Genomic DNA, 71,530 nt, shown 5'->3' with positions numbered 1-71,530 from the left:
TTCAAGGTCCTGGAGTGGCCTAGCCAGTCTCCAGATCTCAACCCCATAGAAAATCTTTGGAGGGAGTTGAAAGTCTGTGATGCCCAGCGACAGCCCCAAAACATCACTGCTCTAGAGGAGATCTGCATGGAGGTATGGGACAAAATACCAGCAACAGTGTGTGAAAACCTTGTGAAGACTTACAGAAAACGTTTGACCTGTGTCATTGCCAACAAAGGGTATATAACAAAGTATTGTGAAACTTTTGTTATTGACCAAATACTTATTTTCCACCATAATTAGCAAATAAATTCATTAAAAATCCTACAATGTAATTTTCTGGATTTTTTTCCTCATTTTGTCTGTCATAGTTGACGTTTACCTATGATGAAAATTACAGGCCTCTCTCATCTTTTTAAGTGGGAGAACTTGCACAATTGGTGGCTGACTAAATACTTTTTTCCCCCACTGTAAAAGGCTTATGGTTCCAGAATGGGTTTGTAGAAGCTAGCAGGCTAGCCAAATGCTTGTTGTTTGGCTCTCCCCTTCACCTCTCCCCTCCCCATTGTCAGAGACTAGGAGGCTAGGAGGCTAGAGGGGAGTGGGATTCCTTAGCTGTCTGGCCTCAACTTCAAAGAGCTGAGCAGAGTTATAAAAGGGTTCTGATATCACTGTAGCCAGGGAGCCCTCACCCCTCTACCCCTCTCTTTCTCAATCCCTCTACTCCCTCTCTCCTGGGGGATGGAGGGAGAGGGGCTCTGAGAGGAGAGGGAGTAGGACGGAATGTTGCCCAACCTTCAAGACCTCTGACTGTATTTTGTTGTTTTGTCACGACTTACAGTACAACTAAAAACAAAACCACACAGCATCACCCAATAATGTGAGAGGAATCATTGTGTAACTCCGGCTAGAACGTTCAAAAACTAATGGAAACAATGTGTGGGCTCCAACCTTCCATTGTGATTATTTTCCCTGTACTCTACCAACACATCCTACAGCCTAGTGAAAGGCTGGGTATTAATTTTACAGCCTAGTGAAAGGCTGGGTATTAATCTTACAGCCTAGTGAAAGGTTGGGTATTAATCCTACAGCCTAGTGAAAGGTTGGGTATTAATCTTACAGCCTAGTGAAAGGTTGGGTATTAATCTTACAGCCTAGTGAAAGGTTGGGTATTAATCTTATAGCCTAGTGAAAGGCTGGGTATTAATCATACAGAGCCTAGTGAAAAGTTGGGTATTAATCCTACAGCCTAGTGAAAGGTTGGGTATTAATCCTACAGCCTAGTGAAAGGTTGGGTATTAATCCTACAGCCTAGTGAAAGGTTGGGTATTAATCTTACAGCCTAGTGAAAGGCTGGGTATTAATCTTACAGCCTAGTGAAAGGCTGGGTATTAATCCTACAGCCTAGTGAAAGGCTGGGTATTAATCCTACAGCCTAGTGAAAGGCTGGGTATTAATCTTACAGCCTAGTGAAAGGTTGGGTATTAATCCTACAGCCTAGTGAAAGGTTGGGTATTAATCTTACAGCCTAGTGAAAGGCTGGGTATTAATCTTACAGCCTAGTGAAAGGCTGGGTATTAATCCTACAGCCTAGTGAAAGGCTGGGTATTAATCCTACAGCCTAGTGAAAGGCTGGGTATTAATCTTACAGCCTAGTGAAAGGTTGGGTATTAATCTTACAGCCTAGTGAAAGGTTGGGTATTAATCCTACAGCCTAGTGAAAGGCTGGGTATTAATCCTACAGCCTAGTGAAAGGCTGGGTAATGAGATCTATGGTTCTATGTCCAGGATAACCAAGCTATGCCATAACTATGCAATAACCCAATTGCATTGAATCACTCTACACCAAATTCATCCACTCCCTACACAGAGCAAATTCAAAGTCAACAGGAATGTCACGCTCTGGCTCCGGGACTTTGTATGTTGAGCCAGGGTGTGTTCGTTTTGTTGTGTTTTGGTTGGTTGTCTTTGGGTGTGTTGTATTTGGTTGTTCAAATGACTCCCAATCGGAGGTAACGAGTGTCAGCTGTCGGCTCGTTATCTCTGATTGGGAGCCATATTTAAACTGTGTGTTTTCACCTTGTGGTTGTGGGTTTTTGTTCCATGTTCTGTCAGTGTCACAGAGGACTTCACGTATCGTCATTTGTTTTGTTGTTTCGTGGTTGCTTTAATTTAATAAAGTCAACATGTTCGCTCAACACGCTGCGCCTTGGTCCGCTTCCTTAGACGATCGTGACAGAAAAACCCACCACAAAAGGACCAAGCAGCGTATACAGGAACACCCGCAGGAGAGAACGCTGGTGGATGTCCTCCTCGGCTGGGGACATATTACGCAGGAGGAGGCCGTCCGGTACCGGAGGGCGATGAAGGGGGAGAACCTGGCAGGAGAGGAGCAACGGCGTCAGCAGGGCCATCGTCGGATGGACGAGAGGCAACCCCAAAAAGTTTTTTGGGGGGGGCACATGGCTTGGGCGGCTGGGCAGCAGGAGGCTGCCACAGGGAGACGTGGAGAGAAGGCTACCGGATTACGGGAGCCATTGGCGAGTAGAGGGAGGGAAGTTGTTGTGGCACGGCGTGAGAGACTGATGTGTGTTACCAGTCCGGTCCGGCCCGTTCCTGATCCCCGTTTAAAGCCAGTGGTGTGTGTTCCCAGTACGGTCCGGCCTGTTCCTGCTCTACGCATCAAGTCTACGGTGTGCGTCGACAGCCCTGCCCGGCCTGTCCCTGCTCCACGCACCAAGCCTACGGGGTGCGTCGCCAGCCCTGTCCGGCCTGTTCCTGCTCCACGCACCATGTCTACGGTGTGCGTCGCCAGCCCTGCCCGGCCTGTTCCTGCTCCACGCGCCAAACCTACGGTGTGCGTCGCCAGCCCAGCCCGGCCTGTTCCTGCTCTACGCACCAAGTCTACGGTGTGCGTCGACAGCCCTGCCCGGCCTGTTCCTGCTCTACGCATCAAGTCTACGGTGTGCGTCGACAGCCCTGCCCGGCCTGTTCCTGCTCTACGCATCAAGTCTACGGTGTGCGTCGACAGCCCTGCCCGGCCTGTTCCTGCTCTACGCACCAAGTCTACGGTGTGCGTCGACAGCCCTGCCCGGCCTGTTCCTGCTCTACGCACCAAGTCTACGGTGTGCGTCGACAGCCCTGCCCGGCCTGTTCCTGCTCCTCGCACCAAACCTACGGTGCGCGTCGCCAGCCCGGTCCGGCCTGTTCCTGCCACCCGCACCAAGTCTACGGTGCGCGTCGCCAGCCCGACCCGGCCTGTTCCTGCCACTCGCACCAAGCCAAGGGTGCGAGTCGTCAGCCTGGTCCAGCCCGTTCCTGCTACTCGCACCAAGCCAGGGGTGCGAGTCGTCGGCCTGGTCCAGCCCGTTCCTGCTACTCGCACCAAGCCAAGGGTGCGAGTCGTCAGCCTGGTTCAGCTCGTCCCTGCTACTCGCACCAAGCCAAGGGTGCGAGCCGTCAGCCTGATCCAGCCCATTCCTGCTACTCGCACCAAGCCAGGGATGCGAGTCGTCAGCCTGGTGAGGCCCGTTCCGGCTCCACGCATCAAGCCTAGGGTGCGTATCGTCAGCCAGGTCCGGTCCGTTTCTGCCTCACGCGCCAAGCCAGGGGTACGCGTCGTCAGTCCAGATCCTACCAGCTGGGTCGGATCGGACCGGGGGCGCTACGGGGGGATTGAGGAAGGGTGGTGGTCAAGCCCGGAGCCGGAGCCGCCTCCGAGGAGCAACACCCACCCAGCCCTCCCCTGTTTGGGGTTTTTGAGGCGCGGTCGCAGTCCGCGCCTTTAGGGGGGGGTACTGTCACGCTCTGGCTCCGGGACTTTGTATGTTGAGCCAGGGTGTGTTCGTTTTGTTGTGTTTTGGTTGGTTGTCTTTGGGTGTGTTGTATTTGGTTGTTCAAATGACTCCCAATCGGAGGTAACGAGTGTCAGCTGTCGGCTCGTTATCTCTGATTGGGAGCCATATTTAAACTGTGTGTTTTCACCTTGTGGTTGTGGGTTTTTGTTCCATGTTCTGTCAGTGTCACAGAGGACTTCACGTATCGTCATTTGTTTTGTTGTTTCGTGGTTGCTTTAATTTAATAAAGTCAACATGTTCGCTCAACACGCTGCGCCTTGGTCCGCTTCCTTAGACGATCGTGACAAGGAAACACAAGTATTGGCTAGATGAGATTAAAACCGATATTTACCATGTTCTATGAGTGTGACTGATCCTCTAACATACCCTGCAAAATAGTGACGCAAAATAAATCTTGGCCGGACGGGATACTTTAGTTGAATGGAGAGTGGACAAAAAGAATACCTACGTGAGAATGCTGTTCATTGACAGCTTAGCATTCAACACCATAGTGCCCTCGAAGCTCATCACTAAGCTAAGGACCTTGGGACTGAACACCTCCCTCTGCAACTGGATCCTGGATTTCCTGATGGGCTGCCCCGATGTGGTGAGGGTAGGCAACAACACATCCGCCACACTGACCCACAACACAGGGGCCCCTCAGGGGTGCATGCTTAGTCCCCTCCTGTACTCCCTGTTCACCCACGACTGCGTGGGCTCACATGACTCCAACACCATCAAGTTTGCAGATGACACAACAGTGGTAGGCCTGATCACCGACAGCAATGAGACAGCCTATGGGGAGGAGAGAGACCTGGCAGTGTGGTGCCAGGACAACAACCTCTCCCTCAATGTGAGCAAGATAAAGGAGCTGATTGTGGACTACAGGAAAAGGAGGGCAGAGCACACCCCCATTCACATTGACGGGGCTGTAGTTGAATGGGTCGAGAGTTTCAAGTTCCTCGGTGTCCACAGCACCAATAAACTATCATGGTCCAAACACACCAAGACAGTTGTGAAGAGGGCACGACAACACCTCTGAAAAAATTTAGCATAGGCCCTCAGATCCTCAAAAAGTTATACACCTGCAACATCGAGAGCATCTTGACTGGCTGCATCACCGCTTGGTATGGCCACTGCTGGCTGCATCACCGCTTGGTATGGCCACTGCTGGCTGCATCACCGCTTGGTATGGCCACTGCTGGCTGCATCACCGCTTGGTATGGCCACTGCTGGCTGCATCACCGCTTGGTATGGCCACTGCTTGCCATACCAAAACTGCTTTTTTTCAAAGCCTCCAGCCACCCAAGCCACAGACTGTTCTCTCTGCTACCAAGCGGTACCAATACAACAAGTCTGGAACCAACAGGATCCGGAACAGCTTCTACCCCCAAGCCATAAGTTTCTAAACAAGACCGCTAAATAGCTAATCAAATGGCTACCCAGACTGACCAATTTTTGGGTCACTCTCTACACTGACTCTATGCACACACACTGGACTCTACCCACACACTCACACCCCACTGATTCAGAGGGATCGGGTTAAATGCGGAAGACACATTTGGGTTGAATGCATTCAGCTGTGCAGCTGACTAGGTATACCCCTTTCCTTTCCTTTCCTTTTCCCCATATTCCCACACACGCATACTGACGCCACACACACATTCACACACACACACACACACACACACTTTCACACGCTGCTGCTAGTCACTTTACCCCTACGTACAGTACATAGCTACCTCAATTATCTCATACACCTGCACATCAACTCAGTACTGGTACTCCCTGTATATAGCCATGTTATTTCCTACTTCCGCTACGCCACTCGGGAGGCCCCACTATCACTGTCTTTATATTTTATTTTATTTTTTATCTTTAACTCTGCATTGTTGGAAAAGGATCCGTAAGTAAGAATTTCACTATTAGTCTGTTGTCTACGAAGCATGTGACAAATAAAATTAGATTTGATTTGAGTGGGACCAACCCACCTCCTAAAGCCTAATAACATCCCAGCCTGAGCTGTTTGGTGGTATGTGTGTGTGTGTGTGTGTGTGTGTGTGTGTGTGTGTGTGTGTGTGTGTGTGTGTGGTGGTGGTTTTCACCCTTAGGGGGGAGTGTGTGCTGGAATTCCTGTGAAGTGGAGGAAAATTGTCTTTTAATTTGCCATGAGTGGGCGGTAATAACCCTCTGATACGATCCATCTCCTGCAGTATTACAGACATGACAGCCTTATAGCCACCCACCTTAACGGGACCCACGTCACTACCTCTGAGTGAACCAACTGCTCATAATTTCTGTCTGAATGGCTCAGTCCCAAATGGCACCCTATTCCCTTATAGTGCACTACTTTTGACCAGGGCACTGGTCTGAAGGCTCTGTGCCCGTCGCACCCCTAAACATGACATGCTAATTGAAGTGATGTAATGTTATGTCATGGAGACAGAGAGAGAGGGGGCTGCCCGCTGGGAGCTAAACCTGACTATAATAGGAGCCATTGAGAATAAGACACAGACAAACCTACCCAGAGGGCTTAAAGCGGCAATCAGCAGTTGAAACAATAACAAAGCGTACTCCCCGCCACGGTTTCGCTAAAAAGCTGAGGGATGGGGTTGGAGAAATTTAACCACTCTCAAATTCATAGACAGAGCTATGGATGCAAGGACTGACCATCCCTTTTATTGAAACTATAGTTTTAACCATGTTTTGAGGCTATACACGGTTTGTTTACATTTACTTTGTTGACAAACATTGGAGTTTATATTTTGGGTTCTGATGGGGTACGATAGTTGAACTAAGCTCATGACGCATTTAGAACTTATATTCTTCAAGAATCAATGGGTACATATCATTCATTTATAAATCAAAAAATGGATGTAGCAACTGCAGATTGCCCCTTTAAGGCTGTTATAACCTCTTCAATATGCAGTCCAGTCAGGCTGTTATAACCTCTTCAATATGCAGTCCAGTCAGGCTGTTATAACCTCTTCAATATGCAGCCCAGGCAGGCTGTTATAACCTCTTCAATATGCAGCCCAGTCAGGCTGTTATAACCTCTTCAATATGCAGCCCAGTCAGGCTGTTATAACCTCTCCAACATGCAGCCCAGCCAGGATGTTATAACCTCTTCAATATGCAGCCCAGTCAGGCTGTTATAACCTCTCCAACATGCAGCCCAGCCAGGATGTTATAACCTGTCTAATATGCAGCCCAGCCAGGATGTTATAACCTGTCTAATATGCAGCCCAGCCAGGATGTTATAACCTGTCTAATATGCAGCTCAGTCAGGCGTTTACCTCCCCGACAACAATCTGCAACTTCACACACATCAACATGTCTTTGCAAAGGCCTTTGAACGCTTACTTAATGACTGTAGATCACAATTAGTGTTTTCCTGTTAGTGTGTGGTAGAGAGCATTTAATCTGCAGGTAGAGGGAAAGGGATTATACAACACTGCACTTCTGACAACCTTGAACTGCCAGACAGACTGAGACCACACCCCAGTCAGCGTCCTTTTCTAAATTAAGTAGTGCAAGATTTCCCCTTCAGTTACCAACTCTTTCTATATGCCATGCTTTACAAAACTGTACACGTTTCTGGGAGGGAAAAACTGATGCGCAAACATCAACAAAATAAATGCTAGAAAACAACCTCAAAATTGTGGATACAAATCTTAATTTGAACATTAAATCTTTCATATGAATAAGTTGCATTTTAAGGAAGGGCTAGTCCCCAAACGATGTTTGAATCATGAAGGAGTTAATTGATTTGTCCTCTTGGGGCAGCATTAGAGGAACTTGTAATCATAATTGATCCCAACTGTAGACCATCTATGGACCATCTAATTTGGGCAATTTGAAACTACAAACTTCTCAAGGTTGACCATAGCCCAATTTTACAACAACCCGTGTTAAGAGTAATGTATTTAAATTATCATAGAATTTTATCAAATTATTATTTTTAGCATTATTTTCAGTATCCAAATAATTATCATCATTAGCCAAATTCTTATTACTTTTTTGTATCATTTTATCCAAGAAAGCACATTGAAAAATATATTTTTTAACGGTGTAAAATACAAGTGTTTCGTTTCTTACCTGATTGTTCTTCAGTTTGTGATCCGAGGCGCAGTACCTCCCGCATTCTTCCATCCCTCTTCGGAGGAACGCGTTCACAACAAAACTGTCTCCTAGAAATCGGGGGGAAATTATAATTAATATCAATGATACCAACTGTGTCTAGATAATAAGATAATGTAACGTTTAAAACAAGGTTTAATGCCTTATTTCTAAATGCTGATAGAGGTTTATTCTCACCTTCAGGGTTCTCTCTGCGTTTACCCACTTTAGATCCCAGCACACATGGAAATACAAACGAGAAATTCGTTACAATGTGTACAAAATATTCATCAATCATCAATCAGTATGGAATATTCAAATACAAATGTTTATAAGAGATATATCTTACCATGTTTGGACTGAAGTTTCCCCATTTTTAAGTCCCCTTTTCCTTGATTACTGTCCAGTTCTTTACCAATCCGTCATGGATAACCCAGTCTATTGGTCAACATTGTCACATTGTGTCCACGTTTTTGCAAGAAAATAGTAAATCTAACTTTCTCCAAGCGCATTCAAAATTACCAAGATACACACGTTTTCTTTTGCTGTACAGAAACAACGCTCTTTCTCTCAAAACATATCCCGAGAGAGGAGAGGTTGTAGTAGACTTGCTCTTTAGCGTCAGACAAGCCAACTGACTGAATGGAATAATGTGTGTCTGTCTGGCGGTAGCGTAGCGCAGAGCAGGAGGCGCTCAACTCAATCTGAGTAGTTGGCCTGGCTATAGGCTATACATCCTCAAAGTCTCGGCTAAATGCCGTCCCCTGTTGGACTGAATTCAAATAGGTATTAACTTTTGCTGGTGATTTTGTTCCAGCATAACAATATACAGTATATTTAGATTTATGGCCATGTTCGTGTCCATACTGTTGAATCAGCATATCTTGTTATATGAGGTGAGTTCTTGTAACTTGACAATTTCCTAGTATAAAAAATATACTGATAACCAACTTTCCCCTATTCATTTGGGAGTACAATGTACAAAGAGAGTTTGGTGTCTGTCAGAATGTAATGTTAGCCTATATCCTCAACATTTGTATTATCAACAGCGCTTAACTTGGGCAGAAGCTCAGCGGAGATGAATACCGGCACCTGTTTCAGTCCAAGTCAAGCAGTGACTATCAAAGGTTACGTCCCAAATGGCACCCTAGAATTCTCTAGCCTGGAAATCCCCGATGTTGAATTTCATTGAATTCTATCCCCGATGTTGAATTTCATTGAATTCTACATCGGCCATAAATGAGCGTTTGGATCAGGAAAGTGTCCTCTCACAACCTCTACAAGCCAGAATGTTGAATTAAATGATATTTTTACGTACTTTACCGGTTGTCCGTGCAGTTGGTCATTTTGGGGGTAGGAATGTGAGACAATATATCCACAGGAAAGTATAATTAAATAAACTTTTCAAAACACTGGTAGTGCATTCAGATTTCTATCACCTGAATGCGCAGAACCATGTAAACATGTGCACCAGCTCAGCAGTAGTCTATTCATGGGTTGTGCGCATGTAGTTTCATCTTGTACGCATGCTTCAGGTGATGGAAATCTGAATGCACTACCAGCACATTGAAAAGTTGATTTAATGATACTTCCTGTGGATATATTGTCTCACATTGCTACCTGCAAAAGGACCAACCACATGGACAACCGGTAGAGAAGGTTAAAACATCATTTGGCTTGTAGAGGTCCTGAGAGGACACTTTCCTGTTCCAACTGATCATTCAGAATTCAATTAAATTCGATGTTTCCAGGCTACCTATTCTCTAAATCAGGGGTATTCAACTCTTTCCCTATGAGGTCCGGAGCCTGCTGTTGTTCTGTTCTACCTGATAATTAATTGCACCCACCTGGTGTCCCAGGTCTAAATCAGTCCCTGATTAGATGGGAACAATGAATAAAGGCAGTGGAACTGGATTCGAGGTCCATAGTTGAATTTTAGGGCCCTATATAGTGCACTATTTTTGACCATAGCCTATATAGGGAATAGGGTGCCATCTGGGATGCACAAAGGTCTTTTTTTCATTGAAATACAACCAACAACCAACCTTCTATAAGAAGACCATTGTTCTCTAAACAGAAGTAAGGATAACATTCTGAAAATAGGCCTCAAACATCCATCAGTCACCTCCCTTTGAAGCGGAGCTGATAGTTTATTTTGGAGGAGTTAAACAAGTCCCTAGTCACAAGACCAACAGTAGGTGTTATGACTATCTCTCTGCTAAGGCAACCTTCTGCTCCAAGTGTCAACTTCAACATGATATAATGCCCTTAAATCATATGACGGCATCTTGCAAACATCCAAACCATCCTACCTGTCTGATGTTGATTTAGGGCCTGGACCTGGACAGTTAAGATGTGTTTGTATCTATCTGATGTCACACACACACACACACAGAGACAGAGACAGAGACAGAGACAGAGACAGAGACAGAGACAGAGACAGAGACAGAGACAGAGACAGAGACAGAGACAGAGACAGAGACAGAGACAGAGACAGAGACAGAGAGAGAGAGAGAGAGAGAGAGAGAGAGAGAGAGAGAGAGAGAGAGAGAGAGAGAGAAAGAGAAAGAGAGCGTGACCACAGTGTGCCATCACAGCAGCAAGATTTATGACCTGTTGCCACAAGAAAAGGGCAACCAGTGAAGAACAAACACCATTGTAAATACAACCTATATTTATGTTTATTTATTTTCCCTTTTGTACTTTAACTCTTTGAACATCATTACAACACTGTATATAGACATAATATGACATTTGAAATGTCTTTATTCTTTTGAAACTTTTGTAAATGTAATATTTACTGTTAATTTTTATTGTTTATTTCACTTTTGTTTATTATCTATTTCACTTGCTTTGGCAATGTAAACATATGCTTCCCATGCCAATAAAGCCCTTTGCGTTTAATTGAATTGAGAGAGAGAGAGAGACAGAGAAAGAAAGAGATAGAGAGAGAGAGAGAGAGAGAGAGAGAGAGAGGGAGAGACTCAACCAAGCTCTGTCTTGTGTAAGATAAATTCCTAGTGACATTCACCTTCCAATCCAAACAAATTAAACTGAATTACCATACGGGAAAACAAAACCAAGATTGAAGAAAATCTAAAGCTGTCATAAAAGCATAAGACAATGCAGACATTTGCATTCAGTACACATCCTTATTGATAAACAAAGGATGTGTTCTTATCCATCTGATGTCACAGTCACACACACACATAGGTACGCACACACACACACACAGAAAGAGAGAAAGAGAGGGAGAGAGGGAGAGGGAAACTCAACCAACAACCAAGCTTTGTCTTGCATAACAGAAAATCCTAGTGACATTCATCTTCCAATCCAAACAAATTAAACTGAATTACCGTAAGGGAAAACAAAACCAAGATTGAAGAAAATCTAAAGCTGGCATCAGAACACAAGACAATGGAAAAACAGCCTTCATTCTAGCTGCAATGAATCCGTGTGATGACATGTTAGTAGTTGGCCATGCTGACAGCTCTGAAGCATGCTTGATCATGAAGACATGGTTTTGTTTTCTGACTACATCCCAACAACCATTGAAGTCTGTCTGTGTTTATATAGCCGCTATGATGCACTGCCCATTCAGTATCTAACAGTACCAGCCAACATCAAGACCCACATCTCCCATGATGACTTAGGCCTTCAGAGTTCTACATAGAGTTGCAAAATTACGATCACTTTCCCAAAATTCCCTGGTTTTCCAGAAATCCCAGTTAATAAGCAGGAAACCCGGAATCCTCCAACCAAGATTTCTGGAAAACTTATAGGAATTTGGGAACGTTACTGTAATTTTTCGACCCTAATCGTGCACTGCAGATCCCCCCTCAAGGTTACACCAATGGTGTTATTATTACTTCAAGTTTAAAATATGATCAAAATGATCAATACTTGCTAATTCTGTACGTTTGTCATGTTCCCTGTCCTCCTTCAGTCTTCTTCGTCTGAGTGGCAGCCCACAGTTACAATGTGTCAAATAACCAACTGAAAATATATGAACGGAATATGAATTGATATGAATGTTTATATTGTACCTGTAACCCCCCCCCCCCCAATGAAATAAGATGAAGATAAAATAAAAGGTTACACCAATGGTTTCCCACCAATGGTTTCCCACCAAATGGTTTCCCACGTTTGACTGTATTAAGATGCGTAGCTGCCCTGCTAATACCCACCAATGGTTTCCCACGTTTGACTGTATTAAGATGCGTAGCTGCCCTGCTAATACCCACCAATGGGCCTGTAGCCAGACAGGGAGCCGGGCAGCTAAATGGGGAGTGGGTGAGTGGTGGGTGGTGGCTGCTGTGATATGGTGGGATGAGAGGTTTTGTTGTCTCTACATCTTTCTCTCATTCTCTGTATCTCTGCACACACACACACACACACACTGGCTGACAAAGGGAGGCTCTCTCTCAGATCACTCTCTGGGGTTGACAGACATTTGCACAGCAGCTCTCTTTGATCCTTGTTGCATCGCCCAATTACCACTGTGACTCTGTTCCAAATGGCACCCTATTCCCTATATAGTGCACTACTTTTGACCAGGACCCATAGGACTCTGCTCGAAAGTAGTGCACTTCGTAGGTAATAGAGTGCCATTTGGGCCACATCCCATGCCTCTTCAGCCTGCCTCTCTTTAGAAGGTATCTCTCTCCTCTCCTCTCTTTAGAAGGTATCTCTCTCCTCTCCTCTCTTTAGAAGGTATCTCTCTCCTCTCCTCTCTTTAGAAGGTATCTCTCTCCTCTCCTCTCTTTAGAAGGTATCGCTCTCCTCTCCTTAGAAGGTATCTCTCTCCTCTCCTCTCTTTAGAAGGTATCTCTCTCCTCTCCTCTCTTTAGAAGGTATCGCTCTCCTCTCCTTAGAAGGTATCTCTCTCCTCTTTTCCTGTCCTCTCTCATCTCCTCTGTTCTCCTCTCGTCTCTTTTGTCCTGATATTCCCATCTCCCACTCATAATTAACTAATCCAACAGGCTTTTTAAATGGATGATAATTGGGCGTTTATCTCCCATTAAGTGAGATTTTACTTCTGTGTTACAGAGATGAATGGGATGTGAAACCACCCACAGTCGTCTATTTACTACAGCAGATCACAACTGTTTATAACCAATCCCTGACATCATGAAAATGGTGGTAGGCAGAGGTAGTGGTGTCTGTTGTCTTTGTAAATCAGCGCGTCTGTTCCCTACAGTGAACTACTTTTGATCAACTCTGCCATTTGGGACTAACCCGGTGTCTCATTAAGATGAAAAGGCAGGCGTGTTATCAAAGCTGCTTCTGTAGATGACAGGAATGGAGGATGAAACAGAACCAACCCACTAGCTGCTCTCTCTGACAATTTACAGGGTCTGCATCCCAAATGGCACCCTACTCCCTATATATCATAGCCCACTATGGGTCCTGGTCAAAGGTAGTGCACTACATAGGGAATAGGGTGCCATTTGGTACGCAAACAGGCTTTAGAAGTCTTACAGAGGATGTGGATTATTATCAGGGTTTGGTCAGCCAGTTAGACAGTTTTCAGAGGACATTTAAGGCCGGTTTCCTGGACACAGACTACATTTCTGGACTAGAAAGCATGCTCAATGGGAACACAGAATAAAATGCTTTTTAGTCAAGAACTAGGCTTAGTCGGCGTCCAGGAAACCGACCCTTAAAGTCTGAATGAAATCTAAAGCGTGGATATACAGGTTGGGCTGCCTCTTCCTAGAGGCAAAAGCCATGTCAGCGTTAAACAAAAGCCATGTCAGTTTATTACAAGCTGTGAATGGATAATGAATGAATGGGTGCATCCCAAACGGCACCATATTCCCTATAGTACACTACTTTTGACCAGAGCCTTACAGGTCCTGATCAAAAGTAGTGCACTATATAGGGAATAGGGGTGCCATTTCAGACGCACGCACTCTTTTTTATTTGAAGAAGCTTCCAGCAACAATCTGTTGTAATGCATAAACCAATGTTGTAATCATCTCTCATTCAGAACAAAAGGATTTGTCAGCAAATGTTTTAACAAACCTCAAACGTCAAATCAAATCGTCCTGTCCAATTCCCTGCAGTCAATGTGTCCACATCACATCGATGTGTCTCCACCCACAGTGATATACTATTGGCACTGGTCCTGATATTCCATTGCTTTCGGCCATGTACCTGATCAACGGTTGACAGGATAAACACAACACTGTTTGTTTTGTTTGGAGTTTTCATGGCAGTTTTCTAACTGCTTTAGAACAGTGATAAAACTGTGCAACAATAAGGCTTTTGAGTTTTCCTCTCTCTCTCTCTCTCTTGCTGTCTGTCTTGATTGCAGTTCAGCAGCTGCCTCATTTCTGGAGCAACAACAGAGGAGAGAAAAGGGCCTTCAGACAGAGCAATTATAGTTTTATTTATCATGCCCGTTTCTGCCACACACACACTCACACACACACACACACACACACACACACACACACACACACACACACACACACACACACACACACACACACACACACACACACACACACACACACACACACACACACACACACACACACACACACACACACACACTCACACTCACACACACACACACACACACACACACACACACACACACTCACAGGCTTCTGCCCCATATCTTTACCTCTGACGACTTTATAATCGTTAATCAGATTAGTGTAAGGGAAAAGCAATACGCTGATTGGGTTGCAGGTGTTAGTCTGTTGAATGACTACATTTCCACTAAGGGCTGACGTAGTGAAACAGGTACAGTATATGAATGGAATTATGAATGGTGTTGAGTTAAAGATTGTAACCAGTATATTATATTACAACACTAATGTATGTGAGAAATATGACAGGTAGAAAGAAACAGAAGAGTTGTCTAAGAGCCTTATACAATAACAACATGTAGTGCACTACTTCTGATCAAAACCCCATAGACTCTGGTCAGAAGTAGTGCACTACATAGGGAATAGGGTACCATTTGAGATGCACACCAGAGGAACCTTTGAAGTGGAGTTAAAGCTTGTTGGCCCATGACAAACAAAGAGCTCATTGTCTGAGCCCTGCAGGCTGCAGCTGACATGTAAACCAGGACAGCACAGTATTCACAGAATGCAAAACATGCAACATACGGAGAATGGGTAGAAATACCAGTCTGTACATGGAAACTCCATGTTAGAGATAATATGTGCCTCCAAATTGTACCCTATTCTCTGTATAGTGCAGTATACCCTATTCCCTGTACAGTGCAGTATACCATATTCCCTATATAGTGCAGTATACCCTATTCCCTGTATAGTGCAGTATACCCTATTCCCTGTAGAGTGCAGTATACCCGATTCCCTGTAGAGTGCAGTATACCCTATTCCCTGTATAATGCAGTATACCCTATTCCCTGTATAGTGCACGATACCCTGTTCCCTGTATAGTGCTGTATACCCTATTCCCTGTATAGTGCAGTATACCCTATTCCCTGTATAGTGCAGTATACCCTATTCCCTGTATAGTGCAGTATACCCTATTCCCTGTATAGTGCAGCATACCATATTCCCTGTATAGTGCAGCATACCCTATTCCCTGTATAGTGCATGATACCTTATTCTCTGTATAGTGTATGATACCTTACTCTCTGTATACTGCATGAGACCCTATTCCCTGTATAGTGCATGATACCCTATTCCCTGTATAGTGCATGATACCCTATTCCCTGTATAGTGCAGTATACCCTATTCCCTGTATAGTGCATGATACCCTATTCTCTGTATAGTGCATGATACCCCATTCTCTGTATAGCGCATGATACCCTATTTTCTGTATAGCGCATGATACCCAATTCCCTGTATAGTGAAATATACCCTATTCCCTGTATAGTGCAGTATATCATATTCCCTGTATAGTGCAGTATACCCTATTCCCTATATAGTGCAGTATACCCTATTCCCTGTACAGTGCAGTATACCCTATTCCATGTATAGTGCAGTATACCCTATTCCCTGTATAGTGCAGTATACCCTATTCCCTGTATAATAAATGGTACCCTATTCCCTGTACAGTGCAGTATACCATATTCCCTGTACAGTGCAGTATACCCTATTCCCTGTATAGTGCAGTATACCCTATTCCATGTAGAGTGCCATATACCCTATTCCTTGTATAGTGCATGATACCCTATTCTCTGTATAGTGCAGTATACCCCATTCTCTGTATAGTGCATGATACCCTATTCTCTGTATAGCGCATGATACCCTATTTTCTGTATAGCGCATGATACCCAATTCCCTGTATAGTGAAATATACCCTATTCCCTGTATAGTGCTGTATACCCTATTCCCTGTATAGTACAGTATACCCTATTCCCTATATAGTGCAGTATACCCTATTCCCTGTACAGTGCAGTATACCCTATTCCATGTATAGTGCAGTATACCCTATTCCCTGTATAGTGCAGTATACCCTATTCCCTGTATAATAAATGGTACCCTATTCCCTGTACAGTGCAGTATACCACATTCTCTGTACAGTGCACTGTATACCCTATTCTCTGTATAGTGCAGTATACCCTATTCCATGTAGAGTGCCATATACCCTATTCCTTGTATAGTGCATGATACCCTATTCTCTGTATAGTGCAGTATACCCCATTCTCTGTATAGTGCATGATACCCAATTCTCTGTATAGCGCATGATACCCTATTTTCTGTATAGCGCATGATACCCAATTCCCTGTATAGTGAAATATACCCTATTCCCTGTATAGTGCTGTATACCCTATTCCCTGTATAGTACAGTATACCCTATTCCCTGTAGAGTGCAGTATACCCTATTCCCTGTATAGTGCAGTATACCCTATTCCCTGTATAGTGCAGTATACCCTATTCTCTGTATAGTGCAGTATACCCTATTCCCTGTATAATAAATGTTACCCTATTCCCTGTACAGTGCAGTATACCCTATTCCCTGTATAGTGCAGTATACCCTATTCCCTGTACAGTGCAGTATACCCTATTCCCTGTACAGTGCAGTATACCCTATTCCCTGTATAGTGCAGTATACCATATCCCCTGCATAGTGCAGTATACCCTATTCCCTGTATAGTGCTGTATACCCTATTCCCTGTATAGTGCAGTATACACTATTCCCTGTATAGTGCAGTTTACCCTATTCTCTGTATAGTGCAGTATACCCTATTCTCTGTATAATAAATGTTACCCTATTCCCTGTATAGTGCATGATACCCTATTCCCTGTATAGTGCAGTATACCCTATTCCCTGTGTAGTGCATGATACCCTATTCCCTGTATAGTGCAGTATACCCTATTCTCTGTATAGTGCATGATACCCTATTCCCTGTATAGTGCATGATACCCTATTCTCTGTATAGTGCAGTATACCCTATTCTCTGTATAGTGCATGATACCCTATTCTCTGTATAGTGCATGATACCCTATTCCCTGTATAGTGCAGTATACCCTATTCCCTGTATAGTGCATGATACCCTATTCTCTGTATAGTGCATGATACCCTATTCTCTGTATAGTGCATGATACCCCATTCTCTGTATAGTGCATGATACCCTATTCCCTGTATAGTGCATGATACCCTATTCCTTGTATAGTGCATGATACCCCATTCTCTGTATAGTGCATGATACCCTATTCCATGTATAGTGCATGATACCCCATTCTCTGTATAGCTTATGATACCCTATTTTCTGTATAGCGCATGATACCCAATTCCCTGTATAGTTAAATATACCCTATTCCCTGTATAGTGCAGTATATCCTATTCCCTGTATAGTGCTGTATACCCTATTCCCTATATAGTGCAGTATACCCTATTCCCTGTATAGTACATTATACCCTATTCCCTGTATAGTGCAGTATACCATATTCCCTGTACAGTGCAGTATACCCTATTCCCTGCATAGTGCAGTATACCCTACCCCTGCATAGTGCAGTATACCCTATCCCCTGCATAGTGCAGTATACCCTATTCCCTGTATAGTGCAGTATACCCTATTCCCTGTATAGTGCTGTACACCCTAGTCCCTGTATAGTGCAGTATACCATATTCCCTGTACAGTGCAGTATACCCTATTCCCAGTATATAGTGCAGTATACCATATTCCCTGTATAGTGCAGTATACCTTATTCCCTGTATAGTGCTGTATACCCTATTCCCTGTATAGTGCAGTATACTATATTCCCTGTATAGTGCAGTATACTATATTCCCTGTATAGTGCACTACTGATCAAAAGTAGTGCACTATATAGGGAATAGGGTGCCATTAGGGACACAGCAGAGATAATAACATATCCAGACTCGTCGTCTTTAGGTCATACAGTAAACTACAGTATTGTTATGATCAGTCATCAGTGAGCTATAGAACAGGAAGTTACTGTAACTCACCATCAGGTGAAATTGGTCTACTGTACCAATCAGAAAGGTTTCCTGTGTTCAATGGTCGGTAGTCGGTTTAATTGCAATCCTCCTTGTTTAATTTCTGCAGTGAATAAATGCTCTGGCCCCATATTAATAAGATAAATAGCTGTTAGATATCAGTTAAGAGAGCAAACAGGAGGGTAGCCATTAAAGTTCATTGCAGGGTTGGATGACAGAACTGGAGATGATTGTTATTGCGCCACCCAGTGGTCGAACACCAAAGTGCATGGGGTTCTAAAAGAAACATTTTTCCACTTCACACTTAAAGGGGAATTTCACCCCGGGGGGATCTGGCCTTGTTTTCATCAGGTCTGAGGCATTTCTAGAACAGTGAGATGTGTTTCACACATAATTGCCCAGGAGGAAGGCAGGTCTGTGCTAATTCAGAAACATCAGAGGGTTGTATTCATTAGTTCACCACAGAGGGTTGTATTCATTAGTGCACAAAAGCAAACTATTTTGCAACAAAATCCTTGACATCACATTGTAGATTAGAGCCTCTTGGAGTAAAGCTTCCGTTGCAAACATTTTGCTACAGTGTGCACTAATGACTATGGCCTGTTAGCCAATCATGATGATATCACATGTTTATCATGTGGGCAGTGTATTTGACAAACTCAAAATGAGACAAAGGGTGTTTTAAAGAGTTGAATAATCCAATGTTTTATATACATGTAAAAAAAGGTCAGTTATGAACATGTGTATCCTGAGTTTGAATGAAAAGACCATATGATGGCAGTATACAATACATGGAACATCCTTGAGTATCAAAAAACATCCACGGATTTGGAAATTAAATCAGAATTGTACATTTCCATTGAAGCTCTCCTATTTGGGGCAATTTAGATTGGTATTCACTTACAGTAGCAGAAAGACTGTCTTTGTTTCTGATACCACCTATCAAACGTATAGGAAACAGCATGCTCATATAGAAAACATCAGATAAGCAGACAGAGTAATGAATACATGTGCTGTAAACAACATATGGTGTATGTCCCAAATGGCACCCTATTCCCAATATAGTGCACTACTTTTGACCATAGCCCCTATGGGCCCTGTTCAAAAGTAGTGCTATGCATAGGGAATAGGGTGCCATTTGGGACACGCTGTCTTGGGTTAGAAAATTAAAGCTGTATAGTCACACATATCAAGAGAGGACTGCATCTCAAGCTTAATACTGTTGCTATTTAATGTGCTAAGAATGCACTTAATGTTGATGATGTTAGGCAGTAGCAACAAGAACTTCAGGAAGTCTCCACAGAACATGACTGACTGGTTGATGGCAGCCATCTTGAATACAGTACTCTAGTGGTAAAATGTCTACTTTCACACACTGTCTGTGAGAAAACTAATTGGTTTGGTCATCTTTGAGTGGTCAGAAAAATAAGACTATAAATGCATATTCCTTAACCATGAAATAAAATGTACATGAAATGCCAGAAGATAAAGTTTCCATTAACTGTTGGGTAAAACAGGTTCAGACTGTCTGAGACACATTATGCGTCCCAAATGGCAACCTATTCCATATATAGTGCACTACTTTTGACCAGAGCCCTATGGGCACTATAAAAGGGTATAGGGTGCTATTTGAGACAAAGTCACTGTAGATCACAGACAGTTGACTAGGTTGTCCCTCTCCTCTATCTGTTTGTCCACTGCTAGGTCCATGGCCTCCAGGAACCTCTCCAGGGCCACTGTCGGGGTCTGGCAACAAGAAATCATAGACAAGTCAGATTCTTGTTGCATAGGAACGCAATGAGCAGCACCCTTTCCATATAAAAATAGTTTCTTAAGAGAAAAAAAATCTTCCCATATAATTCTTCTTCAAAAAAACCTGTTTGCATTTTGCGTGAAACATTTGAAAACTTCTAAATACCTTCACAAAAAGAGCATGGGCCAAAAAGGGTAGTTTCCTCAGCGCTCTTCCACTGAGCCCTTTGCTCTTTCTGGAAAAGTCAACAAGAGAAATAAGCGCAAAACATCATTCAATTCTACTCTGATATAATCCAATGCATGCACGCGCACACACACACACTTACATTTACATTTTAGTCATTTAGCAGACGCTCTTATCCAGAACGACTTACAGTTAGTGAGTGCATACATTTTCATACTGGTCCCCCTGGCCCCCCGTGGGAAACGAACCCACAACCTTGGCGTTGCAAGCGCCATGCTCTACCAACTGAGCTACACGGGGCCACTTCTCAAAGGTAGTAGCTGGGTGGCAGGTCTGAGATATGAATGGCAACGCTACTGAGGGCCAGTACTCACATGGAGATGTTCCTGAGAAGCAGGCTGAGCTCTGACACGTTGCTCTCCCTGAAGCCCATGGTCTCCAGCTCAAACATGGTCAGCAGTTGCTGTCTGGGGTAGATGATCTGGCACTAGACCCATTACACAAAAAGGGGAAAGAACACATGATTTTTACCTCTGGACGCATTTATTGAGGTTGACGTTTCAGTACAAGACCTTTGTCAAGACCCTGGCACTGAACACAAACATGTCAGTGAAAAGACACCTCAATAACTTTGGTCAGAGTAACTGTATCCTACAGTAGAACCTCAAAGATACGAACCCCAGAGTTACAGACTGACACATCTTTAAGCACATTTCAAAGTTACGGACAATTCAGTGTTTCAAACGGCCTCCATTCCTGAAGAGGTCCTACTGTATTCATTACACAATCACATGTTGGTGTGTTTTTACCTTAATTAGTTCCTCCAGGCAGGACAGAGAGATGTTGGTGTGTTTTTACCTTCATGAGTTCCTCCAGGCAGGACAGACAGATGTTGGTGTCTTTTTACCTTCATGAGTTCCTCCAGGCAGGACAGACAGATGTTGGTGTGTTTTTACCTTCATGAGTTCCTCCAGGCAGGACAGACAGATGTTGGTGTTTTTACCTTCATGAGTTCCTCCAGGCAGGACAGACAGATGTTGGTGTGTTTTTACCTTCATGAGTTCCTCCAGGCAGGACAGACAGATGTTGGTGTGTTTTTACCTTCATGAGTTCCTCCAGGCAGGACAGACAGATGTTGGTGTGTTTTTACCTTCATGAATTCCTCCAGGCAGGACAGACAGATGTTGGTGTGTTTTTACCTTCATGAGCTCCTCCAGGCAGGACAGGTAGATGTTGAAGATGCCCTCTACAGACGGAGGGCCGATGTACTGCTTGATGTCTGCTCTGTCCACAAACGCCAGGTCTATCTTCTCTGTCACGTTGGAGGTGGTCAGAATCACAACATTAGGATACCTGGAATATACAAGATCAGCTGGGTAAAACTACATACAAACCAACACACTGGAGGATGGAGGATGAAGTGGTAGAATGCCAGAGCTGCTTGGAGAGAACATGGTTGTATCCCAAATGGCACCCTATTCTCTATATAGTGCACTACTTTTGACCAGGGCACTGTGGGAATACAGTGCCATTTGGGACGCGCCAAGTAATAGGAAGTAATGTTAAACAGTGCTTTCATGAGTTGTTGCTTCAATCTATGGGGCCTAATGTGTGAACAACCACGGTAGATTAACTGAACATGAGCATGTCTGACTGACCGCTTAATCTGGTCCAGCTGTGTGAGGACAGAGTTGACCACTCGGATGGCATCTGAGGGTTCCGTTCCGGCCTGGGAGGCGTTCCGCGCAGCCGTCAGACTCTCCACCTGGTCATCAAACAACACAGTTACTCTAGGCCCTGCAATTGTAGGAGTTAACTGGGCCCTGCAGTTGTAGGAGTTAACTGGGCCCTGCAGCGGTAGGCTTTAACTGGGCCATGCAGTGGTAGGAGTTAACTGGGCCCTGCAGTGGTAGGCTTTAACTGGGCCCTGCAGTGGTAGGCTTTAACTGGGCCCTGCAGTGGTAGGCTTTAACTGGGAACTGCAGCTGTAGGCTTTAACTGGGCACTGCAGCTGTAGGAGTTAACAGGGCCCTGCAGTGGTAGGCTTTAACTGGGCCCTGCAGTGGTAGGCTTTAACTGGGCCCTGCAGTGGTAGGCTTTAACTGGGAACTGCAGCTGTAGGCTTTAACTGGGCACTGCAGCTGTAGGAGTTAACAGGGCCCTGCAGTGGTAGGCTTTAACTGGGCCCTGCAGTGGTAGGCTTTAACTGGGCCCTGCAGTGGTAGGCTTTAACTGGGAACTGCAGCTGTAGGCTTTAACTGGGCCCTGCAGCTGTAGGAGTTAACAGGGCACTGCAGTTGTAGGCTTTAACTGGGGCCTGGAGTTGTTCCTGACCACATGACCTGACCAGGAAAACCTCTGGACCACTGTTGTAGGCTATTCATACTTTACCTCATCGATGAGAACAAACACCAGAGCCTGCTTGTCATCGATCAGTTGTTGGATCTTCTGGAACATCTTAGTGACCAGTTTACCACTCTGGAACAAAGACACATTACCTGTTTACAGTCAAACAATACCAATAATGATGTATTCATGTATGTTGATGTTGTATAGTTTTGCTGGTGACAAATCCAATTTCCCCTTGTGGGATTAATAAAGTTTATTCCAGTAAATTCAATAAGACATGTAATGAGAAGCAGGAAGAGCTAACTGTACCTCAGAGAACCACTTGGAGAACAAACTGTGGCTGTTGATCTCAACAAACTGCCCATAAGAGTACCTGCAGGGAGAATAGGACAGGAAGTTCAAGTTTTTATAACCCACATGGAAGTCATAGACTCTGAAATACATGGATATTGCATTGATTAATAGACAATAAAACATTCAAGTTAAAATACAAGGTAAACCCATGACAATATGTACATTTCCATTTGGGAATACAGCACATGGTGGAATGAATAGAGGAGGTGGAAAAACATCCTGCAACAAGTTTCCGCCAATGCCCTTTCCTCTGAGCGAGAGCTCTCTCTCTTACCGGTCTGATAGTCTGATTGACAGCTTCTGGGCCAGAGCTTTACACAAAGACGTCTTCCCTGTGCCCGGGGGTCCTAATGTGGGCACAAATATAGACACACGATCGAAATCATTTTAAATTATATTGCTTTTTAGAGATATCACATGTATGCTCATTATAGTTGGCACATCCATATTTTAGGCATATTATATACAGCATATTGAGGATTGGCATAATCATAGGATATTATACATTAATATCAAATGTATTACCATATTCTATTATCATATTATATAATAATATAATATATATTATTATATTAATGTGTCAAGTTAACAAGATCCTGTTTCTGTTACCATGAAGCAGGACAACCCGGTTCCATGAGATCAGGTTGCTGTCCACGTTTTTGTCAGAGAAGTAAATCGTGGTTGAGACGTAATCCAAGAGCTAGAGGGGAAAAGACGATGACAACAGGATGCAGTTCAAATAATTCCATCAATGTAGTACCACTGGCATCTATCTACAACACTCCGTTAATAGCACAAGTTATTAAGGTTGATTCCCAAATGACACCGTATCCCATATGTAGTGCACTACCTTTGACCAGAACCCTATAGGCCCGTAGAGTGCCATTTGGGACGCATTATAAATGTTTCTTACTTGTGTTTTGACCCCGCTCTCATACACCAGACTCTCCCAGATGCCATGGAACTCAGCTGAAAAAAAATACCACACACAGGGGAGTAATCATGTATTTGAATCCATTTAGAAGAAAACGTCAACCCTGGCAGCCATAGAATTACATATAGAACAGTAAATTAGTAGAATCTCTGTTAACATGGGCCCACCCACCGGCTGGTAAGAGCCAGTGATTGGCTGCAGAGAGCTCCTCCTCCTCCAGGTTCAGAGTGCTGGGCCCGTCATCATTCAGGGTGAAGATGTGGATGGACAGACTGCAGCTCTTCAGATCTATGGGCTGGAGGAGGAAAACAACCCAAACATCAGACATATGTCTTACAGTGCACTGTACTGCTTTTTACCAGGGTCCTTAGGGCTCAGGTCTAAAGTAGTGCACTGTATAAGGAATAGGGTGCCATTTGGGACTCATACCATGTTGCATTAACATACAGCTGAAAATGTATTATTAATTTGCCACTAAGACATACTGTATGTGCCAATTAGTGCCTACAGGACATGATTTATCTCAAGCAACTTGAAAGGGAGGGAAAAAAGTCGGAGAAAAATATATCTGTACAGTAAATGCCGTTAGGCTGTCATAGTACTTTACTTTTCTCTCAGCATCCACTATGGCCACTGATTGGACGTGTTTGATAAGGAAGTCCTCGTCAAACTCTGTCCACCTGTATGCCCCGAACACCATGCGATGACGGTTCAGCAGGGCCAAGACATGCATCTTCACGTCAGACCTCTTCGCAGTGCTGCAGTCAGTGTAATACGCAGAGAGAGAGAGGCAGAGAGAGAGAGAGAGAGAGAGAGAGAGAGAGAGAGAGAGAGAGAGAGAGAGAGAGAGAGAGAGAGAGAGAGAGAGAGAGAGAGAGAGAGAGAGAAGTGTTGTTAGGGACAAGAAGAAAGGAATGGAAGCATGTCATGAATACAACTTTGAAAAGACTAACATGCTGGGGTAAATCATTACATAACTGAGTGTCCCAATTGGCAACCCTATTCAATGGGAGGGCCCTGGTCAAAAGTAGTGCACTATATAGGGAACAGGGTGCCATTTGGGACACTTTCATTCCCCAGTACTGTAATACTAGTTCAGTGTGAATAGAGCTTTTGAATATGCACTAGCTAGTACCTGTTAGATTTGACGTGAACCTCCACATGGATGTTGTTCATGTCGTTGGGGTTCTGCTTCAGATCCCCTACATCCATTCTGTCGCCCTCCATACCTTCAGAGAGATTAAAATATATGTCAAAATTATAACATTTTCGAGGGGAAATACAATAACTCATCGTTCAGTCTAATGTAATGTCTCGACAACAGTACACTTGTTGACATCACCAACATGAACAAGAAGTACTTATCTGCCTTTAGAACTAACAACAAAATAAGTATAATTATCTAGTTAGTATGACAACAACACATTGAATTCAAAGCATCAAGCTCACAGCATTTAGCTACTAGCCAAAGTCGCAGAGTGACACGCTTTAATCTGTTGCTAGATCTCGCTAGCAATTGTTGTTACTAGTGTTACGTGTAATACAGCTATTGCGATTCGTCAGTTATTTTGTTGAAGCTTTAATTCAAGAAGTTTACACAAAATTGCTTACCTGAGTTTTGGTCCGGTATCGACTGGACGTCAGTCGAATTTAGCGCGCAGTTTTGTTGAACCTGAAGTAGATGCATTGTTGTGGGAAATGTACTTCCGGGTTATTGGGGTACGGATCGCATTTGATTGCAAACAATGATTAGATACAGATATCTAATTACTAGACGCTTTCGCTTAATTTAAACACAACAAACATGGGGAAGAAGCATAAAAAGCACAAGCCGGAGTGGAGAACAGTTGATGGTAAGTGAGCAAAGAAACCTATTCAAAGCCTGGCTTTGTCCCATTTTGCTAGCCTAGCAAGCTAGCAGCGTTCGCTAGCTAACGTTATCCTACTTAATGGCCAGCTGACTGAATCGTCCTGCGGTGCTAACTTACGATTCCTCCACTTATGTTGCTTGCTGCCATAAGCATGACCAATTAATATTATGAGGGATGTGTATCAGGTCTTATCAAGATTGAGTATTCATAATATTGGCATTAACGCTAGCTAGCCAGTTTATCCTGTCGTAGTGGTAGCATTGCCCAGCAGATAGATCTCTGTGATGGGTAGCTAATGTTTATCATCACTTATTACACAGTAACACACACACACCACATATTCTGCTAGTATGATGACACATCATGCTTGTTGATCTTGCGCTGGGTATGACCCATAACTCAGTTAAATGTGGTCTCTGTTTTCAGACTGTGAGGACAAGCCTTTTGAGAAGCCGCTGAAGCTGGTGCTGAAAGTGGGAGGAAGTGAGATCACAGAACTCTCAGGCTCCGGCCATGACTCTAGTTACTACGACGACAGGTCAGACCATGAACGAGAGCGCCACAAGGACAAAAAGAAGAAGAAGAAGAAAAAGTCTGAGAAGGAGAAAGACAAACATGTAGATGATGAGGAGAGGAGAAGACGGAAAGTGAGTATGAGCTGAACAATGTGTGTCCCAAATGGCACCCTATTCCCTATATAGTGCACTACTTTTGACCAGATCCATATGGGCCCTGGTCAGAAGTAGTGCACACAGTAAAGGGAATAATATGATGCCATTTGGGAGGCGCCTTTCATAAAAAAAAAGCATACCATATAACAGCTAGCACAAAAAAAAAACAATAATCAATCAATGAATGTGTGATCTTTGACAGGAAGAGAAGAGGAAGAAGAGAGAGCGGGATCTGAATGAATCAGAGGCTGCTACTGCCTCTGCCAGTGGTGTCGGCCTGCCCAGTGTGGTGCCCAGTCACACTGGTGTGGCAGTCCAGCCTTTCATGCTGCCAAAGATACCAAACATTGGTATTAGTTTTGAGGTGAGAACGTTTTGGTTTGAATTACTCAAGTTTCAAGTTTTATTAGTCGTATGTACAGGATACACATTGTATACACCGTCCAATGAAATGCTTACTTGCAGCAAGCTTACTTGAGCCCTAGAGCCTATAATGTTTTCCTGGAGGTCACATGGTCGGAAAACCTCTTGGTCCTACAGGAGATAGTGGAACTGGGGACCTCCTGGTCCTATAGGCGATAGTGGAACTGGAGACCTCCTGGTCCTATAGGAGATAGTGGAACTGGGGACCTCCTGGTCCTATAGGAGATAGTGGAACTGGGGACCTCCTGGTCCTATAGGAGATAGTGGAACTGGGGACCTCCTGGTCCTATAGGAGATAGTGGAACTGGGGACCTCCTGGTCCTATAGGAGATAGTGGAACTGGGGACCTCCTGGTCCTATAGGAGATAGTGGAACTGGGGACCTCCTGGTCCTATAGGAGATAGTGGAACTGGAGATAGTGAAGTAAATAAGAATACAGTGTTTGGCAATACTGTACATTACTGCCTTTACTACCGTCTAACAAGTATTATAATTACTCATTCATACACTGTACTTGCAGCAGTAACACTAACACTAACCCTAACCATAATAACTAGGAGATCATAGGACAATCTCCAGTAGTTTAATGAGGACAATGTCACTGACTCCTGTTGTGGCTTTGCCTGTCTGTCTCAGCAGCAGGAGGAGAAGAAGAGGAAGAGGTTTGAGATGGAGCCGGAGCCGGAGATGATGGACCAGTTTCACCCCAACATCAAGACAGAGGTGGAGCAGCAAGGAGACCGGCCTATCAGGGCTTGCAGGACAGTCCCGGGTAATAATCTAGCAGTTCTCCTGTGTTGTTACATGTTATTACACATGTTATTACACATTTTATTACTGATTATAAACTGGGTGGTTTGAGCCCTGAATGCTTATTGGCTGACAGCCGTTGTATAGCAGACCGTATACCATGGGTGTGACAAAATGTATATTTACTGCTCTAGTTATGTTGGTTACCAGTTTATAATAGCAATAAGGCACCTCAGGGGGTTGTGATATATTGCCAATATACCACGGTTAAGGGCTGTATCCATTACTCCGCATTGTGTCGTGCATAAGAACAGCCTTTAGCCTTGGTATACTGGCCATATACCACACCCCCTCGGGCCTTATTGCTTGATCATAACATACATTGTACATCCATAGTAATCTGTGAGGTGTTAAAGGCTAATGTAAAATAGGATCACATTGGATTGTAGAATTTGTGCTGATGTGATTGTGTGTTTGTCTCTTCCCTCAGAGAGTGAGTGCACCCCTCGGCAGCAGCTCCTGGAACACTTCCTGCGCCAGCTTCAGAGGTAAGGCTCTCTGACAACATTGACCATGTTTACATCAACACCAGTATCCCGTTATTATTCGGAATGCTCAAGTATTCTGTTTTAGAGTTGATGCATATAAACATCATATCAGCTTGTATCCTGGTTATGAGAAACCAGGATAAAATTCCTGGGATATGTTGATCTTAGACAGGATACTGTGGCATGTAAACATCTTATCGGCCTCAGTTTCGCATATCATGGGTGTTGTGTGATGATGTTTAACTGTCAAACAAATCACTTCAAAAAGTAGGCTACCTGTGCGGTTCGATCCACCGTAATAATTTCATAATAATTTATTTTGTTGATATTCCATACTGGACCGTATAGCCTACTGGCTACTTTCACCCCTAATTTAGACAAGTTTCTGCGTATAATTTCCGACATTTGGTAGGCCATATTATAATTTCCTACATTTGGTAGGCCATATTATAATTTCCTACATTTGGTAGGCCATATTATTGTCACGACTTCCGCCGAGGCTACCTCCCCTCCTTGTTCGGGCAGGTTTCGGCGTTCGGCGTCACTGGCTTACTAGCTACTGCCGATCTATTTATCATCACTCCATTTGTCTTGTCTTCAATCACACACACCTGGTCCTTATTCCCTCATTAGTCATGGTATACAGTGAGGGAAAAATGTATTTGATCCCCTGCTGATTTTGTACGTTTGCCCACTGACAAAGACATGATCAGTCTATAATTTTAATGGTAGGTTTATTTGAACAGTGAGAGACAAAATAACAACAAATAAATCCAGAAAAACGCATGTCAGAAATGTTATAAATTGATTTGCATTTTAATGAGGGAAATAAGTATTTGACCCCTCTGCAAAACATGACTTTGTACTTGGTGGCAAAACCCAGGTCAGACGTTTTTTGCAGTTGGCCACCAGGTTTGCACACATCTCAGGAGGGATTTTGTTCCACTCCTCTTTGCAGATCTTCTCCAAGTCATTAAGGTTTCGAGGCTGACGTTTGGCAACTCGAACCTTCAGCTCCCTCCACAGATTTTCTATGGGATTAAGGTGTGGAGACTGGCTAGGCCACTCCAGGACCTTAATGTTCTTCTCCTTGAGCCACTCCTTTGTTGCCTTGGCCGTGTGTTTTGGGTCATTGTCATGCTGGAATACCCATCCACGACCCATTTTCAATGCCCTGGCTGAGGGAAGGAGGTTCTCACCCAAGATTTGACGGTACATGGCCCCGTCCATCGTCCCTTTGATGCGGTGAAGTTGAAAAACACCCCCAAAGCATAATGTTTCCACCTCCATGTTTGATAGTGGGGATGGTGGTCTTGGGGTCATAGGCAGCATTCCTCCTCCTCCAAACACGGCGAGTTGAGTTGATGCCAAAGAGCTCGATTTTGGTCTCATCTGACCACAACACCCAGTTCTCCTCTGAATCATTTAGATGTTCATTGGCAAACTTCAGACGGGCCTGTATATGTGCTTTCTTGAGCAGGGGGACCTTGCGGGCGCTGCAGGATTTCAGTCCTTCACGGCGTAGTGTGTTACCAATTGTTTTCTTGGTGATTATGGTCCCAGCTGCCTTGAGATCATTGACAAGATCCTCCCGTGTAGTTCTGGGCTGATTCCTCACCGTTCTCATGATCATTGCAACTCCACGAGGTGAGATCTTGCATGGAGCCCCAGGCCGAGGGAGATTGACAGGTCTATTGTGTTTCTTCCATTTGCAAATAATCACACCAACTGTTGTCACCTTCTCACCAAGCTGCTTGGCGATGGTCTTGTAGCCCATTCCAGCCTTGTGTAGGTGTATAATCTTGTCCCTGACATCCTTGGAGAGCTCTTTGGTCTTGGCCATGGTGGAGAGTTTGGAATCTGATTGATTGATTGCTTCTGTGGACATGTGTCTTTTATACAGGTAACAAGCTGAGATTAGGAGCACTCCCTTTAAGAGTGTGCTCCTAATCAGAAATCTTTCTGATTGAGAGGGGGTCAAATACTTATTTCCCTCATTAAAATGCAAATCAATTTATAAAATTTTTGACATGTGTTTTTCTTGATTTTTGTTGTTATTCTGTCTCTCACTGTTCAAATAAACCTACCATTAAAATTATAGACGGATCATTTCTTTGTCAGTGGGCAAACGTACAAAATCAGCAGGGGATCAAATACTTTTTTCCCTCACTGTAAGTGTTCCCTCTGCTTCCTTGTCTGTGTGGGTGATTGTTTATTGTGGAGGTTAGTGAAGCTCGGTGGAGCTCGTGTATTGTGTATCGACGGGAGTATTTTTCCCGTGCGCCTGTTTTATGCCCTGGAAAATACAAGGCAGCCTCGGCGGAAGTCGTGACAATTGTAATTTCCTACATTTGGTAGGCCATGTCAACTATAGTTTGATACATGCAGCTTGTCTTCTGTCATGACTTGTTGCCCCAGGAGACTATATAAAGTAGTGCTCACCAGAATGTCTTACATTGATAGAATGAATGCATCAGTTATCTAGTTAACACCGGTAAAGTTGTCTGTTTCGTTTAGGTCTGCATTTAGGGACCGGGGTGAAAACGCAACAACTCCAAAACAGTGGAGAGATTGGTCCTGTGCAAAATGTCCAAATGTCATCAGTTTGACCGGTTTTAAGGAAATGAAAAGCTGAGAAAATGATTAAACACATTGCTGATAAGACTTCAGTTCATCTTAGGTGCTTATTTTAGGTGGTTGAAATACTGTCTGCTTGCATAACGGTGTCAAAGATAACACATTACACGCGCATTCGCATTTTCTCGAGAGATGATGAAAGAAAGAAATAATATTTATCCTCTCCTGTTCCCGAGACAAAATTTGTTTTATAATTTTGCTGCAAGAAATGCATAATTCTGCAGGAGTTCATATTATATTACGCTACATGTGGGAGGTTATAGTCCTACAGTCAGTGTCCATATTTCAGTTACTATTCCATTTAACCCATATGAATTTAAATTAGGAATATTCTGTTTATTCATGGATACAGGGATTCTCGTGAGTGGGATATCAAAGGTGCATGTAAACAGCTTACCCGAATATGTCACGTTCGTTGAGTACAGGATTGGACCAAGGTGCAGTGTGGAATGCATACATGTTTATTAACGAAGTTAACACACGACAAAACAACAAAAGCAACGTAACGTCAAGCTCACAATGGCTATACACAAACAAGCCAAACAAGAGTCAAGATCCCACAACATAGGTAGGCAAAATGGCTACCTAAGTATGATCCCCATTCAGAGACAACGATCGACAGCTGCCTCTGATTGGGAATCACACCCGGCCAACAGATCTACAAACAGAATGTACACATAGAAATTCACACCCTGACCAAACCAACTAAAGAAAACCGGGCTCTCAAGGCCAGGGCGTGACAGTACCCCCCCCCAAAGCTGCGTACTCCGGCCGCACCAACCTGACTCATTAGGGGAGGGTCCGGGTGGGCATTCAGCCTCGGTGGCGGCTCCGGGCGTGACGTCCTCTTCCTTACTGCCTCCCCGTTGCACCCCTGGTCCGGTCTGGACCTCGGCGCGATGCTTCCCCTCTCAGTCCTCCCGCGATGCACCAAGTCCTGTCTGGACCTTGGTGTGGGAGGCCCCGACCCTGGAGAGGGGTTGACGTCTGGCACTGGAGTGGAGCCGCTGACCGGAGCTGAACTGGACCCCGGTGGAGCGGACTGCTCTGGCACTGGAGTGGAGCAGCTGACCGGAGCTGGACTAGGCACCAGTGGAGCGGACTGCTCTGGCACTGGAGTGGAGCAGCTGACCGGAGCTGGACTAGGCACCGGTGGAGCGGACTGCTCTGGCACTGGAGTGGAGCAGCTGACCGGAGCTGGACTGGGCACCGGTGGAGCGGACTGCTCTGGCACTGGAGTGGAGCAGCTGACCGGAGCTGGACTGGACAACGGTGGAGCGGACTGCTCTGGCACCAGCCGTACCGGGCTGGGGACACGCACCACTGGTCTGGTGCGAGGAACAGGCATGAGCCGCACCGAGCTGGGAACACGCACCACTGGTCAGGTGCGAGGAGCAGGCACGGGCCGTGCCGGACTGGAGACACGCACCACTGTTTTGGTGCAAGGAGCAGGCACGGGGCGTACCGGACTGGAGACACGCACCACTGGTTTGGTGCAAGGAGCAGGCACGGGGCGTACCGGGCTGGAGACACGCACCACTGGTTTGGTGCGAAGAGCAGGAACAACCCGTCCTGGCTGAACGCTCATGTTAGCCCGACAAGAGCGGGACGCGGGCACCACTCGCACCGGGCTGTGAATCACAGCAGAACAGGGTGCCTGTATGGTCCCACGCTCCTTCTGTTGCCTGGCCAGCTCCTCTCTCCTTGCATCCACTGACTCCTTCTCCCTTTGGGCCTCCTGCAGCGCCTCCTTCTGAAGTGATTGCTCCTGCTCCCTCTTCTCTAACAGCCCCCGTAATGTGGTGGCCTCCTCACTCATACTGCTGATCCGCAGGTCTTGGAGGACCCCTACATTAGCGGCCTCCTCCCCTAAAGTCAGCCCTTTCACGGCCTCCTGCTGCTTCGTCGACCACCCCGTGTACCCCCCAATTTTTTTTATTGGGGTTGCCTCTTGGGTCTCCTTTGTCGTTTCGCATTTTGGAGTCGCCGTCGATCCGGACTCCAGCCCTCCTCCATTACCTCACCGTAACGGACGGATTCTTCCTCTGTAATTTTTCCCCAACCGAGGAGGACATCTACCAAGGTTGCTTCCCGCTGTGTCCAGGGTGTTTGCTCCTCCTGGGCACGCTGCTTGGTCCGTTGGTGGTGGGATCTTCTGTCACGTTCGTTGAGTACAGGATTGGACCAAGGTGCAGTGTGGAATGCATACATGTTTATTAACGAAGTTAACACACGACAAAACAACAAAAGCAACGTAACGTCAAGCTCACAATGGCTATACACAAACAAGCCAAACAAGAGTCAAGATCCCACAACATAGGTAGGCAACATGGCTACCTAAGTATGATCCCCAATCAGAAACAACGATCGACAGCTGCCTCTGATTGGGAATCACACCCGGCCAACAGATCTACAAACATAGAATGTACACATAGAAATTCACACCCTGACCAAACCAACTAAAGAAAACCGGGCTCTCAAGGCCAGGGCGTGACAGAATAAGACCTTAAGCAGGATATGAGCTACTATCTGGAATACTGTGGGCATGTAAACGTGGTCAGTGACAGATCCACGAACATCTCTGGATTATGCCTGTTGGTGACATGAAAGTCAGTTCAGTCGGTACTAATTGATTGTCTTGTCTTTCCAGGAAGGATGCCCATGGGTTTTTCACTTTCCCAGTGACAGACGCCATCGCTCCGGGTTACTCTGTGATAATCAAACACCCCATGGACTTCAGCACCATGAACGACAAGATCACAGACAACGAGTACAAAACCGTCACAGAGTTCAAGGTGAGGTGATGCTACTTCCTCGCCTCTTTCGCAACTGTATTGGAGAAGGTCCAACATGACTTCCCTTGGACCTTCTTCTCCAATGCATTTTGAGAAGGTGACAAGGACAGAAGTTGCCAGGAATCAGTGAAAGATTCATTGTGGAAGAGCCTTGGTGTTATCACGTTGATATAACTTGTGGAAATGAATGTGTGTGTGCTTTACATAATGGTAACATTCATAACATGGATAGTGTTTTCAAAGGAGGATATTTATTTGCTTCAATTGAAAAAATATTTGTGTTGAAGTATTTGTATCAGTTTTATGTTTGTAATTGAGTGATGGAGCTGCTTCTTCTAAAGCTGTTGCTTCCTCTGTTGCAGGCAGACTTCAAGCTGATGTGTGATAATGCCATGGTGTATAACCGGCCAGAGACAGTTTACTACAAGGCTGCCAAGAAACTGCTGCACACCGGCTTCAAGATGATGAGCAAAGTAATGAGTAGTGTCTGTGTCCTATACAAGGACCGGATAGAAATGTGATTGTCATTGTATGATTTGTTGTGCGTGTTGATGTTCATAACCCATCCATTTCATGCACTTCCCTTTCCTGTGACAGATGTCTTCGCTGGTGCTTCCTGTTTGCCCTTGTCTTGTCCTTTTCTGTTCTCTCTATGCCATTTGACCTGTTGGTCATTCTTCTTCCTCTCTGGCTTTGTGAAACAGATTTGCCTCTGTGTGTTTTTACTTCAGACTCAACACACTCTAAGGTCCTTGTATATTTCCGTAATGTAGCATTGGAGCATTCAGGAGACTGTAGAACAACAAAAACAGATAGAGGGCAGATGTGTGACTCGAGAGAGATGTTTGTTCAATGATTTCCCTCCTAACAATCATCACCATCCCACCAGCCATCCCATCCTGCCATCCCACCAGCCATCCCATCACTCTCTGGCTGAGTTGTGGTAGATGGAGTATAAAGTGTTGCCCTTTGGTTCTCTTTCTCTCTCTCTCTGTGGCTCTCTCTTTCTCTGTGGCTCTGTACTCTGTTTACAGGAGCGGCTGTTAGCTCTGAAGCGCAGCATGTCTTTCATGCAGGACATGGATTTCTCTCAGCAGGCGGCCATTTTGGGGGACGAGGACGTGGCGTCCGAGGAGCCCCCGCCGGAGGTCGTCCCCGTGCCCGTGGAGTCGGCGTCGGCCAAGAAATCCAAGAAACAGCCCAAAGACATCAAAGATCTGAAGGAAGTCATCAGGTAGAATGGACTGGCCTAATCTCTAGTCCAGTGTCTTGACTTCAGTAGATGTTGGTCTAATGCATGTGTACACATGACATCTTTGCTCAAGTAGTCCCTTCTGTTGTCCCAGGCTTGGTACAATGTGACGGATGAGGCCCATAAACCACTACTGTATGGTGTTCATTGTATCCTACATGTTACATCCGACATGCTGCATAACCATGAACTGTAGAGTAACAGTGTGTATCTCTGTGGGCCGGCCCGCTCATTAGGCAGGATTAGGTGGCTATGGCTAAACTGACCAAGACGCACCTCCAACAACACATAAAACTTCACATAATTCTGCCCAAAAACAATGACAGTTTCTCTCAACCAGTGGCAAATGGGCTTTTTAGGTGAGCGCTGATGCCGCCCTATGATAAGCAGTGTCTACTTTGTCAAAGGCAGGGATGCAAAATGTTTATCTTGTCCATTCCCAGCGCGCCTCTCCAGGGTGCTGTTGGAGAGACCCATCGCTGCGACGCTCCACTAATATTCCGTCAAAAAAATCATCAAACATATATGTAGCAGATGTAGGATATGGTAGAAAGAGAATGTAGCCTTATCTATAGCCTACAGGCTGGAGATCAAATGTATGACAATGTAATGAGATATAAACTTTTTACATCATGCACTATTCTCTGATCAAATAGCCTAACCTAAATGGCGCCCAATCAAATAAAAAATGCGCTGACATGTTAACAAACAACATATCCTAAAAACAGGACAGGTCAAAGTAAAATGGACAATATGGAATGGACAATCGGGTTACTTAACTGCTATCCAGGAGTTTCATCTCGTGGGCTAAATTGTCATGATCAGTGGTTTCAAGTTTGTATCCATAAATTTTTACGAGCTGATCATAGCGAAAAAGTAATATACTTCTGCATTTCTCGCTGTTTAAACACATTGCAAATAGGCTCGGGATAACCCCTCCTGATAAAGTTGGGTAGCTGATATTCAGAGCTTAAATAGCCAAATTGATTAGTCATCAGGACTAATACCCCTGTAGCTCAGTTGGTAGAGCATGGCGCTTGCAATGCCAGGGTTGTGGGTTCGTTTCCCACGGGGGGCTAGTATGAAAACATGTATGCACTCACTAACTGTAAGTCGCTCTGGATAAGAGCGTCTGCTAAATGACTAAAATGTACAAATGTAATAAAGACAATGCAACGGCCTGTTTTGCAAACGGTGGGCCTACCACATGGATGGGCAGTCATAAAATTCCATTGTGGGCCGGCATGGTAAGCACCTTTTTTTGGTCGGCCGTCTTTTTTTGGGGTGTTTTACAAACGATAGGCCTACCACATAGCTGGGCATTGTGGGCCTGTAGGCCAGGGATGGACTCCAGTCCTCTGGGGCCTGATTGGTGTCACACTTTTGCCCCAGCCACAGAAAACATATCTGACACCAATAATCAACTAATCATAATCTTCAGTTTAGAATGCAATTAGTTTCATCAGCTGTGTTGACAAGGGATTGGGGAAAAGTGTTACACTGGAGTTGCCCATCCCTGCTGTAGGCTAACCTCAGTAAGCACGGACCGACGCTGACGTTTTTTTTGTTCCTGTCCAAACTGGTCTTCTTTTTTTGGTGCAGTCTGGACCAGCCTTGATTTACATGTCCACGGACGTTGTTTTTGGGTCCGATCCGGACCAACTCTGAACCAATCATAGACATCTACAGTGGGGAGAACAAGTATTTGATACACTGCCGATTTTGCAGGTTTTCCTACTTACAAAGCATGTAGAGGTCTGTAATTTTTATCATAGGTACACTTCAACTGTGAGAGACGGAATCTAAAACAAAAATCCAGAAAATCACATTGTATGATTTTTAAGTAATTAATTTGCATTTTATTGCATGACATAAGTATTTGATACATCAGAAAAGCAGAACTTAATATTTGGTACAGAAACTTTTGTTTGCAATTACAGAGATCATACGTTTCCTGTAGGTCTTGACCAGGTTTGCACACACTGCAGCAGGGATTTTGGCCCACTCCTCCATACAGACCTCCAGATCCTTCAGGTTTCAGGGCTGTCGCTGGGCAATACGGACTTTCAGCTCCCTCCAAAGATTTTCTATTGGGTTCAGGTCTGGAGACTGGCTAGGCCACTCCAGGACCTTGAGATGCTTCTTACGGAGCCACTCCTTAGTTTCCCTGGTTGTGTGTTTCGGGTCGTTGTCATGCTGGAAGACCCAGCCACGACCCATCTTCAATGCTCTTACTGAGGGAAGGAGGTTGTTGGCCAAGATCTCGCGATACATGGCCCCATCCATCCTCCCCTCAATACGGTGCAGTCTTCCTGTCCCCTTTGCAGAAAAGCATCCCCAAAGAATGATGTTTCCACCTCCATGCTTCACGGTTGGGATGGTGTTCTTGGGGTTGTACTCATCCTTCTTCTTCCTCCAAACACGGCGAGTGGAGTTTAGACCAAAAAGCTATATTTTTTGTCTCATCAGACCACATGACCTTCTCCCATTCCTCCTCTGGATCATCCAGATGGTCATTGGCAAACTTCAGACGGGCCTGGACATGCGCTGGCTTGAGAAGGGGGGACCTTGCGTGCGCTGCAGGATTTTAATCCATGACGGCGTAGTGTGTTACTAATGGTTTTCTTTGAGACTGTGGTCCCAGCTCTCTTTCAGGTCATTGACCAGGTCCTGCCGTGTAGTTCTGGGCTGATCCCTCACCTTCCTCATGATCATTGATGCCCCACGAGGTGAGATCTTGCATGGAGCCCCAGACCGAGGGTGATTGACCGTCATCTTGAACTTCTTCCATTTTCTAATAATTGCGCCAACAGTTGTTGCCTTCTCACCAAGCTGCTTGCCTATTGTCCTGTAGCCCATCCCAGCCTTGTGCAGGTCTACAATTTTATCCCTGATGTCCTTACACAGCTCTCTGGTCTTGGCCATTGTGGAGAGGTTGGAGTCTGTTTTGATTGAGTGTGTGGACAGGTGTCTTTTATTTAGGTAACGAGTTCAAACAGGTGCAGTTAATACAGGTAATGAGTGGAGAACAGGAGGGATTCTTAAAGAAAAACTAACAGGTCTGTGAGAGCCGGAATTCTTACTGGTTGGTAGGTGATCAAATACTTATGTCATGCAATAAAATGCAAATGAATTACTTAAAAATCATACAATGTGATTTTCTGGATTTTTGTTTTAGATTCCGTCTCTTGAAGTGTACCTATGATAAAATTACAGACCTCTACATGCTTTGTAAGTAGGAAAACCTGCAAAATCGGCAGTGTATCAAATACTTGTTCTCCCCACTGTATGTTTGGTTCAAATTTTGTCCGGTCTGGACTAGCCTTGATTTGGCCCAAACATAGACGTCTATGATTGGTTCAGAGTTAGTCCGGACCAGACAAAAAAAAAACGTATTTTCAACTTTCATTCAGAACCGAAAATGAACCTGAAAATGAACATATTTCAGTGCCCCGAAAATAGCTATTTTCAGTGCCCGGAAAATAGCTATTTTCAATGCCCGGAAAATAGCTATTTTCAATGCCCGGAAAATACGTATTTTCAATGCCCGGAACATAGCTATTTTCAACGTTCATTCAGAACCGAAAATGTACCTGATTTCAACGTCCGGAAAATACGTCTTTTCACCTTTCATTCAGAACCTAAATGGAACCTAACTTCAACATCTGGAAAAAAAATACCTATTTTAGATGTCTTTTCAACATCATTTTGCTTACTGGGATAATTCTTGTAGGGGCAGCCATTTTTTGGTCTGGCCTAGGGCGGCAGAACGGCCAGGACCAGCCCTTGTCCCAGCAGTTACCTGTATTAACCAGTGATCTGTGGAGTAACAGTGTGGATCTCTGTGGTCCCAGCAGTTACCTGTATTAACCAGTGATCTGTGGAGTAACAGTGTGGATCTCTGTGGTCCCAACAGTTACCTGTATTAACCAGTGATCTGTGGTGTAACAGTGTGGATCTCTGTGGTCCCAGCAGTTAGCTGTATTAACCAGTGGTATGTGGAGTAACAGTGTGGATCTCTGTGGTCCCAGCAGTTAGCTGTATTAACCAGTGATCTGTGGAGTAACAGTGTGGATCTCTGTGGTCCCAGCAGTTACCTGTATTAACCAGTGATCTGTGGAGTAACAGTGTGGATCTCTTTGGTCCCAGCAGTTACCTGTATTAACCAGTGATCTGTGGAGTAACAGTGTGGATCTCTGTGGTCCCAGCAGTTACCTGTATTAACCAGTGATCTGTGGAGTAACAGTGTGGATCTCTGTGGTCCCAGCAGTTACCTGTATTAACCAGTGGTCTGTGGAGTAACATTCTGTATCTCTGTGGTCCCAGCAGTTACCTGTATGAGCCAGAGGGGAACGCCTGCAGCCTGACCGACAGCACAGCGGAGGAACACGTTCTGGCCCTGGTGGAGCACGCTGCAGATGAAGCACACGACCGAATCAACCGATACATGCCCAACTCCAAGGTGTATATAATAATCAATTGCTATATACCCAACTCCAAGGTGTATATACAGTACCAGTCAAAAGTTTGGACACACCTACTCATTCCAGGGTTTTTATTTATTTTTACTATTTTCTACATTTGTAGAATAATAGTGAAGACATCAAAACTATTAAATAACACATATGGAATCATGTAGTAACCAAAAAAGTGTTAAACAAATCAAAATATATTTTAGATTTTAGATTCTTCAAAGTAGCCACCCTTTGCTTTGATGACATCTTTGCACACTTTTGGCATTCTCTCAACCAGCTTCATGAGGAATACTTTTCCAACAGTCTTGAAGGAGTTCCCACATATGCTGAGCACTTGTTGGCTGCTTTTCCTTCACTCTGCGGTCCAACTCATCCCAAACCATCTCAATTGGGTTGAGGTCGGGTGATTGTGGAGGCCAGGTCATCTGATGCAGCACTCCATCACTCTCCTTCTTGGTCAAATAGCCCTTACACAGCCTGGAGGTGTGTTTTGGGTCATTGTCCTGTTGAAACACAAATGATAGTCCCACTCAGCGCAAACCAGATGGGATGGCGTATCTCTGCAGAATGCTGTGGTAGCCATGCTGGTTAAGTGTGCCTTGAATTCTCAAATTTGGACTCATCGGACCAAAGGACAGATTTCCACCGGTCTAATGTCCATTGCTCGTGTTTCTTGGCCCAAGCAGGTCTCTTCTTCTTATTGGTGACCTTTAGTAGTGGTTTCTTTGCAGCAATTCGACCATGAAGGACTGATTCACGCAGTCTCCTCTGAACAGTTGATGTTGAGATATGTCTGTTACTTGAACTCTGTGAAGCATTTATTTGAGAGAAGGCCAAGAGTGTGCAAAGCTGTCATCAAGGCAAAGGGTGGCTACTTTGAAGAATCTCAAATATAAAATATATTTTGATTTGTTTAACACTTCTTTGGTTACTACATGATTCCATATGTGTTATTTCATAGTTTTGATGTCTTCACTATTATACAATGTAGAAAATAGTAAAAATAAAGAAAAACCTTGAATGAGTAGGTGTGTCCAAACTTTTGACTGGTAGTGTATAATAATCAACTGCTATATGCCCAACTCCAAGGTGTATAATAATCAACTGCTATATACCCAACTCCAAGGTACTCAATGCACCAGTGTCTGTTTTAATCAGATATGACTGGTAGCCTAAAGGTTAGAGAAGCGGAGGGTTGCTGGTTCGAATCCCTGGCTTTGAGTCAGGTTTACTAGATATTGTTGGACATTTAAAGTGGACGCCAGGGTAGATCTATGTTTAGTTACTACGGTGACCACATGGTTCTTGTGTCCCTGTGTTTTCAGATGGGTTACCTGAGGAAAGAGCCTGATGGCAATCTGTTGTACACTGTAGTGAATCAGCTGAATCCAGAAGCAGAAGGTTTGTTCCCTACTTTTCTAGTGTATTATCCAGTGGGAAACTCAGTCCCAAATGGCACTATTCCCTATGTAGTGCACTACTTTTGACCAGAGCCCTATGGACCCTATGGGCTCTGGTCAAAGGTAGTGCACTATATAGGGAATAGGCTACCATTTGGGTCGCACCTATAGAACCTGTATAGATGTACAGTGGGGAGAACAAGTATTTGATACACTGCCGATTTTGCAGGTTTTCCTACTTACAAAGCATGTAGAGGTATGTAATTTTTATCATAGGTACACTTCAACTGTGAGAGGCGGAATCTAAAACAAAAATCCAGAAAATCACATTGTATGATTTTTAAGAAATTAATTTGCATTTTATTGCATGACATAAGTATTTGATCACCTACCAACCAGTAAGAATTCCGGGTCTCACAGACCTATTCGTTTTTCTTTAAGAAGCCCTCCTGTTCTCTACTCATTACCTGTATTAACTGCACCTGTTTGAACTCGTTACCTGTATAAAAGACACCTGTCCACACACTCAATCAAACAGACTCCAACCTCTCCACAATGGCCAAGACCAGAGAGCTGTGTAAGGACATCAGGGATAAAATTGTAGACCTACACAAGGCTGGGATGGGCTACAGGACAATAGGTAAGCAGCTTGGTGAGAAGGCAACAACTGTTGGTGCAATTATTAGAAAATGGAAGAAGTTCAAGATGACGGTCAATCACCCTCGGTCTGGGGCTCCATGCAAGATCTCACTTTGTGGGGCATCAATGATCATGAGGAAGGTGAGGGATCAGCCCAGAACTACACGGCAGGACCTGGTCAATGACCTGAAGAGAGCTGGGACCACAGTCTCAAAGAAAACCATTAGTAACACACTACGCCAGGGGTATTCAACAAAATTTAAAAAAGGTCCAGTTAGAGAAAATGTTTTGAAGCAAAGGTCCAGAAGATCATAATGTCTAACAATTTAGTGGTATATATATTTAAGTAGCCTAGTAGTTCTGAATGTAATCAATAACTGACCGTCTAATCAAATTAATTCAGTACAATTCAAAAACTTGTTGACAATATTTATTATCACGAAACATAGAACTGAACATTAGGGTTGTCCTCGACTAAAGAAATTCTTAGTCGACTAACACTTATATGAGTTTGTCGACTAATCGATTAGTTGATTTAATCGACAGAGCTGTGCAAGACTAGAAAAGCGCAATATAAATGTAGTTAATTAACCATCTGTAAAACTGAGTTTCTCCGAAATTAATCCTGCAAAAGCACCACTTTAAATCTCGTGTTCACCAGAAATGTTCTCATAAGTTACTTGGAAATGAGTAATTAAGCATGAATAAGCATAAAAAATGACTTATCGACTAAAGAAATCTTAGTCGACTAAGACCAAAAACGACCGATTAGTCGACTAATCGACTAAGAGGGGCAGCCCTACTGAACATATATGTATGACTGTAGATATGTACAATGTGCTCTCATTAATTAACTAAATAAAACTAGGGCTGCATGTCAAAATAAGAGAAAATAAATAAAATGTGAAAATTGTGCATTTTCAAAAAAAGTGCTTAACTTCAGAAAAATAATATAAAGGGAGGAAAAGTTTGAATTTCCCCTTTTCTGTTTCACATCTTGACTCAACAGTCTCAACCAATTTTACAAATAATAAATCTCAACAGATCTTAACAATTGAACAGTTTTAGAGTATCACTTTCTTCCCCTCATATCCCACTCCACCATGTTTTTGCTCAGTGAGAGAATTGAGCTTTAGCCTGTCTTGCCAGAATTTTAAACCTGGGCTTGAATGGAGTCAGGGCCATTCTCATACACATGTGAAGGTGCTCATTGGTGAGCCTGGAACGATATTTAGTTTTAATTATGTTCATTGTGGAGAAAGCTGCCTCGCAGTTGTATGTGGAGCCAAACATGGTCAAGATGTATAGGGCTACTTTCCTCAGACCCGGGAAAGCAGTCTCAGGGACCATTTGGAACCAGAAAGTGGAAGGGTCGGTTCTTACAAACTGCTCTTTCAGGGCCACATCTGCTTGGAGATCAACCAATTGCATCTGGAGAGACCCAGCATTTACCCATTTAAAGTGCTGTGTGACTTCCTTTGAGAACCCCCCTGACATCTGTGATCAGAAATGGGTTCTGAATGAACATGGTGAGCTGCTCTCCAAAGCTGAAGCTGTCAAAACGGTTGCTGAAGTTTACAATCAGCTTATCAATAAAATCAACAAAAGAAGACAAATCTCTCTGTCCCTGAACCTGTTCCTGCACTGCTGGGAAGTGTACACAGTCTCCCTGCAGGTCTTCCTTGAACACTTCAAGTTTCCTCTGAAAGGAGCGAACAGCTGTCATCAGTTCACAAATTGAATTGTCCTTGCCCTGTAGCCTCAAATTCAGTTCATTCAGATGTGACGTGATGTCAACCAAAAAGGCCACATTATCCATCCATTTCTCATTTTCTAAAAAGAGAGAAAACTGTGTTGCCTTCTGACTGCTTAGCTCTGCCAAAAAAGATGCTAATTCCCTCCTGATGGACCAAAAGCGCTCTAGCACCCTGCCTTTGCTGAGCCATCTCACATTGTTGTGCAGCAAAAGATCATCAGCATTGGCATCAACTTCTCTGAGGAATTCCCCTAAGCATGCGATGCTGGTAGGAAGAGGATGCCCTGAGAAAATTTATCATTTTCATCATTGTATTCATCACCTCAGCATGCTCATCTGACAGGGAGGCACAGAGGACAGATTGATGAATGATGCAATGGTAAGATAAAAGCTCAGGATTGTCCCCTTTCAGTCTTGCTACAGCTCCTTTTTCTTTCCCTATCATAGAAGGGGGCTCCATCTGTGGTTATTGAAACCACTTGTTTTGGCTCTATTCCTCTTTTTGTTAACATCTCCTTAATGGCCAGGTAGATATCCTCTCCTCTTGTACTGGTCTGAAGGGGGAGTGACACCTAACATGTCTTCACAGAATGTTTTCTGGGCTGTGTTGAAAAACCTGGCAAACACTAACAGCTGAGCATTGTCACATATGTCAGTGGACTCATCCACAGCTAAGCCTACACATGGTGCCTTATGCATGGCTTCATCTAGCTGGGTTAGCACATCCTGAGTTAATATTTCACTTTTCTTTGTGGCAGATGATGCTGACATGGGAATTTGCTTTATTTTATCACAAAGCTCATTTTTTTGTTTTCCCTCAAGTAGTGTTTCAGCTACTGCACTCATGCATTCTTTGACAACCCCTCCATCTGTAAATGGCTTTTTGTGTTTACCCAAAATCCAAGAAACTCTGAGGGAACACTCAAGAGCACGTTGTTGGGCAGTGAATGTGTTGCTCAGGATCCTGGTGGAGTCTGTCCATTCTGGATTAAATGCTCTGTTTTCATTGTCCACTTTTCTTTTTTTGGAGAGTGCCATTTGTTCCTTATTTTCTCTAACTGTTACCCTTTTTCTGCCTCACTCGTCTGTTTCGCTCCCTTTCTCCGTCTCACTCATATTTTCGTCAACTTTCTCCGTCTCACTCGTATTTTCCTCAGCTTTCTCCGGCACACTCGTCTGTATCTCTCCCTTTCTCCGTCTCATTCGTCTGTTTCTCACTCGTCTGTTTCGTTCCCTTTCTCCGTCTCATTCGTCTGTTTTCGCTCCCTTTGTTTTCTACATATATCGCTATCTTTTTAATCCGACTTTCTTTTCCTTGGTAACTTGCCTCTAAAACTCTCATCTGTCTGCACTGTAGAGTCCCAATGTTTACCGCCAGGAATGCAAAGACTTCATTGGCTGAGTGGTATCACGTGGGATCGCTTAACTCACATGCAATTGGTCGGTGAGTTTCCTCATTCACAAAACGAGTACCGTAAAGACTACAAAAGCTGTGCATATTAAAATAGAAGCGCCCCGTCAGGTTTTAATTCATAATCTTTTGTTTTGGTCCGGGTCCGTATGGGACGGCTTCTGGGTCCGGATCCGGACCGCGGTCCGCCTGTTAGTGACCTATGCACTACGCCATCATGGATTAAAATCCTGCAGCGCACGCAAGTCCCCCTGCTCAAGCCAGCGCATGTCCAGGCCCATCTGAAGTTTGCCAATGACCATCTGGATGATCCAGAGGAGGAATGGGAGAAGGTCATGTGGTCTGATGAGACAGAAATAGAGCTTTTTGGTCTAAACGCCGTGTTTGGAGGAAGAAGAAGGATGAGTACAACCCCAAGAACACCATCCCAACCGTGAAGCATGGAGGTGGAAACATCATTCTTTGGGGATGCTTTTCTGCAAAGGGGACAGGAAGACTGCACCGTATTGAGGGGAGGATGGATGGGGCCATGTATCGCGAGATCTTGGCCAACAACCTCCTTCCCTCAGTAAGAGCATTGAAGATGGGTCGTGGCTGGGTCTTCCAGCATGACAACGACCGAAACACACAGCCAGGGCAACTAAGGAGTGGCTCCGTAAGAAGCATCTCAAGGTCCTGGAGTGGCCTAGCCAGTCTCCAGACCTGAACCCAATAGAAAATATTTGGAGGGAGCTGAAAGTCCGTATTGCCCAGCGACAGCCCTGAAACCTGAAGGATCTGGAGAAGGTCTGTATGGAGGAGTGGGCCAAAATCCCTGCTCCAGTGTGTGCAAACCTGGTCAAGACCTACAGGAAACGTATGATCTCTGTAATTGCAAACAAAGGTTTCTGTACCAAATATTAAGTTCTGCTTTTCTGATGTATCAAATACTTATGTCATGCAATAAAATGCAAATTAATTACTTAAAAATCATACAATGTGATTTTCTGGATTTTTTTAGATTCCATCTCTCACAGTTGAAGTGCACCTATGATAAAAATAACAGACCTCTACATGCTTTGTAAGTAGGAAAACCTACAAAATCGGCAGTGTATCAAATACTTGTTCTCCCCACTGTATGTATCAGATAAATGTCCAAGATGTTCTGGACCATATAAAACGGAGGGAAGTACCTTTTCTGACTCTGTTTCCCAGAGGAGGAGACCCACCCTGTGGACCTGAGCTCTCTGTCCAATAAGCTCCTACCTGGATTAACAACACTGGGCTTCAAAGATGACAGGAGACACAAGGGTATGTGTAGAAAGTGCAAAGCTGCTTAGCTGTTAGCTAACACGTTTGATATATGTCCTGACAATGTAAAAAGTCAATTTGACCTCTAGTGCTTAGAAGTGATAGTTTCTGTCTTTCATACTGTTGGCTATGATGAGAGAGAGAATTTCTTCCAAGGCTTCCTTCTCTGCTCTTCCTGTGTGTGTAGTGACGTTCCTGAGCAGTACCTATAACACCCAGACCCTGCAGAACAACTCCATCTACCCAGACCTGCTGCCTGATGAGATGGACATGCTCTACTCAGCCTACGGGGACGAGACTGGGGTGCAGTGTGCTCTCAGGTTAGTCAATGCTGTAGCAGCACTCACATCATTACTGGAGTTCCCATTGCAGTATTCCTGGAATCAGGATACAATAATAAGGAAATCCAGGAATCCTGGGATATCTGAAAAATCAGGGAACTTTGGGAAAGTTACCAGGATTTTGCAACGCTAACTGCAGTGCACATCTTGTATTTTAGTAAGGTTATATGAAAAGCCTAAACATTATATTATGCACTGTGTAAATGCTGTCTCCTTCCTCATTCCAGTATTCAGGAGTTTGTTAAAGGTTGTGGGAACGTTACTAAGCGTTTGGTTGACGGGCTCCTGGATAAAATGACTGCAGGGGATCACTCCAAGGCTGTCTTCCAGATCAGACAGGTTGGTACCCCACTTACACACTCATACAGGCTGAACCCCAAATGGCACCCTATTCTCTATATAGGGCTCTACCTTTGACCAGGGCCGTGGCACCGTGTGGGTGCCATCTGGGGGACACAGTCACACATATGACTTCCAAAAGCACAGTAAGTCCTGTTTTAGAGGGGGCATGTGTATTTGCAGATAGATTTTTTTATTTCTGGTAAAAGCTGTGTGAATGTACATTATGTTAATGTGGTTGTAATATGTCATCTTCTGTTTCAGAAAAGAAACATGACGTTACCTGACGAAACCAAGAGCAACATTTACGATATGCATGTAAAGTATTTTACAGCTGTTCAACTGAATACGCTTACAGTGGTTTAGTTTAGTGGTTGGAGTAAAATGAGGTGTGTGTGTGTGTGTGTGTGTGTGTGTGTGTGTGTGTGTGTGTGTGTGTGTGTGTGTGTGTGTGTGTGTGTGTGTGTGTGTGTGTGTGTGTGTGTGTGTGTGTGTGTGTGTGTGTGTGTGTGTGTGTGTGTGTGTGTGTGTGTGCGTGTGTGTGTGTGTGTGTCCGTGTCCGTGTCCGTGTCCGTCCTGCTTTCCCCACATTGTTGACCCTCCGGATGTGTTTGTTTGTTTATTTGCCCAGGTGGCTGATGGGACAGGTCTGGGAGAGGGCAGCTCAGTGCTGGACTTCATGTCCATGAAGAGCTACTCTGACATGTCTCTGGAGATGTCCATGCTCAACTCTTTAGGTGAGAATCCTACAGGTTGTCAATTAGTGGTATGGTTTCAATGATCATAACCTTCATCATCAGTGTCAATGATCATAACCTTCACCCCCCCCCCACACACACACACACACACACTTACACACACACTGTATGTATCGTAATATAGGCTTTATAGTTCATGATTCTTTACCATAGCCCTAAGGTAGTGCACTATATAGGAATAGGGTGCTGTTTGGGATGCAGACCCTGTCATCTTCATCACTTGTATGACTGTAATGGTCTTCCCTGTGTCCCTCCTCTCCTCTCAGGGAAGTCCGTGAAGAAGGAGCCGGAGCATGAGGACGGGGTCAGCCAGCAGCACTTTGAGGAGGCAGCCAAGCTGCTGCAGGAGTTCCAGGAGGGCCAGGTGGAAAGGGGAGGCTCCAGACCCTCCTCTAACCTCTCCTCCCTGTCAGGGACCTCAGACAGGGACCAGCACCACCTGGGTAAGGACCTCAGGACAACACTGTCTGGAGCTCATCCACTTACTTGGCTGTATCAGTGCGAGTCCCAAATGGCACCCTATTCCCTATATAGTGCACAAAAGTAGTGCACTGTGTAGGGAATAGGGTGCCATTTGGGACGTAGCCAGGAGCTCCTCCACCTGCCTGGCTGAATCAGTGTTAGAAACATACAGGATTTGGTTTGTCCGTGCCATTTTGTACCTTGTTGACACTTACAGGCTCGCCCATCAGTCACTTAAAGCTATAAGGAAAGACGCTCTGGATAAGAGCTTCTGCCAAATGAATAAATATAATGTAAAATGTAATAAGGAGACATGGGTTTCAACGTTTCAAAGGCTTTATAGACACATTATTTATGTGCTTTGTTTGTTATTTTCAAATGAATGACCATTGGTGCTGTTTTTCTGTGTTCCTCCACAGGGAGTCCATCACACCTGGGTGTTGGTGACCGGTCTGAGATGGTTCATGACCCATATGAGTTCCTCCAGTCTCCAGAGCCAGGCTCCACAGCCAACAGCTGACCTATGAGTTCCTCCAGTCTCCAGGGCCAACAGCTGACCTATGAGTTCCTCCAGTCTCCAGGGCCAACAGCTGACCTATGAGTTCCTCCAGTCTCCAGGGCCAGGCTCCACAGCCAACAGCTGACCCACACACTGTCAAGTTGCCTCTAACTAGGGTTGTCACAATAACAGTATCACCATACTATGATACTCAACTTTCCAAGGCAAAAAAGGAAACATGAAACCGACTTAACTCTTTAAAAACCTGCTTTATCTAAAATATTGTTTTCTGTAGCTTGAAAAAAAACAAGCAAATGTGTCTCTGGGTGACATCACAATGCTGCCTGTTTGTGTCCAACATTAGGACTTCTGAGTATAGCGATACTGCTAGAGACACTACTAGGGAGTTGGTAGAAGATGACTCTAACCGCTGGTCTGGGGTCAGATAATGTTTGATCGTCATAATGGTTAAGGTTAGGGTCTGGGGTTTGGTAATCTGATCCTAGAAATGTGGCTTGGAGAAAACTTCTACCTGGAGCTGATCTGAAGCCCTGTTTTTAACCACCCTGGTTGTTTTGTTGTCTGACTCTGTGCTCTCAACACACCGGGAATAATGAGAACGAACCTCAGACATGTTGTGAAAGCTCATCATGATTGTACAGATTATTTGTATGTGTGCTATACTTAGGAGAATAAAGTCGCCACAGGTTGTGTTTTTATATGGTACTATATCATTCATTAGTTTCTTTCAAATGTTTTGGGCACTGGGATGGATATGATACTGTGGAGTCTCAATAACTTATCCTTCCTGTGTGGATGGAACTTGTTTATCTATACTGAAGTCTATCTCATACTTTTCAAGAGGGCAGATATTGGAACAGTATAAAAAAAACAAGCTCAGGGACCATATGTATCAACCATCTCAGTGTAGGAGTGCTGATCTAGGATCAGACCCCCCCTTGTCCATGTAATCTTGTTCATTGTGATCTAAAAGGCTAAACTGATCCTACATCAGACTCTGAGACGCTTGATAAATACGGCCCCAGAAGTCTACCAACTTTCCTCCTTGTGAAGTCGTCCTCTCATAAAGGATGTTATCGCGCAGGTTGTATTGGTCCAGTGTTAAAAGGCCCTGCGTTTACATGGCTGGCCACTGTTAGTGAGAAAAGGAACAAGCACGTCGGAGTGGAGTCTCTTACAGGCCACACGAGCTGTTGTTGCTAAGCTACATGTCCACCCCACCACTTTTAGCTTGACTGTCCGTTCTATTTAAGGACAATTCTAGAATTGACTCTTGTATTAATGGAAGGGTAACAGAGTTGCCATGCAATGTTCAGTTTCTTCTCACAGCCACTGTATCTCTGTGGCTGAGGAAAGAGACTATGCAATGTTGAGTTCAAAACATCACACCGAAATGAATGTCAATGTTGGCATTCAGTGCGTTCAGAAATATTCAGACCCCTTGACTTTTTACATTTTGTTACATTACAGCCTTATTCTAAAATGGATTAAATTGTTTTTTTCCCCCTCATCAATCTACACACAATACCCCATAATGACAAAGCAAAAACAGGTTTTTAGAAATAATACATTTACATAAGAAATCAGACCCTTTACTCAGTACTTTGTTGAAGCACCTTTGGCAGCGATTACAGCCTTGAGTCTTCTTGGGTATGACGCTACAAGCTTGGCACACCTGTATTTGGGGAGTTTCTCCCATTCTTCTCTGCAGATCCTCTCAAGCTCTGTCAGGTTGGATGGGGAGCGTTGCTGCACAGCTATTTTCAGGTCTCTCCAGAGATGTTCGATCGGGTTCAAGTCCGGGCTCTGGCTGGGCCACTCAAGGACATTCAGAGACTTGTCCTGAAGCCACTGCGTTGTCTTGGCTGTGTGCTTAGGTTCGTTGTCCTGTTGGAAGGTGAATTTTCACCCCAATCTGAGGTCCTGAGCCTTCTGGAGCAGGTTTTCTTTAAGGATCTCTCTGTACTTTGCTCCATTCATCTTTCCTCGATCCTGACTAGTCCCCAGTCCCTACCGCTGAAAAACATCCCCACAGCATGATGCTGCCACCACCATGCTTCACCATAGGGATGGTGCCAGGTTTCCTCCAGACGTGATGCTTGGCATTCAGGCCAAAGAGTTCAATCTTGGTTTCATCAGACCAGAGAATCTTGTTTCTCATGGTCTGACTCCTTTAGGTGCCTTTTGGCAAACTCCAAGTGGGCTGTCATGTGCTTTTTACTGAGGAGTGGCTTCCATCTGGCCACTACCATAAAGGCCTGATCGGTGGAGTGCTGCAGAAATGGTTGTCCTTCTGGAAGGTTCTCCCATCTCCACAGAGGAACTCTGGGGCTCAGTCAGAGTGACCATTGGGTTCTTGGTCACCTCCCTGACCAAGGCCCTTCTCCCCCGATTGCTCACTTTGGCCGGACAATGCCCCCATGCACCAATCGAGGTCCATACAGAAATGGTTTGTCGAGATCGGTGTGGAAGAACTTGACTGGCCTGCACAGAGCCCTTACCTCAACCCCATCGAACACCTTTGGGATGAATTGGAACGCCGACTGCGAGCCAGGCCTAATTGCCCAACATCAGTGCCCGACCTCACTAATGCTCTTGTGGCTGAATGGAGGCAAGTCCCTGCAGCAATGTTCCAACATCTAGTGGAAAGCCTTCCCAGAAGAGTGGAGGCAATTATAGCAGCAAAGGGGGGGACCAACTCCATATTATTGCCCATGATTTTGGAATGAGATGTTCGACGAGCAGGTGTCCACATACCTTTGGCCATGTAGTGTATGTTTTATGTCCCTCACAACAAGGAGTCTACATCAACTCTTTCATGGCAACTGAAGTTCAACTGGATAAAGTCTTTGTTTGCGTCCCAAATGGATGCAGATTACTTTAAAGTATGTGCAGGAGTCTGTTTAGAAAGCAGAAGTTTCATTGCCACAGTATTTCCTACCTGGTTTCAGTTCCCGTTATTCTGTGGAGGCTATAAAAGTATGTAACATAATAACTTTAAAGTAAATTCCTCCCAAAGAAACAAATCCTGGGAAGGAATCTCCCTAATTATGGCTACATGAAGTTGGATGCAATGCCAAGATTATAGGGTTAGAGTTCTAGGCTACAGACAGTTGAAGTCGTAAATTTACATACACCTTAGCCAAATACATTTAAACTCAGTTTTTCACAATTCCTGACATTTAATCCTAGTAAAATTCCCTGTCTTAGGTCAGTTAGGATCATTACTTTATTTTAAGAATGTGAAATGTCAGAATAATATTAGAGAGAATGATTTATTTCAGGTTTTATTTCTTTCATCGCATTCCCAGTGAGTCAGAAGTTTACATACACTCAGTTAGTGTTTGGTAGCATTGCCTTTAAATTGTTTAACTTGGGTCAAATGTTTCGGGTAGCCTTCCACAAGCTTCCCACAATAAGTTGGGTGAATTTTGGCCCATTCCTCCTGACAGAGCTGGTGTAACTGAGTCAGGTTTGTAGGCCTCCTTGCTCGCACACACTTTTTCAGTTCTGCCCACAAATGTTCTATAGGATTGAGGTCAGGGTTTTGTGATGGCAATACCTTGACTTTGTTGTCCTTAAGCCATTTTGCCACAACTTTGGAAGTATGCTTGGGGTCATTGTCCATTTGGAAGACCCATTTGCGACCAAGCTTTAACTTCCTGACTGATGTCTTGAGATGTTGCTTCAACATATCCACATAATTTTCCTTCCTCATTATGCCATCTATTTTGTGAAGTGCACCAGTCCCTCCTGCAGCAAAGCACCCCCACAGCATGATGCTGCCACCCCCGTGCTTCACGGTTGGGATGGTGTTCATCTGCTTGCAAGCGACCCCCTTTTTCCTCCAAACATAACGATGGTCATTATGGCCAAACAGTTCTATTTTTGTTTCATCAGACCAGAGAACATTTCTCCAAAAAGTACAATCTTTGTCCCCATGTGCAGTTGCAAACCGTAGTCTGGCTCTTCTATGGCGGTTTTGGAGCAGTGGCTTCTTCTTTACTGAGCGGCCTTTCATGTTATGTCGCTATAGGACTCATTTTACTGTGAATATAGATACTTTTGTACCTGTTTCCTACAGCATCTTCACAAGGTCCTTTGCTGTTGTTCTGGGATTGATTTGCACTTTTCGCACCAAAGTACGTTAATCTCTAGAAGACAGAACGTGTCTCCTTCCTGAGTGGTATGACGGCTGCGTGGTCCCGTGGTGTTTATACTTGCGAACTATTGTTTGTACAGATGAACGTGGTACCTTCAGGCGTTTGGAAATTGCTCCCAAGGATGAACCAGACTTGTGGAGGTCTACAATGTTTTTTCTGAGGTCTTGGCTGATTTCTTTTGATTTTCCAATGATGTCAAGCAAAGAGGCACTGAGTTTGAAGGTAGGCCTTGAAATACATCCACAGGTACACCTCCAATTGATTAAAATTATGTAAATTACCTATCAGAAGCTTCTAAAGCCATGACATCATTTTCTGTAATTTTCCAAGCTGTTTAAAGGCACAGTCAACTTAGTGTATGTAAACTTCTGACCCACTGGAATTGTGATACAGTGAATTATAAGTGAAATAATCTATCTGTAAACAATTGTTGGAAAAATTTATTGTGTCATGCACAAAGTAGATGTCCTATCCGACTTGCCAAAACTATAGTTGTTAACAAGAAATTTGTGAAGTGGTTGAAAAACGAGTTTTAATGACTCCAACCTAAGTGTATGTAAACTTCCGACTTCAACTGTATGTTACACACATATTTCATTTTTTATTGTAAAAAAATAAATATATATTGGTCTGCAAAGTGCTCAAAAACTGGTAAATTAAATGCATCCTTTCCGAGGGCGCTCTATAATGACCACGTACGGGGCATGCGCGTTTCTGCAAGGCCCGTTTCCATAGCAGTGGACGCATCGCAAGATAAATTCTCCAATTTATGATGACTGACTGACACCCGCAGTGCCAGTTCCTTTTATATGGATCGTGTTATGGACTTACATACGCTCAATTTTATATAGCCTAGTAGCCTTCCTAATTATTGCCTGATCGATTGATTCAGTGAACTTTTGCGTTTTGGCAAGAGACGGTAGTTGAGACAAAAGTCCGACTGATTGGGGAAAGAAACAATTATGGGCAATCAAGACCGTGAATTCTGCTTCTTATTTTGAGCAAATATTTTTGGGGTCATCACAGTGTTTTTCTTTTATTGTACGCCATCCGACAAAATGTAAGTAATTTTCAAATAATTTTGAATAAACTTTAAAGATGTAAAAAGGTAAACTTCAATAGCATATTTTATGTTTTTTTATATATAATGTGTATCATCAGTGTATGTAGTTTATGTTTTTAGCTGTGCACGTTGGTGTTTTGGAAAATGTTTACATCTGATTATGGTGTTGATTGCTTGCGTTGTTGACTGTGTGTGACTGACAGATGGAACATTCGCAGTTACAAACGTCCGGTTGGTGCAACATTTTTTTATGGCTTCTATATAGGAAAGCCAATTGACACACTATACATTTTCCTGTCTCGATTTATGTTTAAACTATTGTGGGAACTAAGGCTACGTTATTTGCCTATCAAAACAGTGTAATCGGCGAAACCATCCGATTGGCAGGAGCACAAATAAGAAGCTTGGGTCCTATTCATTAGTCCACACCGGAGCAAAACGTTTTACAACTGCAAACGAAAACGAGCGTTTCTTATTGGACAAGTCCATACTAGTCTTTCCCAGTTTCAGTACATTTTCTTCCGTATGGCGGTTAATGAATACGCCACAGGGATTCGGCAACCGAATTTCAACCCTGTCAATGAACTCATGAGGCAAACAGGATCATACGCCCATGTCAATGCCAATGTGTGCCAAAATGAAGATGATGACAAAACGATTAGTTCTACAGCATCATAATTTTTCATGCACTAACATTCTGAATTTTGAGAATAAAGAGAATAGTCATTATGATTTTGACAGCTTAGTGGAGAAGGTAAGACGAGGGAGGGGAAATTATAAATCAGAAATAATGATAGAAACATAGTGGCATAGGAGGGGTTTGTCAGCGTAAATGTCATAGAAATGGTTAAGCTTTGATTGGGAAAGGTTCAACTGTTGTGACTGGCTGCCTGCTCAAAGCAATATCCTCCTTGTGAAACTGGTTTCTGTTTTTAAAAACCTGATCGTCCAGAGACAAGGAACCAAAACTGTCCAGAAGGGTTGGCTATTATAACCACAGTTGAACCACAATGCTTGGCTGTCCCAAATGGCACCCTATTCCTTATATAGTGCACTACTTTTGACTAGAGCCCTATGGGTCCTGTTCAAAAGTAGTGTAATATGTATAGAGAATAGGGTGCCATTTGGGACGTAAGGCCAGAGTGTTTGGTTATTATGTTGAACCACTATGGACACTGTGAGCTAAGCTGTTGATACAGGTTGGATGTGGGGGATGGTAACAATGCCATCATGCTGCTCCAACTCAACTCATTTCCCTGGCAAATGTAACCGCAGCCTACCAGTGTGGCATCATGCATTCTAAAATAGATACAAAACATCCCTTTCACTTTTGGTGTGATGATGGAAGTGGGCAAGTTTTCCTTGGCCATTTGACATGAATAGGAAGAACTGGGTCCTAGTCATCGTAGTCTATAACCAGGGTCCTAGTCATCGTAGTCTATAACCAGGGTCCTAGTCATCATAGTCTATAACCAGGGTCCTAGTCCTCATAGTCTATAACCAGGGTCCTAGTCATCATAGTTTCTAACCAGGATCCTAGTCATCATAGTCTATAACCAGGATCCTAGTCATCATAGTCTATAACCAGGGTCCTAGTCATCATAGTCTATAACCAGGATCCTAGTCATCATAGTTTATAACCAGGGTCCTAGTCATCATAGTTTATAACCAGGGTCCTAGTCATCATAGTCTATAACCAGTATCCTAGTCATCATAGTTTATAACCAGGGTCCTAGTCATCATAGTCTATAACAAGGGTCCTAGTCCTCATAGTCTATAACCAGGATCCTAGTCATCATTGTTTATAACCAGGATCCTAGTCATCATTGTTTATAACCAGGGTCCTAGTCATCATAGTTTATAACCAGGGTCCTAGTCATCATAGTCTATAACCAAGGTCCTAGTCATCATAGTCTATAACCAGGGTTCTTGTCGTCATAGTCTATAACCAGGGTCCTAGTCCTCATAGTCTATAACCAGGTTCCTAGTCATCATAGTCTATAACCAGGGTCCTAGTCATCGTAGTCTATAACCAGGGTCCTAGTCATCATAGTCTGTAACCAGGGTCCTAGTCATCATAGTCTATAACCAGGATCCTAGTCCTCATAGTCTATAACCAGGTTCCTAGTCCTCATAGTCTACAACCATGTTCCTAGTCATCATAGTCTATAACCAGGTTCCTAGTCATCATAGTCTATAACCAGGGTCCTAGTCATCGTAGTCTATAACCAGGATCCTAGTCATCATAGTCTGTAACCAGGGTCCTAGTCATCATAGTCTATAACCAGGATCCTAGTCATCATAGTCTATAACCAGGGTCTTAGTCATCATAGTCTATAACCAGGATCCTAGTCATCATAGTTTATAACCAGGGTCCTAGTCATCATAGTCTATAACCAGGGTCCTAGTCATCATAGTCTGTAAACCAGGGTCGTAGTCTATAACCAGGTTCCTAGTCATCATAGTCTATTACCAGGGTCTAGTCTATAACCAGGTTCCTAGTCTATAACCAGAGCCCAGAGGTTTTCCTGGTCAGGTATTGCGGTCAGGAAAAATGACTGACTGCGTCCCAAATGGCACCCTAGTCTCTAAATAGTGCACTACTTTTGATCAGCGCACAATGGGCCCTGGTGAAAAGTAGTGCACTGAATAGGGTGCCATTTGGGACATAGACTTTGTCCTATGTGTCGCTGTCTTCTGTGTTCCAGATGAGCTGTTTTGAGCGGGGGCTGAGGCGGACGGCCCCTGCACGCGGCAGCAGCAGGAATGACCTGGTGACCCCCTCGACGGCATCTCTCTCCAGGGTTAACGGCTGGGCCTGTCCCCCTCACTCCTTCCAGCTGGTGGGATGGACAATATACAGCTACATGGCTGTAGTTGGCTTTGGGATCTATATCCCACTACTACCTTCACCCTGGAGCCACATGGCCTACTCTGTAACCTTTACTCAAGGAGTCAAGGACTCTTGGTCGAAAGCAGAGGTTGAAGAAGTTTCAAGCAGGCCTTGGTCAAATAAGCTCTGGGTCAAATACTTTCAAATATTTGAGTTGCACTCAAGTGACTTTACCTGGTACAAGTAGAACCACTTGATTTAGTTTTCCAGTTACAAGTAGAACCAATAGAATAGTCCCAAAAGTGCAAAAAAAGTCAAGCTAAGTCATTCGCAAGTCAAATAAGTAAGTGTAAATATTTGACACAGGTGTACAGGTCAGATATTTTCTGTGAGATGTCTTGCTTCTGTTTATTTGTTTCAGCTCTTGAAATATTTCTGCTTTGAGTGAAGAGCAAGACCTATAAATTGCACAGAAGGTTTTAGTGTTGCATTTCGTCCCAAATGGCACCCTATTCCCTACATACAGTTGAAGTCGGAAGTTTACATACACCTTAGCCAAATACATTTAAACTCAGTTTTTCACAATTCCTGACATTTAATCCTAGTAAAAATTCCCTGTCTTAGGTCAGTTAGGATCACCACTTTATTTTAAGAATGTGAAATGTCAGAATAATAGTAGAGATAATTATTTTTTTCAGCTTTTATTTCTTTCATCACATTCCCAGTGGGTCAGAAGTTTACATACACTCAATTAGTATTTGGTAGCATTGCATTTAAATTGTTTAACTTGGGTCAAACTTTTCGGGTAGCCATCCACAAGCTTCCCACAATAAGTTGGGTGAATTTTGGCCCATTCCTCCTGACAGAGCTGGTGTAACTGAGTCAGGTTTGTAGGCCTCCTTGCTCGCACACACTTTTTCAGTTCTGCCCACAAATGTTCTATAGGATTGAGGTCAGGGTTTTGTGATGGCCACTCCAATACCTTGACTTTGTTGTCCTTAAGCCATTTTGCCACAACTTTGGAAGTATGCTTGGGGTCATTGTCCATTTGGAAGACCTATTTGCAACCAAGCTTTAACTTCATGACTGATGTCTTGAGATGTTGCTTCAATTTATCCACATAATGTTCCTTCCTCATGATGCCATCTATTTTGTGAAGTGCACCAGTCCCTCCTGCAGCAAAGCACCCCCACAGCATGATGCTGCCACCCCTGTGTTTCACGGTTGGGATGGTGTTCTTCGGCTTGCAGCCTTCCCCCTTTTTCCTCCAAACATAAAGATGGTCATTATGGCCAAACAGTTCTATTTCTGTTTCATCAGAGCAGAGGACATTTCTCCAAAAAGTAATCTTTGTCCCCATGTGCAATTGCAAACCGTAGTCTGGCTTTTTTGGAGCAGTGGCTTTTTTCCTTGCTGGAGCGGCCTTTCAGGTTATGTCGATATAGGACTAGTTTTACTGTGAATATTGATACTTTTGTACCTGTTTCCTCCAGCATCTTCACAAGGTCCTTTGCTGTTGTTCTGGGATTGATTTGCACCAAAGTACGGTTCATCACTAGGAGACAGAACACGTCTCCTTCCTGAGCGGTATGACGCTGCGTGGTCCCATGGTGTTTACACTTGCGTACTGTTGTTTGTACAGATGAACGTGGTACCTTCAGGCATTTGGAAATTGCTCCCAAGGATGAACCAGACTTGTGGAGGTCTACATTTTTTCTAAGGTCTTGGCTGATTTCTTTTCATTTTCCCATGATGTCAAGCAAAAGAGGCACTGAGTTTGAAGGTAGGCCTTGAAATACATCCACAGGTACACCTCCAATTGACTCAAATTATGTCAATTAGCCTATCAGAAGCTTCTAAAGCCATGACATCATTTTCTGGAATTTTTCCAAGCTGTTTAAAGGCACAGTCAATTTAGTATATGTAAACTTCTGATCCACTGGAATTGTGATACTGTGAATTATAAGTGAAATAATCTGTCTGTAAACAATTGTTGGAAAAATTATTTGTGTCATGCACAAAGTAGATGTCCTAATCCGACTTGTCAAAACTATAGTTTGTTAACAAGAAATTTGTGGAAGTGGTTGAAAAACGAGTTTTAATGACTCCAACCTAAGTGTATGTAAACCTCCGACTTCAACTGAGTACACAACATTTGACCAAAAGTAGTGCACTATATAGGGAATAGGGTGCTATTTTGGGACTTAGCCAAGGTTTTAGTGTTGCTCTATAGCTGTAATGTTGTTGTGGATAATGATAGTAGTGAGTCATCATCAGGTCAGATATGCTTCTTTATCACAATGTCTCATCCCTCCCACTGACCTTTACAGACATAGTCTCATCCTCCACTGACCTTTACAGACATAGTCTCCATCCTCCCACCTGACCGTTACAGACATAGTCTCATCCTCCCACTGACCTTTACAGACATAGTCTCATCCTCCCACTGACCTTTACAGACATAGTCTCATCCTCCCACTGACCTTTACAGACATAGTCTCATCCTCCCACTGACCTTTACAGACATAGTCTCATCCTCCCACTGACCTTTACAGACATAGTCTCATCCCACCTCCCACTGACCTTTACAGACATAGTCTCATCCTCCCACTGACCTTTACAGACATAGTCTCATCCTCCCACTGACCTTTACAGACATAGTCTCATCCTCCCCACTGACCTTCAGACATAGTCTCATCCTCCCACTGACCGGTTACAGACATAGTCTCATCCTCCCACTGACCGTTACAGACATAGTCTCATCCTCCCACTGACCTTTACAGACATAGTCTCATCCTCCCACTGACCTTTACAGACATAGTGGCATCCTCCCCACTGACCTTTACAGACATAGTCTCATCCCTCCCCACTGACCTTTACAGACATAGTCTCATCCTCCCACTGACCCGTTACAGACATAGTCTCATCCTCCCACTGACCGTTACAGACATAGTCTCATCCTCCCACTGACCGTTACAGACATAGTCTCTATCCTCCCACTGACCGTTACAGACATAGTCTCTCATCCCTCCCACTGACCGTTACAGACATAGTCTCATCCCTCCCACTGACCGTTACAGACATAGTCTCATCCCTCCCACTGACCTTTACAGACATAATCTCATCCTCCCACTGACCTTTACAGACATAGTGGCATCCTCCCCACTGACCCTTACAGACATAGTCTCATCCTCCCACTGACCTTTACAGACATAGTGGCATCCTCCCACTGACCTTTACAGACATAGTCTCATCCTCCCACCCTGACCTTTACAGACATAGTGGCATCCTCCCACTGACCTTTACAGACATAGTCTCATCCTCCCACTGACCCATACAGACATAGTGGCATCCCTCCCCACTGAGCCTTTACAGACAAAGTGGCATCCTCCCACTGACCGTTACAGACATAGTCTCATCCTCCCACTGACCTTTACAGACATAGTCTCATCCTCCCACTGACCGGGTTACAGACATAGTCTCATCCTCCCACTGACCGTTACAGACATAGTCTCATCCTCCCACTGACCGTTACAGACACTAGTCTCATCCTCCCACTGACCGTTACAATCAGTCTCATCCTCCCACTGACCTTTACAGACATAGTCTCATCCTCCCACTGACCTTTACAGACATAGTGGCATCCTCCCACTGACCCTTACAGACATAGTCTCATCCTCCCTCACTGACCCTTACAGACATAGTGGCATCCTCCCACTGACCTTTACAGACATAGTCTCATCCTCCCACTGACCTTTACAGACATAGTGGCATCCTCCCACTGACCTTTACAGACATAGTCTCTATCCTCCACTGACCCTTACAGACATAGTGGCATCCTCCCCACCTGACCTTTACAGACAAAGTGGCATCCCTCCCACTGACCCTTTACAGACATACTGGCATCCCTCCCACTGACCTTTACAGACATAGTCTCATCCTCCCACTGACCTTTACAGACATAGTGGCATCCTCCCACTGACCTTTGGCAGACATAGTGGCACTCCCAAATGACACCCCTATTCCCTATATAGTGCAATTACTTTTAACCATTTGGGACAGAACCACTATCATCACTGCTCTTTTGTCTGATGTCAACTGCAGTATCGATGTCAACTGCAGTATGATGTCAGCTGCAGTATGATGTGTACTGCAGTATGATGTTTAGCTGCTGTATGATGTCAGCTGCAGAATGATGTCAGCTGCATGCGATGTCAGCTGCAGTATGGTGTCAGCTGCTAGTATGATGTCAGCTGCAGTATGGTGTCAACTGCAGTATGATGTTTAGCGTGCTGTATGATGTCAGCTGCAGTATGATGTCAGCTGCAGTATGATTTCAGCGGCAGTATGATTTTAGCTGCAGTATGATGTCAGATGCAGTATGATATCAACTGCAGTATGATGTTTAGCTGCTGTATGATGTCAGCTGCAGTATGATGTCAGCTGCAGTACGATGCACTGCGGTATGATATCAACTGCAGTATGATGTCAGCTGCAGTATGATGTTTAGCTGCTGTAAGATGTCAGCTACAGTATGATGTCAGCTGCAGTATGATGTCAACTGCAGTATGATGTTTAGCGTGCTGTATGATGTCAGCTGCAGTATGATGTCAGCTGCAGTATGATATTTAGATGCAGTATGATTTCAGCTGCAGTATGATGTCAGCCGCAATGTGATGTCAGCTGCAGTATGATGTCAACGGCAGTGTGATGTCAGCTGCAGTATGATGTCAACTGAATATGATGTCAACGGCAGTATGATGTCAGCTGCAGTATGATGTCATCTGCAGTATGATGTCAACTGAAGTATGATGTCAGCTGCTGCTATATGTCAGCTGCCTCTTGTTTAAAGGCTAGCAGGTTGATGGCAGAAACAGAAAGGGTTGATTTATTCAGACTTGACACTCCTACTCCTCCTCTACATAGAGAAGCTTTTGTGTACCGCGATGGTCACTGTAAGGTTTGTCAAAATGACATCTAGGACTGAGAGTGGACACTTTACTTCATACACTGATACTGAATCAGATATTCAAGCTGGTTTGGATTCTACTATGGTTCATGGTGTGGCTATTTGATAAACTATATCAATATTTCCCTTGTTAGTCCCTTGACCATCCCACTATGCAGCTGACTGGTTCAGCCTTCATTGTGCACCTGGTCACCCATCTAGCTGCCGTATCAATAAACCCAGCAGAGGCAGGCGTCCGAGCCAAGAAGAGCTACTCCAACCCACTGCCTGTCTTCGACAAGAAGAAACAACCACATGTTATCCACAACCTACACTGCTACCTGTGTAAAATCAATGTGTATGTATCTCACCCAAGTCTCTTAAAAAGGCCAATCTGGAATTGGTCAAATGTTTACATTCATTTTTGAACATTTAAAAAGTGGCGGGCCGGCCGTTTTGTTCTGGTTTGAATTCAGGATTGTCCCTGTTGCATTATACTGTACATTGAGATACAATTATGTTTTTTCTCATTGAGGAAATTGCAACAAGGTTGATGTGGTTTCTCTGTGTCTTTCTCTAGGGACCCCAAAGTGAAACACTGTGGCGTGTGCAACAAGTGTATTGAAGACTTTGACCACCACTGTAAATGGCTGAACAACTCGTGGGGGGGACAGAACTACTGGGTAAGAGGAAGCATGGGAGGATGGCCCATTTCAGTCGATGTTGACTACTAAGAGTTTGAGGGAAATATTGTTTTGAATATCATTCCTTTAAATGTAGTTTATTTGGCTCTTTGTAGTCTAGACCAGGTTACTGTAAAGCACTTTGTGGCAAGGCTAAATCCAATACATTTGATTGAGATCAAAGCCAGATGTATTTCTATGTTTGTCCTCCTCAGGTACTTCTTTGTGACGGTGTTCTCTGCTACGCTGGGCGTCCCTCGTGCTCCTCATGGTCATCCTGTTCATCTTCATCCAGCATTATATGGACCCCCGCCAGTCTCCGCACCGCACCACAGTTTACCAGTGAGTTTTCATCTCTCCGCACCACAGTTTCCCAGTGAGTTTTCATTTCCTTTTCCGCACCGCAGTTTACCAGTGAGTTTACATTTCCGCACCACAATTTACCAGTAAGTTTTCATCTCCGCACTTCCACGTTTACCAGTGAGTTTACATTTCCGCATCACAGTTTATCAGTGAGTTTACATTTCCGCACCACAGTTTACCAGTGAGTTGTAGTCTTTGGTGGTGTTAGGCTAGCTTAACTAGACTAGATAGAGAGGAGGCGATGCCTGCAACTGGGTTCAATATGAGGTAATCAGAGGAGTAATTGGATGATTTGATCATCTATGTCAGGATGGGCAATTGGCTCCCACGGGCCACAAGGCCCTCAGATAAACCCCCCCAAAAAAAAACGGGACGTGACTGGTCTTCCTGTCTGTAGGTGTGTTGAGTAACGGGACGTGGCTGGACTTACATTTTTTACATTGACATTTTAGTCATTTAGCAGACGCTCTTATCCAGAGCGACTTACAGTTAGTGAGTGCATACATATTTTTTTATTTTTCATACTGGCCCCCGTGGAATCGAACCCACAACCCTGGCGTTGCAAACACCATGCTCTATCAACTGAGCTACATCCCTGCAGGCCATTCCCTCCCCTACTCTGGACGACGCTGGGCCAATTGTGCGCCCGCCCCATGGGTCTCCGGTCGCGCCGGCTACGACTGCGCCGGCTAGAATTGCTGTCTGTAGGTGTGTTGAGTGACGGGACGTGGCTGGTCTTCCTGTCTGTAGGTGTGTTGAGTAACGGGACGTGGCTGGACTTCCTGTCTGTAGGTGTGTTGAGTAACGGGACGTGGCTGGACTTCCTGTCTGTAGGTGTGTTGAGTAACGGGACGTGGCTGGTCTTCCTGTCTGTAGGTGTTTTGAGTTAACGGGACATGGCTGGTCTTCCCTGCCCCCTGGTGCCCATGGAGACAAGCTCAGTCAGTCTCCTGGTTGTAGCCTTCCTCACGGTCATGTTGGCTACTGGCTCTCTGCTGCTGCTGGTTCACCTGCTGGGCTTCCACATCTATCTCTGTGAGTTGGCTAACTGGTCCAGGGGCTGTATGTATCAAGTGTCTCAGAGTAAAAGTGCTGATCTAGGATCAGGTCCCCCCCCCCTGTCCATATAAGCATATTCATTATGATCTGAAAGGCAAAACTGATCCTAGATCAGCAGTTCTATTGTGAGACTTTGTGAATACGGGCTCAGACCTGGGTAAAATATTGTACATATTATTTTGAATACCTTCCTGATACTAGCTTTTAGTTTGATTTAGTACAATGGAACCGGTGGAATAGTGTATCTGTATGTTATTTGGCATGACAACACTTTATTATTGTCTCTGAGGATGTTTCTCTTGCAGCATTACAACAGTGAGTTGGCATGACAACACTTTATTATTGTCTCTGAGGATGTTTCTCTTGCGGCATTACAACAGTGAGTTGGCATGACAACACTTTATTATTGTCTCTGAGGATGTTTCTCTTGCAGCATTACAACAGTGAGTTGGCATGACAACACGTTATTATTGTCTCTGGGATGTTTCTCTTGCAGCATTACAACAGTACACAAGGTCAACACAACAAGACGCTACATACAGAATGTTTTCCTTCCATTCAACTGTCTTCTCTTCCTCTGGTCTCTGCAGTGTTAAACAAAATAAGCACGTATGACTACATTATAACACGACGCCGTAAACAGGCCAGCAGCCAGGACATAGAGATGGGCTTTCCCCAGTCATCTGACAGCAATGGCAACGCAGGACAGGTCAGATCCTTTGTTTCACTGCTCCTCTCTGCCTTGGTGAAATCCAACCAGGATTTCCTGGAAAACCTGGGCATTTTGGCAAAGTTACTGGAATTTTGCAACCCTAATTCCAATAGTTGCATGCAAACTAGTTTCTTCAATCCCATAGCCATGAGTTTGGTACAAGAGAGACTACACAATCATGTATTCTCAGGATTGATTTGTTGATTTGATTGTTTTTTGGAATTATCCGCTAATGGAGCCCTCCATCGACTGTGATGCATCGTTGTCAGACGGTGTCAGGTAGGTAATTCCCACTAGGAAACCATGATACCGATGCATGTGGTTATCATGTACAGTGTTGCAAGACACAAGTACTGGAAGGTTTCCTGCTGGTGCAGCTGGGAAATTGTAATCTTCCAAAGTGTAAAAGTTATCTCAAAGATAGACTTAGAGTAACACGCTTATTGTAGTTATCTCAAATTTAGACTTGTAGAATAACACGTTATTGTAGTTATCTCAAATATAGACTTGTAGAATAACCACGTTATTGTAGTTATCTCAAATATAGACTTGTAGAATAACACGTTATTGTAGTTATCTCAAATATAGACTTGTAGAATAACACGTTATTGTAGTTATCTCAAATATAGACTTGTAGAATAACACGTTATTGTAGTTATCTCAAATATAACTTGTAGAATAACATGTTATTGTAGTTTTTAGATTTTACTTTTACCCCTTTTACTTCCCAATTCGTGATATCCAATTGGTAGTTACAGTCTTGTCCCATTGCTGTAAATCCCCTACGGACTCTCGGACCCTGCCAAGCCGCACTGCTTCTTGACACACTGCTCGCTAACCCGAAAGCCAGCCGCACCAATGTGTCGGAGGAAACACCATCCAACTGGTGACCAAAGTCGAGCTTGCTAGAGCGCTGATGGGACAAGGAAATCCCAGCCGGCCAAACCCTCCCCCTAACCCGGACGATGCTGGGCCAATTGTACATCGCCTCATGGGTCTCCAAGTCACGGCCGGCTGTGACAGCCTGGGATCGAACCCGGGGCTGTAGTGACGCCTCAAGCACTCCACCACTCGGGAGGCCCTTATTGTAGTTATCTCAAAGATAGATTTGTATAATAACACATTATTGTGCATGGCACCTCTTCTTTTGCGTGTTGTAGCTGCAAGAATCAGGAAACAGGAACTATTTCAAGTCAATTCTCTGGATCTTTCTGTACTGAGGTCAGTTACCCTAACCAAATTGAAAGTTATCACTAAACTACTTTTGTCATCATATTCTAAAATAATATTTTGGGTACTGTCTGTATAATATAATAATATAATATAATATGCCATGAAGGTCTTTTGTTTCAGAACTATTAGTTAGGACCATTTGCAAGAAAACATTGTCATAATAAAATAAGTAAATATGTTCTTGTTCTAGTTGGACAACTTTACTAAATCATCAAGAAAAGGAAAATGGCTTTTACTATGGCACAGAGCTACCCACCCAGATTATACCAGGTGAGTTTACCCACCCAGATTATAACAGGAGAGTTTACCCACCCAGATTATACCAGGTGAGTTTACCCACCCAGATTATGCGCCAGGAGAGTTTGCACACCCAGATTTATACCAGGAGAGTTTACCCACCCAGGCTAGACTAGGGGAGTTTACCCACCCAGATTATACCAGGAGAGTTTACCCACCCAGATTAGACCAGGTGAGTTTACCCACACAGATTGACCTGGTGAGTATACCCACGCAGATTATACCAGGTGAGTTTACCCACCCAGATTATACCAGGTGAGTTTACCCACCCAGATTAGACCAGGTGAGTATAACCACCCAGGTTGGACCAGGAGTTTACCCACCCAGATTATACCAGGAGTGTTTACCCACCCAGATTATACCAGGTGAGTTTGGGACAGACATTTTAAATTCAGCAGGAACTTTTTAAATGCCTACGCTGTATTTAGGTCTCTGGGTCTTTCCTATTTAACTAGCTGTGTCCCAAATGGCACCTTATTCCCTATTTAGTTCACTACCTTTGACCAGGACCAAGTGGATAAGGGTCATGATCAAAAGTAGTGCACTGCATAGGGAATAAGGTGCTCCATTTAATACTAGCCCAGTGATTATCAGTGTAACTAATTCCAATCTGCTGGTTTTAAATGTTTTAAATGTTCTGTCTGGAAGGTGAAGTGGTGATGGGCTGACCCCTTGGGCTGGAGGTCGGGTGGAGGCGGAGAGGCCTCAGAGCAGGCCAGTGTGAGGGGTCTGTGCATCGGGGTCCGGGTCCCCTGCGCTGACAGAGCTCATCAGTAGCTGGTCTCTGATGCTCTACAGGGGCCACACACAGTACCTGAGGAACTAAAGACATTGACACACCATAACGAACGTTGGCCGTGTGCAGTACAGTAGATCACCTACTGGATGTTGACTAACTGTGGTCGATACAACATGTCAAATCTTTGGGAAATGAAAAAAAAATGACTGTCGATGTTGTTTGGTCAGAAGCCATCGAATCGGCCACCCGGCAGCAGTATCTACCTTGGGGAACGAATAGAGAATGTTCATGCTGGATTGAAATCACCATGATGCCTCCAATGGACCTCCTGTTGTTGCCTATGAGGATCACAACTTGGACCTGGAAATAAAACTTTGGATTCGAGCTTCTAAAAGCATCATGGAATGTTATGAAATGGGCTAAGTGAATAGAACACTTGGATGCAACCTGATTCCTATGGAAGAGGACAGACAATGGGATTTCTCACATATTGACTGCGAGGGGTGACATTGGCTTTTTTATAATATGCAATGGGCTATTTAATAGGATATTTAGACTGAATGATGGGAAGGACATTATTTATTTTGTAGCAATTTTATATATTTTATCTGATCACATTTTTTAAGGAATTGTTTTACCTATGTTTTATTTGTTAATTTACAATTTCAAATCATATAGTTCTTGCCTGAATGTAATAATAAAATGTGTAAACATACTGTACAAACTCCTGAGTTAAATAATGTTCCATTCCCAGGTTAACCAGACGGTGGAGCTATTGAGACTCATTGAACTACAATAAATCTAATTAATTTATACCCTATGTATATGTATGTATATCCAGGCAATGGAGTGATGGAGCATTTGTCATTCCTGAGAAACATTTGCTAATTCTTCTGTCCTGGAGCTGTACCTCAGTTAGTGTCTTGCATCATCCATGAGTGCTGTACAGTGGTGGCTGGTGGCACTTTAAATGGGGAGGACAGGAATGGCATAGTAATGGCTGGAACGGAATGAATGTATTTTGTTAGATGCCATTCCGTTCACTCCATCCCAGCCATTATTATGAGGCGTCCTCCTCTCACCAGCCTGCCTGGCCCCAGTGGACAGTGCATTATATAATCTCCAGTTCTCCATGTTAAATCATTACCACTGGTTGTATAACCATTTAAAGAGGTCAATGCCATGAGTGGACATCAGATCAGAGAATTAAGGCCCTGAATAAGGCTCAAACCATACATTGACATCAAATTACCCACAAAGGTTAGATAGGGGCAGAGTGACACAATTACAGATACTTTGATTTTCAAGTGCATGTGCATTACTAGCAGAACTGTTCACGTTGAAGGAAGGAGAGGGTTCTGTCCTAATCTCTATCTTTTAGGGAAGATCTTATTTCGCTAGAGAGAATGCATCCCAAATGACACCTTATGCAGCCCTGGTCAAAGTAGTGCACTAAAGGGAATAGGTTAATTTGGGATGCAAGCAGCCTCTACTGTATCTTTGAGGAAATCTTATTTCCCTAGAGAGAGAATCCCATTGGCCATGTGTTGACCAGCGACTCAAGACATCCTGTACTCGGACTAGAGCCAGGTTGCATTTCCTGGAAACTATTCTGATTTGTTTTTCTTTTCTAATCTTTTTATATACATACCATGGCCTTTGGTCCTTGGACCTCAGTGATGTGCTACTGCTTTCTCACTCTGCCTGTACTGGCTCTTTCTCATGGAAAACATTTCACTCAGAATATTTATTCTGAAGTATTACATTTTTGGATGGGAGTACAATTGATTGAATAGCAGCACCTAATTCAAATGAATGTACAATCACCTCATTGGCTGGTCTAACCTTTGATAGATGGTTTAGAAGTGCTCCGAATACTCCATACTGCAAAAAGAGCACGACAGAACAGAGATTCCCACGGAACGGAAGGAATTCCCTTAATCCTTTTATGGATAAAACAAAATAACGTTATCCATTGCCCATCACCTTCATGAGAATACTTTGACGTTTACACGAGTGGTAGGAGTGCTGCAGCCAATCAGTGGCCTGAATTTCTCCCCTCATTTCTTTAGCGGAGGCGAACAGCGAGGCAGGCATTTGAGATCCTATGTAGCGGAGAGATATAATGTTGCCAACGATCCTCGACGTGCAGTTATGATTTTGTGGAATTGACAACGAATAACAGTGGATTGGAGAAGGATTGAGATATCAGGTAAATGTGTTATTTACAGATGTGGTTAAATGTTTTTGGCAAAATAACTGCTATTGATGTTGACAGTTTATTTGTTTTTGGTGTGCGTTTATTTTGAAACTGACATATGGTCGGTTCAATGCGATTTTTTAAATATGCAAATTGATAGCTACTTTAATATAAATGTCTTTCTATATTTCATTGCACTAAATTATGTTGTGCATTATATGCAGAAAGTCGCTTGATTGTCAAATATGCTTTCGTTTTTCCCTCATTTGAACGCACTGGTCTTTTACGCCGTTTGGTTCTAGAATTATGCATTGCAATGGTGTATCGTTTACTGAATTGTAGACGCTGTCAATAGTGTATACGCATATTCGATGTATTACCAGGTATTGCGTTATGCACTGGCAAGTGGCAATAGAAGAGTTGAGACTGCAGCCTGTGCATGGTCACAATAACAATGGTCACGTGCCACGGTGGACTATTCCAGAGACCACTACTTCGAGCATGAATCTCTGCACATTTGCAAGTTTATGTAACCAATCTCGCGCAGGAAACATGCTCATACTGCATTATCCAACTTCTGTACTGTCAACTTAAACGAACCATAAAGCATAGCCTATATCGTTTGGTCTCTCGACGTTTTACATGTATTGTTACCTTCTCCCTTGTACGACATAGCTACTACCTCTACCAAGAGGTCGGGTCCTTTATGGCATAGGAGATCCTCTTGAAACTTAGAATTCCACTATCAAAACCCTGCTCTGGCTTCTAATGCATGATTGTTCATAATATAGCCTAGTCAGCCTAGAAGGGAAAATAGTTAAGGAACTGTTGGAATAATAATATTCTCATACAAACTACCCTAAGAATGCATAAGCCCATTTATCCAGTTGTTCACCTCCTTGTGTATTTCTGTTTATGTACTCTTTAGGTGCATGTCATTCTATTGCATCAAAATTCAACCAATATCTTGGCGCATGTCGATTCTTTGCATCAAAAGAATTCAACCAATATCTTGGCGCATATCGATTCTATTGCATCAAAGATTCAACCAATATCTTGTAACATCATGATGACATGTACTGATGGCTGATGATATGTCTGTTGATGAAATACTTCCGCAACACTTCATGTGCTGCCCACATACAGTATCTAGTGTTTCACAGTCAGAGAGGATTTGCCAATCAGTCTTTGCTTGTCTCCAACTCAAGCAGTATATAAGTAAAGCAGTACGGTAATTCAAACGTAACCTATTCTAGGTCAATTTTACAAATAATGGCCCAGTATTTTTTTTCACAGCACTTCTGCTTTACTGTCTTACCTTGTTTATCCCCATATGTTGTATTAGGTATGCATGAGGAGAATCTCATTCACTGACTTTCCCCCAGATTTCTCTCTTGGCACATGGTTGCAGTGCACTCTGTCCAAGTCACTATCCTGTCATAAACAATTACCCTCACAGGGTAAAAATTAGTATATTTTGTTGTTCAGTTAGTTCATATTCAGGACAAGGGTGGTTATGAAAGGTTATGTTTTTGGGAAAAAAATCACTTATGAAAATGCGTTATCTGCATGGTGGTCAGTAAAAAAAAGCCAAAGGGGTTGATCTATAATCTAAGCTTTAAGCCACTTCCTCCTGGAGCACATGGACGATGTGCCCTGTCAGCGTGGTTTAATCCCGGCCCAGTGCTCTTTAAGCTCTCTTTCTTTCACGCCCATCCAACATGAAAAAACTCCCCACTCTTTTCCCCCACAAAAATGTAAAAGGCCAAAGAAATCTCAGCTCTTGTAGTCCTCTCTAAATCATTCAGTAATTGTTGGTTCCTGATATAATATCACTGTCTTATCTAATCGCCCCTGCATTTTGAAATGTTTTTAATTTTTATTTTTTATTTAAACTTTTTGCCTCTCCCAGCAAGTAATATCAATGGAAAATGTGGTTACGTTTCCACAATTTGACTGTGTGTACGTAGTATGTCAAAAAATTTTTTTTTTTACCTTCCCTCGTTGCTATCAGATACGGGTTGCATCCCAAATCGGCACCCTATTCCCTATATAGTGCTCTACTTTTGACCAGAGCCCATGTAGTGTACTACATGAGGAATCGGAGTACCATTGGGAGCCACAGCCCAGCCTCTCTCCATGTGAGAGGGACAACAACCCTGCTGCTCTCATTGATCATTCATCCATCGGGGGTTGCATAAGATCCTCTTTTCTCTCTCCTTTTATCTTTATATGCTTTTTTATACCACAATACACAAATCGTCATCTTGTTTCTGAAGCACAATACATTCGTCATCTACACCGGAGAGGGGGATGGAGGGAGGGGAGGGATGGTGGGGGGGGGGGGGGGGGGGGGGGGGGAGGGTGGGAAGGAAGAAGGCTAACATACAGTACACACTCCAGCCACAGAGGGGAGAGGGGGGGGGAGAGAGAAAGAGGAGGGGGGAGGGGGGGGAGCGAGCCCGGGAGAGACACAAAATCCTCTAGTAATGGAAGGAAATCGAATACAGTTACATTTCAGTAATATTATTTTTAGACAACATTATATTGATATTTGACTCCAATATCTATTTGTAAAAAAATATATACTTTTTTTTTGCTACTTCGGTAGCATTAGCTAACTTCAGCTTAGTTGGCTGTACCTGCACCAAAACTCCAGTATTTTTCCTTCATAGCTTGTTGTCCATCTTCTTCTTAAATGGTGAGCCAACATGTTTTCATCCTTTTATTTCCATGACTATCAAAACTCATTTTCTCATGGCTCTCTCTTGTCTCTCTGCAGCAGACATATGTAGAATATGTTTGAAACATCAAAATCCCAATCAAATAGCAGTATAAATCCCGTCGTATGTAATCATGAAAACGCATATTCAAATCTATCAGCACCTAAGTATGGTGATAATATCGTATTGTCAGGGTCCCTGGCAATTCCAGGCCTAACAAACTGCAGCAAGAGACACAGACAGACAGCACGGTGTGTGACTTCCAGACCCA

At 43.9% G+C, this 71,530-nt stretch overlaps 4 protein-coding genes across 11 annotated transcripts in view; 2 read left to right on the top strand and 2 right to left on the bottom strand.

The window, feature by feature from the left end:
- Window positions 1–8,588, bottom strand: part of LOC121542602 (protein naked cuticle homolog 2) — a 78,972-nt gene extending 70,384 nt beyond the window's left edge. The window contains exons 1-3 of the mRNA XM_041852029.2: window positions 8,284–8,588; window positions 8,133–8,159; window positions 7,914–8,005 (exon numbers count right to left, since the gene is read on the bottom strand). Coding sequence (XP_041707963.1) covers window positions 7,914–8,005; window positions 8,133–8,159; window positions 8,284–8,308 — 144 coding nt within the window. The 5' untranslated portion in view covers window positions 8,309–8,588. The remainder of the gene's footprint in view (window positions 1–7,913; window positions 8,006–8,132; window positions 8,160–8,283) is intronic.
- A 10,418-nt stretch (window positions 8,589–19,006) lies between these two features.
- LOC121542603 (pachytene checkpoint protein 2 homolog) lies at window positions 19,007–26,196 on the bottom strand. Of its 2 annotated transcripts, XM_041852032.1 has the most exons (15): window positions 26,111–26,196; window positions 25,517–25,577; window positions 25,041–25,134; window positions 24,513–24,663; window positions 24,077–24,200; window positions 23,885–23,940; window positions 23,581–23,671; window positions 23,246–23,318; window positions 22,927–22,990; window positions 22,660–22,746; window positions 21,927–22,033; window positions 21,468–21,621; window positions 20,643–20,755; window positions 20,248–20,317; window positions 19,007–20,075 (listed from the first exon to the last, which is right to left on the bottom strand). In XM_041852032.1, exons 3-15 carry the CDS (start codon window positions 25,130–25,132, stop codon window positions 19,980–19,982), a joined length of 1,278 nt encoding a protein of 425 aa, XP_041707966.1. In that variant the 5' UTR covers window positions 25,133–25,134; window positions 25,517–25,577; window positions 26,111–26,196; the 3' UTR covers window positions 19,007–19,979. The 2 variants fall into 2 exon arrangements, with proteins under 2 accessions (XP_041707966.1, XP_041707964.1); XM_041852030.1 differs by lacking the exon at window positions 26,111–26,196 and having other exon boundaries at window positions 25,517–25,655.
- LOC121542604 (bromodomain-containing protein 9) lies at window positions 25,618–48,941 on the top strand. Of its 7 annotated transcripts, none has more exons than XM_045226157.1 (17): window positions 25,618–25,758; window positions 26,203–26,423; window positions 26,650–26,811; window positions 27,507–27,642; window positions 28,111–28,168; window positions 33,456–33,600; window positions 33,963–34,073; window positions 34,698–34,834; window positions 39,182–39,314; window positions 40,653–40,728; window positions 45,728–45,823; window positions 46,011–46,143; window positions 46,392–46,503; window positions 46,768–46,821; window positions 47,135–47,240; window positions 47,528–47,704; window positions 48,143–48,941. In XM_045226157.1, the coding sequence occupies exons 1-17, from the start codon at window positions 25,710–25,712 to the stop codon at window positions 48,241–48,243; spliced, it is 2,007 nt and encodes a 668-aa protein (XP_045082092.1). In that variant the 5' UTR covers window positions 25,618–25,709; the 3' UTR covers window positions 48,244–48,941. The 7 variants fall into 7 exon arrangements, with proteins under 7 accessions (XP_045082092.1, XP_045082091.1, XP_045082090.1 ...); XM_045226156.1 differs by having other exon boundaries at window positions 39,179–39,314; XM_045226155.1 differs by having other exon boundaries at window positions 34,695–34,834.
- Window positions 48,942–53,427: 4,486 nt separating this feature from the next.
- On the top strand, window positions 53,428–63,186 carry LOC123492831 (palmitoyltransferase ZDHHC11-like). The gene is made up of 6 exons (XM_045225972.1): window positions 53,428–53,466; window positions 56,178–56,405; window positions 61,430–61,608; window positions 61,831–61,933; window positions 62,149–62,275; window positions 63,047–63,186. The coding sequence occupies exons 2-6, from the start codon at window positions 56,178–56,180 to the stop codon at window positions 63,184–63,186; spliced, it is 777 nt and encodes a 258-aa protein (XP_045081907.1). The 5' UTR covers window positions 53,428–53,466.
- Window positions 63,187–71,530: the final 8,344 nt, after the last annotated feature.

Source organism: Coregonus clupeaformis, chromosome 17 (assembly GCF_020615455.1).
Source record: "Coregonus clupeaformis isolate EN_2021a chromosome 17, ASM2061545v1, whole genome shotgun sequence".
Lineage (NCBI taxonomy): Eukaryota > Metazoa > Chordata > Actinopteri > Salmoniformes > Salmonidae > Coregonus > Coregonus clupeaformis.
This window is presented reverse-complemented; position numbering and strand designations above follow the sequence as displayed.

Coding starts and splice junctions, on each gene's coding strand:
- LOC123492831 (XM_045225972.1), top strand. CDS start 56,178: ATGAGCTGTTTTGAGCGGGGGCTGAGGCGGACGGCCCCTGCACGCGGC. Junction 56,406..61,429: donor GGAGCCACATGGCCTACTCT/GTAACCTTTACT, acceptor CCCACTATGCAG/CTGACTGGTTCAGCCTTCAT. Junction 61,934..62,148: donor GGGGGGGACAGAACTACTGG/GTAAGAGGAAGC, acceptor TGTCCTCCTCAG/GTACTTCTTTGTGACGGTGT.
- LOC121542603 (XM_041852030.1), bottom strand. CDS start 25,592: ATGCATCTACTTCAGGTTCAACAAAACTGCGCGCTAAATTCGACTGAC. Junction 24,664..25,040: donor GTTCACGTCAAATCTAACAG/GTACTAGCTAGT, acceptor CACTGACTGCAG/CACTGCGAAGAGGTCTGACG. Junction 23,319..23,580: donor CCGGGTTGTCCTGCTTCATG/GTAACAGAAACA, acceptor TGCCCACATTAG/GACCCCCGGGCACAGGGAAG.
- LOC121542604 (XM_045226150.1), top strand. CDS start 25,710: ATGGGGAAGAAGCATAAAAAGCACAAGCCGGAGTGGAGAACAGTTGAT. Junction 34,835..39,178: donor GATCTGAAGGAAGTCATCAG/GTAGAATGGACT, acceptor CTGTGGTCCCAG/CAGTTACCTGTATGAGCCAG. Junction 46,504..46,767: donor CTGTCTTCCAGATCAGACAG/GTTGGTACCCCA, acceptor CTTCTGTTTCAG/AAAAGAAACATGACGTTACC.